The 72,089-nt window shown below is 43.1% G+C and overlaps 2 protein-coding genes and 2 long non-coding RNA genes across 4 annotated transcripts; 3 read left to right on the plus strand and 1 right to left on the minus strand.

The window, feature by feature from the left end:
- Window positions 1–5,352: 5,352 nt before the first annotated feature.
- On the minus strand, window positions 5,353–13,929 carry LOC138749634 (uncharacterized). Its single transcript, XR_011348789.1, has 2 exons — window positions 13,803–13,929; window positions 5,353–5,585 (listed from the first exon to the last, which is right to left on the minus strand). It is a non-coding gene; the product is annotated as an uncharacterized lncRNA (long non-coding RNA).
- On the plus strand, window positions 9,081–15,315 carry LOC138749632 (bcl-2-related protein A1-like). The gene is made up of 2 exons (XM_069911296.1): window positions 9,081–9,593; window positions 14,985–15,315. Exons 1-2 carry the CDS (start codon window positions 9,171–9,173, stop codon window positions 15,096–15,098), a joined length of 537 nt encoding a protein of 178 aa, XP_069767397.1. The 5' UTR covers window positions 9,081–9,170; the 3' UTR covers window positions 15,099–15,315.
- Window positions 15,316–31,830: 16,515 nt separating this feature from the next.
- Window positions 31,831–56,606, plus strand: mthfs (5,10-methenyltetrahydrofolate synthetase (5-formyltetrahydrofolate cyclo-ligase)). Its single transcript, XM_069912050.1, has 3 exons — window positions 31,831–32,024; window positions 37,062–37,323; window positions 56,096–56,606. The coding sequence occupies exons 1-3, from the start codon at window positions 31,896–31,898 to the stop codon at window positions 56,317–56,319; spliced, it is 615 nt and encodes a 204-aa protein (XP_069768151.1). The 5' UTR covers window positions 31,831–31,895; the 3' UTR covers window positions 56,320–56,606.
- A 7,648-nt stretch (window positions 56,607–64,254) lies between these two features.
- LOC138749955 (uncharacterized) lies at window positions 64,255–66,739 on the plus strand. The gene is made up of 2 exons (XR_011348974.1): window positions 64,255–64,357; window positions 66,650–66,739. It is a non-coding gene; the product is annotated as an uncharacterized lncRNA (long non-coding RNA).
- The last annotated feature ends 5,350 nt before the right edge of the window (window positions 66,740–72,089 follow it).

Genomic DNA, 72,089 nt, shown 5'->3' on the forward strand with positions numbered 1-72,089 from the left:
GCAAAATGAAGCAATTAAATACTTAGGAATTAACATTAGTTTGCCATTGTTAAAAAAATTGGAAGAGGAATTGACAAGATGGAAAGATTTACCAATAAAGTTAATATGACGAGTGATTTGTATTAAAATGAATATATTTTCCAAGAATACAATATTTGTTTCAATCATTGCCCATTCAAGAACTAGAATTTTTTTTTCAAAACTTAAATAAAATAATACGTGAATTTGGGTGGGAGGGGGGATGGGGAGAAAAATATAAAAGTTTTTTTTGTATAATTGGCTCTGGATATTTGATTAATGTTTTATTCATTTTTTTCTGTAACGGTGCAAACAATTAAATAATTTTTTTTTTAAAAAAGAGCTTCCAAAAACTGCAGGAAGGAGGAGGTGGGGAATTAACTTGCATGATAATTTCAAAAATATAACCATTTTAAGGAGAAATAGAAGCCAGATGCAAACAGCATAGGGGAAAGGGGCAAAATTCATAGGGACTCCGTGAAACTGAGGGTGGAATTTGTAATTTCCAACAAAGATACTTCAGCAACAAAATCCTGCATTAAAAGTAATCAGGTGTAGATCTACAAAGAAAGGTGATTGTGTTGTTAGAGTTAAATTATTTAACACTGACAAGTCTGTCCATGTCATCATCTAATGCCAAATCAAGGCCGTCTGCAAATTGGAGGAAATAACATCATATAAGTAAAAACACAATGCTTGAGAAACTCAGCAGGTCAAATAGTGTGTTCTTTCTTTGGCTTGGCTTCGCGGACGAAGATTTATGGAGGGGGTAAAAAGTCCACGTCAGCTGCAGGCTCGTTTGTGGCTGACCAGTCCGATGCGGGACAGGCAGACACGATTGCAGCGGTTGCAAGGGAAAATTGGTTGGTTGGGGTTGGGTGTTGGGTTTTTCCTCCTTTGCCTTTTGTCAGTGAGGTGGGCTCTGCGGTCTTCTTCAAAGGAGGCTGCTGCCCGCCAAACTGTGAGGCGCCAAGATGCACGGTTTGAGGCGTTATCAGCCCACTGGCGGTGGTCAATGTGGCAGGCACCAAGAGATTTCTTTAGGCAGTCCTTGTACCTTTTCTTTGGTGCACCTCTGTCACGGTGGCCAGTGGAGAGCTCGCCATATAATACGATCTTGGGAAGGCGATGGTCTTCCATTCTGGAGACGTGACCCATCCAGCGCAGCTGGATCTTCAGCAGCGTGGACTCGATGCTGTCGACCTCTGCCATCTCGAGTACCTCGACGTATGCAAAGGTAAAACTACATATCTAATGTTTCGGGCTTGAGCCCTTCATCAAGAATAACATCTGACTCAAGTCTCCAACCAGATGGCAGTAAAATTGTCTTCTCCAATTTCTGTTAACCCCATCCCCGGTCTCTCTCTTTCCCCACCTTTCTGCCAGCTCTCTATCCCATTCCTTTCCTTCTCTTATCGGAAAGCTATACTTCTTAGCCCTCGCCCCCATCGCTTCTCAGCTTCTACCTTCCCACCTATTATCTCTTATCCTGTGAACCTCCCTTTTGCCCCTTCTCCTTCCCCACCTTTTTCTTCAGCTGCTTTTTCCAACAAAGCCCCCAGACCCAAATCATTGACTCTCTTTTACCTCCAATGGATGGTGGGTGAGCGGCTTAGTTCCTTCAGCACTTCTGGCTTTTACTCTCAACTCCAGCATCTGCAGATTTTCTTGTTTAACGTCAATCATTCCAATCACTGGAGTAACTGTTGGCAGTACTTTAGGACTAGTGACCACAACTCCATTAGTTTTAAAAAAAGGTTATACAAACTTGATCCACAAGTTTAAGTCCTTAATTAGGGCATAGCAAATGTTGTTAGCATTAGACAGGATCTTGCAAAGATTGGTTGGAGAGGCTGATTCCAGGTAAAGGGGGATCTGGCAAGAGGGAGGCTTTTGAAAGAGAGATGGGGAAAGTTCAGGGCTTGTTCCTGTGAGAGTGGAGGACAAGACTGATGAATTAGAGAACTCTGGATGGCCAGAGATATTATGGATCTGATTAAGAAAACAAGGAGGCATATGTCAGTTGTAGACGTCGAAATCAAGTGAATCTTTTGAGCAGTGTAGGGAATGTAGGAGATCGCTTAAGGGGGGAATAATGACGGCAAGGAGAGGGTATGAGATGGCTCCAGCAGATAATGCTGAGAATCCCAAGAGAGTCTATGTTAAAGGAAAAAAAGTATAACTTAAGAAAGGGTCCTTTAAAGATAAACAAGATAATCTATGTATGGAACTACAAGATTTGGGTGAGTTCCTTAATGAGTATTTCCCATCTGTACTTACTGTCGAGAAAGAAAATCTAGGTTATACAAGAGGAGGTGCTCAAGGTCTTAAAATGCATTACAGTAGATAAGTCCTCAGGGCCTGATTAGGTATATCCCTAGGATGTTACATGAAGCTAGGAAAGAAATTGCAAGAGCTCAGGCAGAGATATTTACATTGAGCATGGGTGAGGTGCTGGAAGCCATGGAAGGCGGCTAATGTGCATAATAATGTTTATTTTTAAAAAAATAACTTTAAGGCCAAGCCAGGGAAGCCTAACATCAGCCATTTGAACCCAGGTTGCTGGTGTAATAGTGATGTGCTAACCACTATTTTAACCATAGTGGCAAGATTTTAAAGAATTAATTAAAAATTTGATGGTCTTTTTAAAAGGCTAATTGTTTCTATTACCTCAGCTGTCTCTTTCCCAATTAAATCAGTGGGATAAGACCCTTTCCATTTTTCATATCTGGCACACCGTGGAATCATAGCATGCCTATTACTATGTGACAACTCTTTGTTGATTTTATAAGTGATAGGCAATTGGACCAGGTTCTCACTCTCTTTGCTGGATTCTATGAATCCAGTGTAATACTGGAGGCTACTAACTCACAATGCTAATAAAAACCCCAGGCATCTCCTCAAAGCCTTTGTGGTCCTGGGAATGAGGGGCGCATCCTATCAGGATCAGGGCCAATGATGTCATTCTCCTCCACATAGCCAAGACGTTTAGTCCCAAACATGAGGTTCAGGGGTTTTGCTGCATGGAGAAAACTCTGGAGGTTGGCGTCATGGTCTTCCAAGGTGTGGCCACAGATGGTGACATTATTGAGGTAGGGGAAGGTAGCCTTCAACCCATATTCGTCCATCATTCTGTCCACCTGCCTCTGGAAGATAGAATCCCCATTAGTGATACTAAAAGGGACCCTCTGGAATTAGCCTCAAATGCCGTATATCGACAATCCTTGATGATAAGCAGCTTTCAGGTCGATGGTTGAATAGACATACTCCACAATATCATTCATCATGTCCGAAATTTGAGGGAGGGGGAATGCTTCCAGGAGTATGTACCAATTAATGGTTTGGCTGTAGTCAATTATTAGCCTGGACTTGTTTTCCCCTTTAACATCTACCACTTGCGCTCTCCAAGGGCTGGTGCTAGGTTCGATGATACCTTCATTGAGCAGACTTTGTGTCCAGGATTAATTTGTCAAGTGTATCAAGCAAAATTTACAAAATTTCCCCCCTTCAAACAACAGATGTACTATACAATGTTGTTGAATACGCAATAGAATGCAAATGAGATGCAAGGAATATGCAGTAATTGGAAGGATACATCTTTAGGTAGTATTTTTGCACAGTCTGTGAGTCTATGAAACTTTCAGTAGAGCTTGTGTTGATCAGGCATTTAGTGGAATGTCCATTTACCTTCACAGTCACTTTGGAGTTGTTGAGCTGGAGAAGTCTGTTCTGATCTAGGACCATCAAGGCTAGGTCCCTGGAGATTCCATACTCCTCACTTGAGTGGCTCCCACTGTCCTGGGTTGCCCTGAGTGGGTAAGATGGTGTTGACCTTGTGGCACGGCAAGATGGTTGCCGAGCCTTTTTGTGCCATTTCCTCTCTGCCACCTTCAGTCGGCGTGTAGTACAACAAGTGGGTTCGGGCGAATTCTGGGCAGACAGCTTGGAACTGGAATTGGATCTGGGAGCGGTGCAGCCTGTGGGCTTCCCTGGGTTTCTCCTCGTGCAGCAAACCCTCGCCCAGTGACCTTTCTTGCCACAGCTGGAACACACTGAGTCTTTTGCCGGGCAACAAGATCAGGGATGCTGCCTCTTGCCACAGAAAAAGCACTCCCTAGCATGGGAAGTGGCAGTCATTAGGGCTGGAGTAGTGAGAGCAGCCAGTCCTTGGAAGGGCTCACCTGGGTGAGAGAGCTTGCTGGCTTCAAGATCGTCATTCACGAACTTGACCTGTTCCATCGATTTGGCCAGTTCAATGTGGCTAGCCAGGTCCTTCTTTCCCGACTCGAGCAGTCACTGCCTCATGTACCTTGAGCGGACCCCCATGACTAGAGTGTCCCTCACAAACGCGGCTCATAGCCACTTTGTACCTGCACTTTTTGGCAAGAGTCTACAGATCCAGCAGGTAGTCATCGATGGCCTCTCCTGGCTGCTGGTGACATAGAGTGAGTCGGTGCCTTGCTAGGACCTCGTTTTGCGACTTGAGGTACCTAACCTTCAGCGCCTTGATGGCAGCGTCATATGTAATGCAGTCCTTATGACTGCATACCCTTTCGTTCCTACCCTCGAAATGGGTGTGGACTTCCTGAGTTCATCGGTGTCTTTCGTCACATTCAGGTAGGCCTGAAAGCAGTTAGCCAGTACATGAACTCCTCAGCCTCGTTGGGGGACAGAGGGTCTATCAGAAGCATAGCTGGCTTGAGTAGCACTTCCATCATTTAGGGAATAAGCTAATAAAATTGTAGCAAGAATAAAAGCTCTCATGACTAGATGGAGAACAAAAGCTTTTATTAGCTTATAACTATGGGTAAGGTTCAACAGTAGTTTTCAGTAGGGTTGTGGGTTTGTGCAGGAAACCAGGGTTCTATGTGAGCAGATGGGAGCGGAGCCAGGAGGTGGGGCCAGCCATCACCACAACATACTACCTGTGAATCCCAGTTCACTGCATAAATAAATATTTCAGTCTGCAGTTTGCTGTAGCATTTTTAAATGCTCCAACTCAGCTTCATTCTCTGAAAGCTTGTGCAGAATATGAGGAAGTTAAATTAATTGATAGGTTTTTATTGAATTGACTTGTTTCTATTTTAATCTTTCTGACTGAAACCCATGAGTTTCATGTGGTTGGGTTTTTTTAATACAGAAATGTGGGTTGTGATTTTTCCAGTGATGTCATAAATACCAAAAAATCTAAATGTTTATTTTATAGAAACAGTTGTGTTTTTTTTTACATAAAATATTTTTCTTAAGAATTGTTCATTGTTTCTACTTAAAACCATAATGAAAAGTGCTGGATCATAGATAATGAAGAATTGAAAATGGCTAGGCCAGGCGGTATTTGAATGAAAATCTTCCATTCTTTTAATGCTTTTTAAATCCTTAGAACATCTCTGTGCATTTCACACCAGTCATTGCGGCAGGTTTGCAAATGAAATGGTCAAGTTATTTACAGCAAAGTCCCAGTAGCAATCATAACAAATGTAGCATTAACATTGGTTCCAGGAGAACTCGACTCTTTCAGAAAACTGCTACAACAAAAGGAAGTCAAGATCAAGATCATCTGGTGCAACCTGATGAAAGAGCATTTTTTTAGACCAAGAAGCATGCACAAAACCACACTGTACATAATGATCACATAAATAATCAAAATCAATATAAATCGATATTTAGGATGATCATCATGGATGCAGAACACTGTTCATCAGTCTCATAGCCTATGGGAAGAAGCTGTTCCCCAACTTGGCCGCCCTGATTTTGATGCTCCTGTACCTCCTTGATGGAAGTGTTGAAGATATTTTTGCGCTGGATGGAAAGGGTCTTCTATAATTACTTGAGCTCTATTTAGACAACACTCCCACTAAATGTCATTTATAGAAGAAAGGGAGACCCCAGTGAAACTCTCGGCTATTTTAATGATCTTCTGCGTGGATCTGGCCCGATGGTTTGCAGCTACTATACCACACTCTTAATTGTGAAACCTCCATTGGCATGGAGAAAGAATGGGAAAGTAGTGTTGAGGCCAAGGCTGAATCTGATTGAACAGTGGATAGGCTTGAGAAGCTGATCTGCCTACTGCTGTGGCAGTTCTGTATGTTCTCACAGAACTGGTTGATTGTGTGACCAATTCAAGTCAAGTTTATTGACATCTGATTGTACAAGTACAACCCAATGAAACAGCGTTCTCTGGTCCTTGGTGTAAAACATGAAGACACACAACCAGATATAACAGATACATGCAGGACAAGTATTTCATCTATATAAATACAATAAAGAAATGTTGTTTCCTGAATATGAGAGTCTCGAAGGGTCAGTATGAGCAGTTCCTTTGGTCATTCAGCGTTCTCACTGGCCTGTGGGAAGAAGCTGCTTCTCAGCTCTGATCCTCCTGGATCTCTTCCCCTGACAGGAGCAGCTGAAAGAAGCTGAGGATGGAAGGGGTCCTCAGTGATTTTGCACACCCTCTCTAAGTAGCTCCAATCCATCTTCCAGCAGTGACAGCCTAGAATCAGTGGTTCTCAACCTTATTCTTTCCATTCACGTCCCACTTTTTAGCAATCCCTATGCCATCGGTGCTCTGTGATTAGTAAGGGATTGCTTAAGGGGGGATGTGGGTGGGAAGGGAAGGTTGAGAGTCACTGCTCTCGACCCAACTGTTACTGAAATATTTGGCTTGAGAAAAATGATCTTTGGAGTTCTGAAACCGTGCACATAACGAGTCAATTAGGGACAATTAAAACAGTCATTACCAAACTTTTTCCTTGCTAATCTCAGAGCACCTCTGGTGCAGAGAATACTTAAAGTGGTATGTGAGTGGAAAGAAAAAGGTCAAGTTTATTGTCACAGGGTCAGTGAGAAATTTTATTTTGCAAGCAGTCTAGTCATATAGAATAATGCAGAAAAAGCACATCCCACATCCTAATACCTCCTGCCCAAAATCAAACCCTTGCCCCGCTACATTCTGTCTGCCCTTCCCATTTAAGTGTGGCAAAAGGTTCAGACTGGAAACATTGACTGCCCATGGATGCTGCCTGACTTCCTGAATCCCTTCTGCTTCTCATAGAATACTACAGCCCAGTATAGGCCCTTTGGCCCTCAGTGTTGTGCCAACCTATATACACCTACTAAAAAAAATGAAATCCTCTGTAATGGATGATTTAAACCAGCTTATGCAAGAAGGGATGCAGTTGCATCAGTAGACATAATCTAATTTACACCATGAGGCCCAGAGATGCAGTTGCCTTTTGTTGGTCGCAGACTGTCAGGAGACCTTGAAGATAATTAAATCATTTATTCAAAGAGATAAGCTATGAGTAAACAATTTTTTGGGTAATATAAGCCATGGTCCCACTGCTGAAGTGGAGACTCTCTGAGGGGTGGAAACGTCTCTCAGCAAGAAGAACTTCAAGAGTCCAGCTAACGTCCCGGTCGGGGGAGGTTGAGAAGCTGCTACCGGCGCCCTGACAACCTACTACAAGTGTGCGGTCATTGCCTCGCTTTGGCAGTTGGGACCAGTCCAGGTGTTGATAAGTATAATTGGGAAGAGCTTGCATATTGTAGTTTGAAATCAGCTTTTGCATTTATAATAAACATTTGTATGAACTGAACTGCTCTCGGAGTGGGTGTCTATTTTCTTTTGGTAGCTCGAACACTGTGACCAATCTAAAACGAACAAAGTGAGAGGTACAAGTTTACCCAGGACAACAAACCTATATACTCCTACTAAAAAAAATGAAATCTCAAACCCTCTATTTTTATGTGTCTAAGAATTTCTTAAATGCTCCTAATGTTTCAGCCTTCTCCACCACCCCTGGCAACACATTCCAGGCACTCACAACTCTCTGTAAAAAACATATCCCTAGTGGGCAGAGTGTATTCTGCCTGGAGGTCGGTGACTAGTGGAGTGCTGCAGGATTGGTTTTGGAACCCCTGCTCTTTGTGATTTTTATAAATGACCTAGATGAAGAATTGAAGGATGGGTCAGTAAGTTTGCGGATCATTCCAAGGATGGAGGTGTTGAGGATGGATCTGAAGGCTGCTGTAGGTTACAAAAGGGTATAGAGAGGATGCAAAGTTGGACAGAAAAGTGGCAGATGGAGTTCAATCCAGATAAGTGTCAGGTGATGCATTTTGGAAGGTCAATCTGGAAGGCTGAGTACAGGATTAATGGTTGGATACTTAACAGTGTGGAGGAACAGAGGGACCTTGGGGGTTCAAATCCATACATCTCTCAAGGTTGCTGCGCAAGTTGATAGGTTAGTTAAGCAAGCCTATTAGGGGGAATTGAGTTCAAGAGTTGAGAGGTCATGTGGCAACTTTACAAATTTCTGGTGAGACCACACTTTTGAGTATTGTGTCCCATTCTGGAAGGGTGTGGAAGCTTTGAAGAGGGAGCAGAGGAGATTTACCAGGATGTTGCCTGGATTGGAAAATAAGTCTTATTATGAGGAAGATCAGCAGAGCTGGGACTTTTCTTTTGAGGTCTACAAAATTCTGAGAGGCATAGATAATGTGGATAGAGGGCAGGGCAGGAATAGCAAACACCTGGGGACATCTCCACAAAGAGAGGGGAGACATCAGGGGTGTTTTTTAAAAAATATATATATACACAGAGAGTTGTGGGTGCCAATCGCCCTGGAATGCCTTCTCAGAGATGGTGGTGGAGGCTGAAACATGAGGGGCATTGAAGAGACTCAGACCAACGCAGGATGGGGGGGGGGGGGGGGAAGAGGGTTACGAAGTCAAGAAGGGCTTTGTATTTTTTTGGCACAACATTGAGGGCCTGTACTGTGTGCTGTAATGAACTAGGCAAATTTTCCCCACTTTGCACAGATGCTTTTAGTCCCAAAAGCAGATGCCCCCTCGTACTCTAGTGCCATTGCGGGCTAATACATTGACGGGCTCACGTCCTGCAGCCCTCGAATTGGTGTAAAAGCACTGTCAATTGCAAATGCAGACCCATTCAAGAAGATGACCGTCCAATATTCAAGGCAGAATTGATACGAACTATTAAGTCGGCACGTCATGCGCTGGAGGGGGCAAACCCGAGGTTCCTCGACGTAAGCAGATGGGAAGTCCCAGGCTGGCGTGGGAAGGGATTATAAAAGAGCGAGAATGGGAGGCTTTCGTCGCGACTGCTCTTTGAGAGGGGAGGTATTATGGGCTGCGAGCATCCAAACTCCGAGGGCTTCTGCTACTCCTTGGCCAAGGATTACTTCTGCTTCGTGCTGAATCGCGGAGGGGCGCCGCCGGCGACCAGCAAGGCAGCGGAGACTCTGCGCCGATCCGCCTCCTCGCTGCAGACCCGCCACGGGCGACTGGAGCGCTGCGTGCACAGACTCAACCTCAGCAGCCTGGAGGAGGCGACGCGAGTGCTCCCCCGCCTGATGAATGAAATCTACTCGGATGGCCTGGAGAACTGGGGCCGCATTGTCACGCTGTTCGCTTTCTGCGGCTCCCTCGTCGGGGACCTGCAAAGGAAAGGCGTCCCGGAACAAGAGCTGGTTGAAGGCGTCGCTCACTGTCTGGCCCGGTACACCTGGACCCACAAAGCGGCGTGGATCAAGGAGAACGGTGGCTGGGTAAGGCTCAGCTTCTGGTGAACTTTGAACGAATTTGCACTCTGCCCCATCGTCATTTACTTGTTTAAAATGTAGACTTTGCCTTTTCGAAAGACGGATTGCAGAATTTACTGGTCCTGGCTGAGCTTATTCCCTGCCAGTGAATCAGGTCAAAGGAATGGCAACTGGGCAGCACTCCCAAGAAATGTGCAAACCGGGGTCTTTACTCGCTTCCAAAACAGACTTTGTATATGATGCCCACTGACCAACCCAGGGGGGCGGGGGGCAGGATACAGAGTTGGGTGGAGAATTGGGCAGATGCACTTTGGAAGATCCAACTGCAGGTTAAGGGCAGGAAGACAGAGGGATCTTGGGGACCAAGTCCCTTGATTGCTCAAGGATGTCATGCAAGTTGATAGGATAGTGAAGATGTTAGTGGGGGAATTGAAGTAACATTGTAGTTCTATGAAACTCTGGTTAGTCCACACGAAAAATTGCATTTCGTTCTGGTCACCACATGACAGGAAGAATGTAGATACAATGGAGTATAAATTGGGTGGCACAGACTTGTTTGTATGTTTAAATTTTTTAAAAATCTAAAAATGCTTTAGAGAGGGTGCAGAGGAGATTTACCTGAATGTTTCCTGGATTGGGGAACATGTCTTATGAAGCAAGGTTGACAGAGCTACAGTGACGAAGGATGAGAGGTGACAAAGAACTACAGTGCTACAAAGCTGAGGCAAAGCTCCTTCCCACGGGCAGTGAGAATGCTGAACGCCCAAGGGAACTGCTCACATTAACCATCTGATATTCCCATTCACAAAACCATTTTTATTTATTTGGCTCTAATCAGTGGTTTTCAAGCTTTTTCTAGCCACTCACATACCACTTTAAGTATTCCCTATTGTGGTGAAATGTTTCCTCCATTCGTATATAGTTATTACTGTTGGCTGTATATATGTGGAGCTGGCCCACCTATGGATGACTCATATCCTATGACTCTTCCCCCGTGGTCCTGTGCCATAAAGGTCGAGCCACCTTTCCCTTGCCGCCATTCCTATCCTGGGATCCGGGCCAGCAAGGTTCTTCTGTGTATTAAAGCCTATAGTTTCCTCAGCTTGTCTCTGTGGTTACTGGTAGTGCCCTACACTAACCCAGCAGTTCTCAACCTTTTTCTTTCCACTCACATACCACCTTAAGTAATCCCTATGCCATAGGTGTTCTGTGATTAGTAAGGGATTACTTAAGATGGAATGTGAATGGAAAGAAAAAAATTTGAAAAACACTGGGCTAAATTAATACTTGTCCTGCATATGTATTGTTTGTCTGTACATGTGTTATGTTTGGTCATGTTTTGCATCAAGGACCAGAGAATGCTAATTCATCGGGAAGTACTTCTGCAATCAGATTACAGTAAACTTGATTTCATACAGGATTACGAGGGGCTTTGAAAGGGTGGACAGCCAGGACCTTTTCCCTGAGGAGACAAAAGCAAATATTAGAGGGCATTTGTTTAAGTAGAGGAAAGGTTAAGTGAGATTCCAGGGATAAGATTTTCTTTACACAGAGTGGTGGGTGCCTGGAATGCATTGCAGACTGGTATAATAGGGATATTCAAAAGACCCTAAAGATAGGTACATAAATGTAAGGAAAAATAGAGGCCTATGGTTGTGAGGTTGGAAAAAAAGATTGTTGTGGAGTATACTTATGCAGGTTATCATAACTTCATGGGCCAAAGTCCCTGTACTGTGCTATGTTTTTTTTGTCTGACCCATCAATTCAAAAGAATTACTGCATGAAAAGTATTTTCCCCTGATAGCTTGTTTTCTGCTTATTATCCAGTTTCGAGTTTTGTCTGAGCTTGATATTTTTTTTCAGACCTTGCGGCATCTTTGCCATTTAATCCCTTGTGCACCTGCATGAGAACTCTCTTGTGGCTACTTTCAGTAGTTTTTCCACTCTACTTTCACTTCCGGGGATCTGCCACATGGCCCCTCTGCACCATCGCCAGTGGTGAATCTTTTACTGATGGCTTAGTAACTGAAACCTAAGCACAAGTGATGTCGGACACAATTTTATCAAGGTGATATGTGGTCTGCAGTCACCTACACTGTAATTTGGCATGCCGTTGTCAACGAAAACCCACAAGACCTCAGCACTATCAGCTATATTTCATGGAGCTCAAAATTTCAGCTAATTTGCAGGCTGAATACCTCTTTGAATGTCTTGTCAGTAACTATTTGCTTTGCCTCAGTGCCAGGAGGGCAGAGTTTGGTATCAGAGACCACAAGGTGTCAAACTTTACCTTCTCCCTGCAGATGAATTCTGTGATCCACCATCTCAAACTTGGGTCAGACCCAGTGTTTCTTCCTTTCCTGGCTATGTGTGCCTGTAATGGCAGACCCCTTTTGCAACTGTGCCTCTTTCAAAATGGGAGCAGTTAAAGTTATTAAACTCTGGAGTCATTCATAACTGGTCTACATCATACACACAGGCACGAGACAAAATTCAGAACAAAAAAAAACAAACTACCAGCGGCAGTTTGAGCCACCGAGTTCCTCCAGCATTTTTTTTGCTCGATATCTCTGTGCTGGTCTTGTAGGCCATAATACCTATAGTGAATAATATCAATCTCTGATGTAAACCAAAACTGGTATTGTATGCCATTTGTGGAAGTTTCAAACCTCTACCATGCACTTGGCTCTAAGTTTTGTATTTTAATCCCTGCTCCTCAGTTCCCTGTCAAATGTGTTTTCTCAGTCAGTTCAGGTAATGTCTTTAAAATGTTAATTCAATTGTCCTGTAACTTAAACTAAGGATGATTCAATGGTACCATGCAATCTCTCATTTTTGGGGTCCTCATAGCATCTTTGGTAAATCTATTGTGTAACCATTCTATCAATTACATTTTACCTGAATTGTGGTGCACAAAATTACAAATGGTGTTTTAAATGTGCTCCAGCCAAAGCTTTCTGAGGCTCCAGCCTAACTTCTAATCCTTTATATTTCAACCTAGATGTTGTGATTGATACAACATTAAACTTTTTGTTTTTCTTGTACCCATGCTCTACATATTGATCTCTTTGCTTAGAACCCTCCTTTCCATCATTAGACTGCCACTTGTTCTACATTAGTAATATTCTGTTTTATCGTACAACATGGATGTCCTCATGATCTTTCCTGAAATTCGTTCACTTTTGCTTTGCACATTTAATCTTCTAACATTGCCATGATATAGAATTTTCATATATGTGTGCACTGTTAGCCAGAATGAGGCACACACAAAGATAAAGACTGGACAACAGGCTTTAATCCACAAAGACTTCCACAGAGCCAGGCTGGCTGTGGCTGCAGCAACTCTGAGTGAGGCCCTTGGGAGGCCAGCTCAGGCTTATATCCCAGAGGGTGATTGACACCCGACCAGGTGGGGCTTGATCCATTCAGGCCGACAGATTGACAGCCGGCCAGGTGTTGTCCTGTCCCCTTACACTCCTGCAGGTACAGAGGTCGCCCCCTGCAGTAGGCCGGTGGTGTAACACCACAATATCCTCAAGGGTATGTAAAAAAAACCTTTCACATGAAGTTCCTTTAAAAGAAACAGCTTGTCATGCTCTAGTTACATTTTTATTGTATCCGCAAATAGGATGAACACCTGTTCCTGTCTACCTGAATATGTTAGTTTTTGCTGCTTGATTACTGCTGTCTCCAGAAAGAATTTTGTTTTAAGAAGGGACTAAGCTCATTTTGATGCGCAGGCAATTTATATCTACATGTTTTGAATACCTTTTTGATTTTTAAAAAAACATCAAGATGTTCATATGAAAGAGAATATCTATCAATCTGAAAATAAAATAGCATAATCAGGATATTTGGTGTCAAACACACAATACCATATTACAGATTACCTGTACATCAATCATCAGGGTATCTATCCTACTAGTAGTTCTCAATCAGTGGGCCGCAGCGTGTTTCCATTTAAAAATGTTAAATAAAATACTTTCAATTAGACAAACGTATTTCTTGCAGAGCTGCCTTTGACTTGAAAATGTTGCTCAGTCATTGCCACTAGTGGGCCATGGCATGTTAGGCTGGAAGCCAGGTTGGGCCTTGGACCGAAAAAGGTTGAGTACCACTGTAAACATTTCACCACATTCTCAACAAAACTCTCAGTCTCTATTATATCTCTCTATCTGGCTTGACAGTGCAGGAGGCTAATGCATTACACTTTACCTGGTGTTCAGGTGCCAACTCTGCTGCTCTATTTGCAGGAGGTACAGTCGTGCGGCGTGACCAGTCTGAAAAGGATTCACAAAATCCAGAGGTTCTTGGTTTAGAAAATAGGAAAGGTAGCCAAATTTCTGTTTCAAAAAAAGGGAGTGGGGGGGGGGGGGGGGAAAGAAAAAAATACATTGATTTGATTGTTGACCAATTAGCATGTTCATGTTCAAATGTATTATCAAAGATTCCATTATAGGACTCCAGAAAAATCCCATAATGAGACTGGGTTGACATGACATAATAAATTGATTTTAAAATATGAATATAACATGTCTGCTAGAGGTTTTTTTGAGTGTGTAATATTTGGCGCTGATGCAAAGGAATTCAATAGGCCCTCAATGTACAAAACCACCAACAGCATCAAGAATTGTAAAATTGGCCCCATGTTTCAGAATTCTTGTCAGAGGACATGCATGATATCACATATAACCCTGAGATTCTTTTTCCTGTGGGCAAGGCAGAATTTACCACTTTTTGGCAGTGCAAAAAAAATTTGTACACAACGTACATATGTAAACAAATAAAATGTAAATAATTGCAATACAGAGAGAAGAAAAAAAAACAACAAAGTGCAAGAGTCCTTAAACGAGTCCCTGATTGAGTTTGTTGTTGAGGAGTCTGATAGTGGAGGGGTAGCAGGTGTTCCTGAACCTGGTGGTGTGAGTCTTATGTCATTTATACTTCTTTCCTGATGGCAGCAGCAAGAAAGGAGCATGTTCTGGGTGGTGTGGATCCTTGATGATTGCTGCTGCTCTCCGACAGCAGCGTTCCCCGTAGATCTTCTCAACGATGGGGAGGGTTTTGCCTGTGATGTCCTGGGCTGTGTCCACTAACATTTGCAGGGCTTTACACTCAGTGGTATAGGTGTTCTCATACCAGAATGTGTCAGCACACTTTCCACCACGCATCTGGAGAAATTTGCCAGGTTTTCCAATGTCATACCAAACCTCCACAAACTCCTGAGAAAGTCGAGGCGCTGACATGCTTTCTTCACAATGCCATTAGTGCATTGGGTCCAGGAAAGATCCTTTGAGATGGTGACTCCCAAGAACTTAAGTGTTTGAAGTAATATGCTGAATATGTGCAGAAATATTTTGCTATATTTATTGATTATAGTATGTATTTTTCTGACAGGAGAAAGGATTTGTGGAATACTTCCAGCAGAAAAAGAGTTCGCATTTCTATGCAAGGATTGCCGCTTTCACAGGGATTGTTGCTGCCCTTTCCTTTGTGCTGTACCAGCACTGAAATTTGGGAGTGGATGCTATGCATCAGAAACCAAAGCAGCAGATGAATGTTGTGCCTTGAATAAGAACCTGGTACAGGACTTGGTCAAACTAACTTTTGTGAAGTTTGTTGAATCTGAGCAAAGGTGAAATGTTTAAGTGCAATAAAGTCAGATTTATCCTATGGCAATTAGAATTTAGATTTGTTTATTATTTAATAAATTACATTTAAATAAATATTTATGTCTATGCATTTTTTGCAAGCTTTTTAAGTGAAATGTATCACTGTTCTCTTCATAACTCATTACTAAATATTGTGCCATCCACATATTTCCAATTTTAATTCATTAATACAGATTTTAAAATAGAAATGTCCCTAACATCAATTCCGAGGAAATTCCTGCTCTCTGAAAAACAACTATTCACCACAATTTTCTGTTACTTGGCCAATTTCACATAAATGTCCCTTTCATACTATGTGTTTCATCCTTACTAATGAGCTCATTATCAAGAATCTTCTGGAGGAAGCAGCCCCTTTTCATACTTGTTTCTCTGAACTGACGATGGCCATCATTCTGCTGGTTAACGGGTCCAGTGCGGGAACTGCAGGCTCCTCCATAAGGAGTGGCAGGCAGGCGGTTAGCTTATGAGATGGTAATGCTTCCTTTGCCCTTGCACGGGTCTCGGTGTACTTCAAAGCACAATCTGCAGTTGGAACTCGGGGGGTAGGGGGGGTTAATTTTTAAAAAAACCCACCCATGAGCCTGTGCTGCCCACAATTACACCCATTTGACCTATAGCCCCTGGTAGTTTTTCTTTGAACAGTGGGAGGAAACACACGAGAGGGGTAGAACAGATAAACTCCTTACAGACATTGTGGGATTTGAATCCCGGTCACTGGCGCTGTAACAGTGTTGTGCAAACCGTGCCGCCTTAATCATTTTTTTTCTCCCCCTGATGATGCTTGACTTGCTAAATTCCTGCAGCAGATTGCGTTTAGGTTCACATTCCAGCATCTGCAGTTTTCCGTGCTATTATTGTTCTCAATACCATCGCAGATACTCCTTGAACACTTGTGGAGTCGGAGGGAATGTTGCACCTCTCCAAGGTATCCTCGGATCTTCCCTCTCTGCTGGGTAATATACATCTTAACGACTGCGTTATCTTCATCAACTCCATCTTCCACCACATATTCAATAAATTGATTAAACACATTTGCCCTGAGGGAAATGCATTATTAATCCTGTCTCACATCAGCCCTCCCATCCATGAGACTTGATTAGTTGCGTTTAAGAGACTTCTGGATAGGCATGTGGATATGCAGGGAGAGGGATCATGTACTGACAGAAGAGATTTGGTTTAATTTGACATAATGTTTGGTACAGACATGTGCCAAAGGTGCTGTTCATGTGCTCTACTGTTCTAATGAATGACTGCAGTTGCTTGGTGGTTTAACTACTCCAAGTTTCTAATACCTCCTTGCTACCAACTTTTAAAGTATCTTGTGTTCCATTTACTTAATCCTTCACTATTAAGCTCCCTCCTCAGTGAAGATCAATTCCACATACTCTTTTAATACCTTAGTACAACCCTGTGTAAGTTCCCGTTTTCAACCTCAATAGTCCTCATTCCTCCATTTATCATAATTTGCCAATTTGCATATCTGCCGGACATTGTTATATTAGGAGTTAGCCTTCATGTGTGTTTTTCCTTCTCATTTTAATTTTCACTTCATCTCTGCTTTTTGTAATCTGCCTGATTCTTGCTTGTATTTACAAATGCACCTGGCACGCAATCTATCTATTTTGTTTTAACTTCTTCTGTACCCCTTTTCTCTTTCAACACCCGGGGAGCTTTTTTGTTCTCCTTTACTTCTCATGGGAATGTGCTTCAACTTTACCTGAGCCATTTATTCCTCAAAGGCAATTCATTAAAGTTTCACCCATCAATTCTTCAATCCATTTTACCAATTGATTTTTAAAAAATTCACTGAAAATGGGCTTTTCTTCAATTAATTTTTTTTTCCTTTTTTCTAAAAAAAAGCTAACCTCACTCTTTTTTTAAACTTTATTTAAAATTTTATGACATAAATAAAATAAAAATTACATTTAAAGAAATAATAAAAAATAAGATAATTAAAAATTAGAATACTACATCATTAAATTACACAAATTAACCCCCCAATAATTATAACACAACATTAATCGTCTAATTTAAAATTAGTCCAACCCTCCCCCCAAAATAAAGAGTGAAGAATTAATTAACAATGTTGTAAATAAAATAGAAAAAACCCCACTTACAAAAAAAGGATAAAACTTAACAAAAAAAATTACTAACAACAAAAAAAATATCAATACTAAAATAATACCCTTAAACATATATTTAAATCAAACATAATACATGTATTTAACAAATGAAATCCACTTTAAAACTAAGTTCAAATATTAAAATCATATATCAACCACATATCTGTTATACAAAAAATCATAATTAATAATACATAAATACAGAATTTCCATTAATACCAAGTTTCCTTTATAATTAATCGAGAGAACAAAAACATCCCTTAGAAAAACAATCAGATAAACTTTTTATTCCCTTCCCCTCCCCTTATATAAAAAAGAAAAAAAAGTTCAAACTCTTATAAAATTCTCCATATTCTTCATTTATAACATCTTCAAAATTCTCGATCGAAATTAACTTAATTTTATTAAACTCTTCTCCCTCAATGTATTTGTACTTAATTTTCTTCTTTTTCTTCTTATCACCTTTCCCCTCATCTTCCTCTTCATCTAATTCAACATCCTCAATTTTTGGTTTATTATCTTCTGTGACATCATCCTCTTAAAAAAGAAAGAAAAAAAAGAACCCCCCCCAAAAAAAGAGAAAAAAAGGAGAGAAAAAAAACCTAATTCCCTCTCAATTACAATCAGAAAACAAAAAGAGTTAAAAAAAAATTATTTATTTAAAAAAATAATTTAAAAAAACCTTCACTTCTTAACCCAAAAATTAAAAAGAAAAAAAAAACAGGTCGGAGGTCACAACTACCTCCTCCTGTTTAAACTGCCCAAAGCGGTAACTCCCCCAAAATATTGGGTGTAAGATAACTCACAGGTAGCTGATGACTTCTGGAAACTAGTGCCCACCCAGTTCCCTCTCCCAACTCCCATTTCATTAAACTATCATCATTATTTAAACTATTTAAACTCTTCTCAAAAAAAAAATAAAAGATTTATTTTTTTAAATCAACGTTACCACTTCGGTCACCATTGCTTCCATTTCTTTTAAAAATCTGGATCCCACCATACATCTCTACTCTCTTTGGAGACCTTGAAGGACTACATCGTTCCTGAAACTACATGATTGGTAGAGACTGAGCAAAGTCCATAACCTCTTTAGGATTGTCAAAGAACTTTGGCTAATTTCCATCCTAAAAAATCTTCAGTACCGCAGAATACCTAAATGTTGCCTTATGTCTTTTTTTCCACAACCGTTCTTTCACAGAATTAAATTCGCGTCGTTGAAACATAATTTCTTGACTCAAATCTTGATAGAAGAAAACAAGATTATTCTGAACCATCAAAGGAGATCTATTTTGCTGGGCATTTCTAGTAACCGTACGTAAAATTGTCTCTCTGTCACAATAGTGCAAACAACGGATCAAAACAGATCTTGGATTCTGTCCTGAAAAAGATTTTCTTCTTAAAACTCTATAAGCACGTTCCAGTATTAAACCTTCAGGGAATTTATCCTGTCCTAACACTCGTGGAATCCATTCAGTAAAAAATTTTCTTGGATCTGGTCCTTCTATGCCTTCTGGCAAACCAACAATTTTCACATTATTCCATCTAGATTGATTCTCCAAATAATCAACCTTTTTTGCTAAATTTTTATTTTGGATCTGCAATGTTTCAATTATTCTATTTTCAGCTTGCAGTTGATCCTGTGCATCGACTAAACCTTGATCACACATTTCAAATCTTTCAATGGTTTCAAGCTTAAAAGCTCCATTAATGACTTCCGCCATCATATTAATCTTGGAAATAAACAGGTTCACAAAATTAGCTAAGTGACTCGATAGAGAATATATCTTATCTTCAAGATCCTTAACAGACATTTCAACAGAAGTAGATTCAGGCATAATGGGGTCTTGCTGTTCCTTAGAGACCACGGGATCTTCTGTCCCTTTCCTTAATTTAGTATCTTTTCTAGCAGTTTGACTTCATATAAAAATCCCTCTCAAAGTCCCCCCCAGCAATGCCAGGAGACTGAAGATCAGAGTTATCTTTAAGCCAAATCTCTTTAATCATCTTCACTGAATCGATGTCTGGAAAAACCGTTGTAATTGAAGATGCATTTTGCAGCGCCACCACTGTAGCAGTCGAATGACAGCTCTTTAACTCTCCAGCTGGTGGCGCCCCAGCTGATTCAACTGTCAAAGACTGAGTAACAGCACTCACAGTGGCCATTGTGTGAAATACTGGCACCCGTCCAGCTCCTTGGTCCGAAAGCTGTTGAATGCGACCTTCAAAGAGCCTCACCGGCTTAAAACAGAGCTTCAATGCCGAACTCTGCACGTCCTCCTCTGGATCCATTCTACGCTGAGTCCTGGCTTCTTGTAAACAAGTAGGCTCAGACAATTTCGGAAAATGTAGTTTTTTAACAGTCTGTTGATGTTTTCTTTTACCTCTTTTTTTTGCATATAAACCATTAGGCACTAATCCAACACCTCTTATTATTTATAAACTTTTAAAAGAACTTTAACGGGCACTTAAAGACAAAATAATAAATCAGAGTCAGGAGAGGTCTGGAAGGCACGTCTGTTCCCTACGCCATCTTGCCACGCCCCCTAACCTCACTCTCTGATGCTATGATCACTCTCTCTGAAAAGTTCCCCTTCACTCTATTCATTCCCTAGATCCCGATCCAGTAATGCCTCCTTCCTTGTTGGACGCAAAACAAACTGCGATGGAAAATTAAACTGGATGCATTTCAGAAATTCTCACCCTCTCCACTTTTAATGCTATTACTATCTGGGATTAAAACAAGATCAATCAAATTCTTCATTAGAACTACCCTATAGCAAGTGAATTTCTCCCTTTATACATCCCTGACTGATTGGTGACCCTCTACAGTGTCATGTTCCCTCTACATGTTTCGTAGCTTTAACCAAACAGTTTCTCTCTTTAAACCCTCCGTGCCACTTTCTCTCTCCAATAATGTAACATTTTCTTTGGTCAATGCTGTCATCCATCCTCATTCCTTTCTCATTCTTCCTGAACACACTGCATCCCAGGAATATGTAGAATGCCAGTTCTGCCCCTTTTGAGTCGCTTTTCTATATTTGCAACCACATCAAGTTCCCAGATGAGCATCCTTGTCTGTAGTTTATCAATCTTATTTACCATGCTCCATGGGACTTGCATGTAAATCTAAGTTTAATTTTGGCATTTTCAGTTTCACTGATCTCAATAAAATCATAGAACATAATGGCATAGTCCCATTGACCTGAACCTGGACCATAGTCCTCTCATCCGTGTACCTGTCCAAATTTTCTTAAATATCAAAATTGACCCTATACTCATCACTTCAGCTGGCAGCTCGTTCCACACTCTCACCACTGTGTGAAGTTCCCCTTAATATCTCACCTTTCATCCTTAACATACGTCCTCTAGTTCTTGTCTCACCTAACTTCCATGGAAAAAGCCACTCTTTATAATTTTATATACCTCTATCAAATCTCCCCTCATTCTACATTCGAGGGAATGAAGTCCTGACCTGTTTAACTTTCCCCTGCAACTTTGTTTGCTCGAGTCCCAGCCACATCCTTGTAAATACTCTCTGCAATCTGTCAATCTTATTGATAAGTATCTTTCCTGTAGTTGGGTGACCAAACCTGCACACAATACTCCAAACTTGGCCTGGTCCAGATACTGCTGAAAACTTTGAAAACCTTCCTCTATACATTAGCATTGATTTAGATAACAAACAACAATAGGCCCAGCTCTGAGGAACACCACTAGTCACAGGCTTCCAGTCAGAGAGGCAATCATCTACCACCACTCTCTGGTTTCTCTTGCAAAGCCAATGACAAAAAACTCTGCATAAGATTGGTTGAACCTGTGATGCATAAAACCATGTTGACTATTCTTATACAGTCCCTGTCAATCCGTATACTTGTATGTCCGATCTGGAAACCTTCCAATAACTTGCTCACATCTGACATCAGGCTCATTACCTAGATTATATGTAGAGTTTTTCTTAAATAAAAGAACAAAATTAGCTATCTTCCAATCATCTGGCACCTCACCTGTGGCCAAGAATGTTTTAAATATCTCTGCCAGGGACCCTGCAATTTCTACACTAGCTGCCCTCAAGGTCCCAGGGAATATCCTGTCAGGCCCTGTGGATTTATCCACCCTTATTTGCCTCAAGACAGCAAGCACCTCTTCTTCTTCTTTAATTTATAGTTTCCTTGACCACACCACTTGTTTGCCTCACTTTTATAGACTCTGTGTCCATCTCCTGAGCAAGTACAGATGCAAAATAAAAACCTACTTAAGATCTCTGGTCTCTTTTGGCTCCATACATAGCTGACCACTTTGATCTTCGAGAGGATTATTTTTGCCCCTTGCTGTCCATCTGTTCAATGTATCTGAAAAGTCCTTCGGTTGCCCAAATTACAGTGATTTATATTTCTCCTTTTTTTTTGTGGGTTTTTTTTTTTGCATGAATTTTGACCTCCCTTTTCTCCTTGGTTTGATTCCATTTGCTCATGTATTCTTATGGTTTTTCACTCTTTGTCAGCATCATGTGTTTGGAAGAATGACAATCGTTATTCCTCTTTGAAAAAAGAGAAGTGCCAGTGAGTCACATCAGTCGTAGGCGAGTTACTGGAAAAAAAATACTGAGGTTTTGATCATTTGGAAATTTTGGGCCTGTTTGGGGTGGCTGGGGGAGGAAGGGGGGGTGGGAGCATAGATTTGAGTTGGTGAAATCCTCTCTCACAAACATAACCATATAACAATTACAGTATGGAAACAGGCCATCTTGGCCCTTCTAGTCCACACCAATTTAAATGATCTGCTCTAGTCCCTCTTACCTGCTCTCTGCACATACCCTCCAGTCCCCTCACATCCATGCACTATCCAACCTTCTCTTAAATGACAAAATTGACCCTGCTGCAACCACCTCTTCTGGAAGGTCATTCCACTCAGCCACCATTCTCTGGGTGAAGAAGCTCCATCTCATGTTACTTCTAAACTTTTGCCCCCTAACGCTTAACTTATGACCCTCAAGGGGCAGAGCCTATTCACATCCACTCTATCTATCCCCCTCATAATTTTAAATACTTCTATCAAATTCCCCCTTAACATTCTACATTTCAATGAATAAAGACCCAGTCTACTCAATCTTTCTTTGTATTCTAGATACTGCAATCCAGGCAACATTTTAGTAAATCTTCTCTGGACCCTCTCTACCTTATTGATAATTTGGGGACCAGAACTGCGCACAGTATTCCAAATTTGGCCTCACCAATGCCTTGAACAGTTTCAACATCTCCTATATTGCATGCTTTGATTTATAAAGGCTAGCATACCAAAAGCCTGCTTTACCACTTTATCCACATGAGATTCCACTTTCAAAGAATGATGAACTGTTATTCCAAGATCTCTCTGTTCTTCTGCATGCCTCAATGCCCTCCCCTTCACTGCATATGTCCTGTTTTGATTATTCTTCCCAAAATGAAGCCATCTTTCAGCCCTAAGTTGTCCAAATCCTTCTCCAGTTTCTGAAAACCATTTTCACTATCCACAACCCACTATTTTTGTATCGTCCTCATATTTACTAACCCAATTTACCACTCCATCATCCAAATCATTAATGTAAATGACAAACAACAAGGGACCCAACACCGATCCCTGAGGCACACCGCTCGTCACCACCCTCCATTCTGTCAGTTATCCACCATGACTCTCTGGCGCCTACATTCTAGCCACTGTTGAACCCACCTGACGATCTCAACATTAATACCTAGCGCCTGAACCTTCCTTACCAACCTTCCATGTGAAACCTTATCGAAGGCCTTACTAAAAGCCATATAGACTACATCTACTGTTCTACCTTCATCAACCTTCCTAGTCACCTCAAAAAATTCAACAAGATTTATCAAACATGATCTTCCCCGCACAAACTCATGTTGGGTGTCCCTGACTCTCCAGATACTTATTTATATTATTTCTAAGAATGCTTTCCATTAGTTTACCGATTACTGACGTCAAACTTACTGGGCCTACACATGGAGCCCTTTTTAAACAGAGGAACCACGTTTGTGATACGCCGATCCTGCGGCACCACATGACTGTTGAAAAATCACTGTCAGAGCCTCTGCTATTTCCTCCCTGACATTCCTAAAGGTCCTGGGGAAAATCCCATCAGGACCCGGAGACTTATCCACCTTTATATGCCTCAAAGGTTCCAACACCCCCTCTTTCCTAATCCCTACATTTTCCATAATCACCCTTTTGCTTCCCTTATCCTACACACTTCCACATCCTTTTCCCTAGTGAATACCGAAGAGAAGAACACATTCAATATCTCCCCCATCTCATTCGGCTCCGCATACAGTTGTCCTCTCTGATTCTCTAAGGGACCAATTTTAACCTTCACTCTCCTTTTGCTATTTACTTTCACCTTATTCACTATAGCCACCTCGTACCTTCTTTTCGCTTTCTAATTTCTTTCTTAAGCATTTTACAATCAATGTGTTTTCCAAGCATCTCGTTTCTTATATTTAATGTAGGCTTCCCTTTTATTTCAAACCAACTTAAGAATCTCCCTTGAAAACTACAGATCTCTCAAACTTTTAGCTCTGCCTTTTATCCTAACAGGAACATAAAGATTCTGCACCCTCAAAATCTCAACTTTAAATGACCTCCAAATTCTCCTCCACCTTCTTCCCATAAAACAAATCACCCAAACCCCTCCTTGCAAATCCTTTCTCATTTCCTCAAATCTGGCTTTCCCCCACTCAAAAACCTTAATCTTTGGACCAGACCTATCCCTTTCCATAATTATATTGAAACTAATGGTACCATGATCACTGGATTCGAAGTGCTCCCCAACACATACCTCAGTCACCTGCCCTATCTCATTCCCCAACAGTAGATCCAACACTGCCTCTTCTCTAGTGGGTACCTCAACGTATTGCTGCAAAAAAGCTATCCTGCACATATTTACAAATTCTAATCCATCCAGCCCCTTCACAGAATGTGTTTCCCAATCTATATTAAGAAAATTAAAGTCCCCCACAAATACAACCCTGTGCTTATTACAAATCTCAGCTATTTCCTCTATTTTGCTCCTCTATTTCTCATTTCCCACTAGGTCGTCTATAATAGACCCCTATAATTGTAACTACTCCTTTTCCATTTTTTAATTCCACTCATACCGCCTCCCTTGACTAGCCCTCCAACTTGGCTCAGATTTTTTTTGAGGAAGTAGTCTATGAATCCAGGCCAATAAGCATAGTATAAATGAACTTTAGCAAGAATTTTGATGTGGCCCTGCATGGCAATCTGTTCCAGGAGGTGAAAGCACGTAGGACCCAAGGTGTGTTGGCAAAATGGGAGGCAGAGGGCAGTGGGTGTTTTTCCAGTAACTAGCGAATAGTACTGGGACTTTTGTTGTTGATCACATACTATATATAAATCTGGTGCTGGAGAGGCTCCAGAAATCAGGACAAAGGTGGTCGTGGGTGGCTGAAGAACAGTTACAGGACTGCCTTGAGTCAGTGGATTGAACAGTGTTCAAGAACTCAGATGAAGATCTGAATGATTACACCAGGGTCATTAAAGAATTTATCAAAACAGCTATGGAAAAGTGTGTCCCCACCAAATCTTTCAGGTTTTTCCTTTAACCAGAAGCCAGGATGAACAATGAATTCTGGATCCTGGTTAGAACCAGAACATAAGGAACAGGTATGACCTACAAAAAGCCATCACCCGGGCAAAGTGGAGATTCCAGATGAGAATGGAAACAACATACCTGACAACTACGGCAGGGCCTCAATGACATATCCTGGTACAAAACCAAATCCAGTGCAGTAGGAAACAGCAAAGTTTCACTCCCAGAGGAACTCAATGCCTCTATGCCCAATTTAACCATTAGAACAAGGAAAAGCCACTGCGCGCACCCATGTCCCATGATGATCCTCTACTATCAGTATCCGAGAATGACATATAGGAAGCATCCAGTCCAGATGGAATACCTGACTCAGTACTGTAAGCCTGCGCTGCAGCATCTCACGTCTGGTAAACGTGGCACACACCTGTTTTAAAGAGGCCTCAATCGCACCAGAGCCCAAGAAGAGTGTGGTAACCTGTCTAAATGACCATCGATCAGTGGGTCTCACATCCACAGTGATGAACTGTTTTCAGAGGGTGCTGTTGAAGCTTATCAGTTTCTGTCTGAGCCGCGACATGGACTCATTCCAAATTGCTTACTGCAGTAACAGGTCTATGATGGATGGCATCTCACGAGCTCTACACAAAACCCTGGAGAACCTGGACAACAAATATACACACACCAGGATGCTCTTTATTGACTTCTTTCTTTGGCTTGGCTTCGCGGACGAAGATTTATGGAGGGGGTAAAAGTCCACGTCAGCTGCAGGCTCGTTTGTGGCTGACAAGTCCGATGCGGGACAGGCAGACACGGTTGCAGCGGCTGCAGGGGAAAATTGTTGGTTGGGGTTGGGTGTTGGGTTTTTCCTCCTTTGCCTTTTGTCAGTGAGGTGGGCTCTGCGGTCTTCTTCAAAGGAGGTTGCTGCCTGCCAAACTGTGAGGCGCCAAGATGCACGGTTTGAGGCGTTATCAGCCCACTGGCGGTGGTCAATGTGGCAGGCACCAAGAGATTTCTTTAGGCAGTCCTTGTACCTTTTCTTTGGTGCACCTCTGTCACGGTGGCCAGTGGAGAGCTCGCCATATAACACGATCTTGGGAAGGCGATGGTCCTCCATTCTGGAGACGTGACCCATCCAGCGCAGCTGGATCTTCAGCAGCGTGGACTCGATGATGTCGACCTCTGCCATCTCGAGTACTTCGACGTTAGGGATGAAAGCGCTCCAATGGATGTTGAGGATGGAGCGGAGACAACGCTGGTGGAAGCGTTCTAGGAGCCGTAGGTGATGCCGGTAGAGGACCCATGATTCGGAGCCGAACAGGAGTGTGGGTATGACAACGGCTCTGTATACGCTTATCTTTGTGAGGTTTTTCAGTTGGTTGTTTTTCCAGTCTCTAGTTAGGCATTAAACACCATCATTCCTTCAAAACTGATCTTCCAAGACCTAGGCCTCAATATCCCACTGTGTAATTTGATCCTGGATTTCCTCACCTTGAGACCACAACCAACGAGGATTGGTAGTAATATCTCCTCCACAATCTTCATCAGTACCGGCGGCACCTCAGGGCTGCATTCTTAGCCCCCTGGTCTTCTTGAGTTACACCTATGACTGTGTGATATGGAACAACAGTAACACCATCTACTAAATTTGCTGACAATACCACAGTGGAGGGTTGTATTAAAGGGGGCAATGAGTCAGCATACAGGAGAGAGACTGAAAACTTGGCTGAATGGCGCATCAACAACAACAACCTCACACTTAATGTCACCAAAAACAAGAAATTGATTGTGGATTTTAGGAGGGTGGAACCAGAGGTATATGATCCAGAGAGCATTGGGGGAATCAGAATTGGAGATGATAAGCAAATTTAAATTCCTGGGAGTCACTATTTTGGGGGACCTTTCCTGGACTGAACACATGAATGTCATCAGGGAGAAAACACATCAGCACCTCCATTTTCTTAGGAGTTTACAGAGGTTTGGTATGACATCAAAAACCTTGGCCAACTTCAACAGATGTGCGGTGGAAAGTGTGCTGACCGGCTGCATCACAGTCTGATACGTGGACATCAATACCTCTGAGCAGACAGCCCTGAGAAAGGTGGTGGACATAGCCCAATACACCACAGGCAAATCCCTCCCCACCATCGAGAACATTTACAGGGAATGCTGCCGTCAGAGAGCAGCGGCAATCATCAAGGATCCACACCACCCAGCACATGCTCTGTTCTCATTGCTGCCATCAGGAAAGAGGTCTAGGTGCTACAAGACTCACACCACTAGGTTCAGGAACAGCTGCTCCCCCTGTCAGACACTGTCAGACTGCTCAACAACAAACTCAATCAAGGACTTATTTAAGGGCTCCTACTTTGTACATTATCATTATTGAATATTTATATTCTGTATTGCACAATTAGATGGTTTGCACTCCTTTCTTTGTTTACATTTCCATCTTTTGTACATGTATCTTTTTTGAGTATAGATAAGCAATAAATAGTATTTATTTCTATTGAAAACTAGAAATTCTCCCTGGCCCGCAGGAAAAAGAATCTCAGGGTTGTATATGATGTCATTTGTGTACTCTGGCAATAAATCTGAACTTTGAACTTTTAATATAAATGACATGATGAGAATGTAGATGGTACAACTTAGTGGATGGATGCATAATAGTGGGCAGGGAAAAGATGGGCTGATTTCTGTACTGTAATGTTCTATGACAGTTCCTTTATCTTTTTTTTCTGAATACCCTTCACCTGTTTTCTTTCTGCTTTGCATTACTTCCTTCTGATTCTATCCTCGGGCTTCACCCCTCTGGCAAACTAGTTGAAACTCTCCTCAGCAGAATAAATAGATACCTCTGTTAGCCCCATCCCTGTGGATTGTCTTTCCAGAGACTCATTTTGTACTTTGTAGCTCGTTATTTGCAAAACACACTTAATGGGCTGAACAACCTAATTCTGCCTCTGTCTTATGGGAAATGAAAACATGATTTGTGGCAAGAACTTTATCCCATTTTGTTTAATTTTAATGATTTGTGCTTCTAAAGAATGGTGAAGTTTCAAATAAACTTGGAATTGTTGAACTGTGAGAGAATGATTGGAATGTAAATGCCAATTGCTCATGGATATCTCAAAACTAGATATGCCTCTAGCTATTGTGACCACATCATCACCCCTACACCCCTTCAACATGACTGGGATTAAAAATAGAAAGGATAATTCACTCCTGACATTCACCCTGGATTTTCTCAAAGGGACTGTCTTGTGTGACAGAGGATTTAGAGGTGGTTTGGGAGGAATTGTTAGAGCAGCTTACACACACACACATTTTAAAACACAGAATATTTGCAGGACTTTGCAGAATGCTTTTTGCAAGAAAGCAACAAATTTGCAGAATACAGTTTGCCTGGGAGAGCATGTGATTTTTACAGGCAGAGGAGAACAGTTTTGCTCTTAGAGAGGGAGGGTGTGTTTTGAGGCAGGTTTATTCCTTTCATTTGATAGACTTAGGGAAAAATTTGGGATATCATAAAATACGTTGTTTGCTTGTTACCAAATATGTGATTTTTTAATGAATAAGTTTGGTCGAGAATTAATATTACCGTCGCAATCGAAATTTGAAATATTGCTTATGGATAAGGGAAAGAAAGGGTTTGTTTCAGAGATGTATTTGTTATTACAATAAAAAATGAAGAAGTCGGAGTGTTGTGAATACAAGATAAATGGGAGCAGGAGTTAGCTATGTTTATTCCTGAGGAAGTATGGTCTGACCTATGTTTACATAGTGTTACAAAATTAGTTAATGTGTGCTATAATTTTTTACATCAGTTATATTTAACTCCGGAAAAGTTAAAGAGGTATGGTGTTAGGGACTCTGATTTGTGTCTTAGATGTGGAGACCAGATAGGTATTTCTATACACTCTGTGTGGAATTGTCTAAAGGTTAAATCTTTTTGGGAAAATATTAAATTTTTGTGAGATTTATTTCAAACAGATTTATATATGGATCCATGGATGTTTTAATTAGGATATATGAACCCATTAACAACACATCTAGATAAATCTTGGATTGCATTTATTTGTTTGAGTTTGGCAGTAGCTAGGAAATGCATAGCGGTAAATTGGAAAAATTATGTAGAATTAAGTATAGAGAGGTGGCATAATGAAATTCAATCATGTTTATATTTAGAGAAAATTACATATAATTTGAGAAATAATTATTCCTTTTTTTAAAATATGTGGACTCCATATTTGAAATGGATGAAGATAGATGTTAAGTAAATAATTCTTTTTTATCATTTTTGTTTGAATTGTCGAAAAGATGTATTATAATTCAACCCACTTTATTTGTATTTTTAAATACTTTTCTTTTTGTATGTTAAGTTCTGGGGAAGGGAGGGATAGAAAGGGGTGGGATAGAGGGTTGGAGGGTGGGGGGTAGGAGTAATAAGGGTTTTTAAAAATATGTTATGTGTTACTTTGCAAAATTTTAAATAAGCTTTACAAAAAAAAGAGAGGGAGGGTGTGAAACAGAGAGAGAGAAGACAGAAATCAGTTCAAGGACAAGGTGGCAAACTTTGGAAGGCTGCCTGGTCGAAGGAGAAGACTGGCGGTGTGAAAGATGACCTGAAAGAAAGAGGATAATCTGGAGAGCCCTGAAGGGTACAAGTTTCATCAGCAAGACTGATTGAGAAGGAATCTCTCTGAAAACCAGCAAGAACCCTCCTGTTAAGCACCAAAGACTGGTGAACTATGTTAATGCTAACTTCTGTGCACAGTACAAGAATTGCCTGCAACCAGTGAGATTGGACTGTGATCCAAAGAACTTTTCTAATCTTAAATATACATTATACACACCTGCACTTAGTGTTAGAGGGGGATTAAGTAGTTAGGTAGGTTAAGTAATAAGTTAAAGTTTAATTCTGTTTTCTTTTTAAATATAATTAAAAAATACTTTTGTTTAAGTAACCCTGTGCTGTGGTGCATATCTATTGCTGCTGGTTTTTGGGGTCCTCTGGACTCCGTAACACTTGCCACCCCCAAAACTATCTTATCATGAACACCAAAGTTATGCCAAATAATGTGTTGAGAAAAAATATTAATGAATCCATGAAAACATAATGTTTGTTGTAAATGCCAGTTAGCAATTGCACATATACTTTTGGCAGCAAGGATTTAGTTTCAGTTCTGGCCATCTCATTACAGAAGGGACGTGGAAGCTTTGGAGAGGTAGCAGACAAGATGTGCCTGGATTGGAGAATGTGTGTATGAGGCAAAGTTAACAGAGCTAGGGGCTTTCTCTTTGGAATGAAGAAGGATGAGAGGTGACTTAATAGAGATCTTCAAGATTATGACAGGTGTAGATCAGGTGGACAGCCAGCACCTTTTTCTGTGTTGCAAATACCAGAGGACATCTGTATAAGGTGAGGGGAGAAAGTTTAGGGGAGACGTTGGATAAATTGATTTTTAATGCAGAGTTCTAAGTACCTGGAATGTCTTGCTAGGGGTGGTGGTGGAGAGGTTAGTATAATAGGGATATTTTTAAAAATTCTTAGATAGGAATATGAATGTAAGAAAAATAGAGTGCTGTGGGTGTGAGTTAGGGATGTTTAGATTGTTGAGAGGTTTATATAGATTGACACAACATTGTGGGCCAAAGGACATGTTCTGTGCTGTAATGTTCTATGTTTACATGGGGGTGACCCAATGACAAACAAAAGAGACAATATTTTTACAGAAATATATCTAATGAAGTCAAAATAGCCAAAAAAAAGGTAATAAAATCCTATAACTAGTACTTAATCTGGTCAGGCCAGTTTACGAGTGATAGGAGACCTTAAGCATATTTGGGGACCTGTAGTTTAGGATTGGAGCCAAACTGAGGAGCACTGAGAGGAGTAAACTTGAGCTATAACACTAGGCCATGAAGAATATTCTTCCTGAACACTTTTGGTGTACTTTATGAATTTTGGGGCTGCTCAACTCAAAAATCACCATTTTTTTGTGATTTCCTGTCATATTTTAAGTCTACTTCATGCATACAAAATCATGAAGAGAAACATGTCATTGAAAAATAATTCTTTTGGATTCGCACTTGGACTTCTTCCCTGCTGATGTTGGTGCAGTCGTTGACGAACATGGCGAAAAGGACATTGCTATCATAGAAAAGCGGTATCAGGGCCAAGTGGAATCCATAAATGCCGGCCGAATAATATTGGACACTGACACGAGAGGCATCAGATGCTGAGTACAAATGAAAATCAGCGGCAAAACATTTTTAGGTCAGTTGAACGAACGCAATGTGTCAGCGTCAGTATGTGATTAAACAGGATAAATTCAATAAAAGTTAATTTAATGTTTCTCCAACTTTTTACTTGCTACAGCAACTCTGAAATTATCTTTGTGCTCAGTTGAAGTTGTCTATCATAATCCCTTTTTTTCAGGAAACAAACCTTTTGGGAGGGAAGTTGTTGTCCAGTCCTAATCCGTATTTGCAATGAGGATGATGATATATCAGGAGGGTGAGAGTAAGTGAGTAAATGACATAGAAACGCCGACCGTAGTAAACAGCAATTAATTAAATGGAAATCCGGAACCTCATGGTTATTGACAGGGATGTGCTCAGGTGAGTCCGCCTACCTGTTGAAGTGGGGATAGCCACCAACTCACCTGGGCAGGTGGCGTCGAGGAGTGCGCGCGCCTGCGCAGCGGGACAAAGCCGTGATAGAGCGTGCGCGCATGCGCGGGATGGGAGGCGAGCAGGGCAATGGTGTGGAGGTGTGCGCGCATGCGCGGGTGGGAGGTGAGCGGGGCGATGGGGGGATGTGTGGGCGCATGCGCGGGGTGGGAGGTGAGCGGGCAATGGTGTGGATGTGTGCGCGCGTGCGCGGGCCGGAGAAGGTGAGGCCTTGGTGCTGATGGACAGCCCAGGGAACATGGCCACGCTGCGGGCCGCCAAAAAGGCGCTGCGCCTGGAGATGAAGCGGAGGGTGGCGTCGCTGAGCGAGATCGAGAAGCAGAGGCAGACGGGAGCTGTGAGCCGGCGGGTGAGCGAAGGCGGCCGCCCACCCATCGCAGGAGGGAGGGAGTACCTACGAATTAAACATTCTCGCCCCCTTCCCCCCCGCCCCCCCCCCTTCCCCCCCGCCCCCCCCCCTTCCCCCCCGCCCCCCCCCTTCCCCCCCGCCCCCCCCCCTTCCCCCCCGCCCCCCCCCCTTCCCCCCCGCCCCCCCCCTTCCCCCCCGCCCCCCCCCCTTCCCCCCCCCCCCCCCTTCCCCCCCGCCCCCCCCCTTCCCCCCCGCCCCCCCCTTCCCCCCCCGCCCCCCCCTTCCCCCCCTTCCCCCCTTCCCCCCCGCCCCCCCCCTTCCCCCCCGCCCCCCCCTTCCCCCCCGCCCCCCCCCCTTCCCCCCCGCCCCCCCCTTCCCCCCCGCCCCCCCCTTCCCCCCCGTCCCCTCCCTTACCCCCCCAATCCCTTCGGTCCACCACCCTACACCCCCATTTCCTCTGCACCTCCCACGTCTCCCTGCACCCCCCCAGAGGTGTGATGAGTGGGTGGACAGGGTGGGATGAGCCTTTTAATACATTGGCTACTCTTCTGAGGCAGTGGAAAGTGCAGATGGAAGGGAGAATGTTTGTCTGAGGTACATTCACAGCTTGCTGCAGTTTCTGTACCATGCAGAAATGCATCCTGGTCCAATACTGAATATCAGTGTTTAAGAGGCATTTGGGATTAAATAGGTAAAGTGTAGCAGGATACAACCTTAACACGCAAATGAGATTAGTGAAGGTGGGTGAAAAAGTTGGCAAGGGCGGAAGGACTGGATTTTGTGTTATGTAATAGCATCACCAATTCTCATGTAATTTGCAGAATTACCAATTCTACCTCCTTCAATCATAACTGCATTTTAAAGCAATATGGCAAAACACTAAAGCATCTTGCAACAATCAGTGTGACACACCACCGGTCACAGACTTCCAATTGCACAAACAACCCTTGACCATCACTCCCTGCCTCCTTCATCAAAGCCAATACAAATATTAAATTCACCAACTTTCTACATTATACAGCAAATCTGAAATAATCTTTGTGTTCAGTTTAAACTTGTCTATATAATCCCCGAAAATTTTTTCAGGAAGCAAACCTTTTGGGGAAAATTTGTTGTATTCAGTCAATCTAGACCACATCAACCACGCTACATACTTAATCAAATAATTATAATTGATTTGATGCACTAAGAAGAACTGCTAATGTGTATTTCATGGCTTCAAGCTCCATTCTCTTAAAATGTTTTGGAATTCAAAATTCATGTTAAACATTTTGGAACAGTAGTTTACAATTCTTAAAATGTTGCCCTCAGGAAACCTCTGTACACTGACCTTGCCTGGCCAGAGTTCCAGAGCCGACGTCAATAGCTTCTTATGTACAGCGAAGCTCAAATAATCTGGCATCTTTGGGTCTGTGGTTTTGGATTGGGCATATTTTCTCCTATTAATACTACAGGATTTTATTTAATTTTCTTTTAGACATTACATAGAAATATAATTAAACTGAACTTGGTATACTTATGAGGAGAATGGGAAACAACTGTGATAAGTAAGCAGGGGAAACCGTATTCAGTACGTCAGATGCTGAATCATCAGGATTTATGAACAATTGGTTAGCAGATTATTCAAGTTTTAGTGTAATAAATTAAATAACATTGTATGAAGTGGCATCCTACTGCCTGGTCATCACGCCGGACAGGTTTAAACTGTCTGTAGAATAAAACAGTACTGATTCTTTGTAAAGCATCGGTGAACCCACAGAGATGGCAGTGTCCATGCTCAGTAAACCAAGTCATAATGGTGTGGGCCTCTGGGGGGTAGCGGTCCAGCACAGGGGCACTGGGGCAGGAAACATCCTTCTCTCCCTCTACACTACTGAGAAGAGGAAGAAGCCTGGAAGGGGACCCAACAGAGTAAGGGGCCATAGCGTTGGACTCACACCAGGCTGCTGGAGATCAGCTCCTGGACCCAGGACTCGTGTGGGTGCTGACAGCAGTCAAGTCTCCTGAAGAGCCTCAGGCACTGACAGCTTCCTAATCATATCAGGGGTTTGGAATTGGAGGATGACGGAAGCCTGGAGCTTGGGTTCACTGCTGGAATGGACAGGAGACTGTGCAAAAACGTGGATCCCATTTACTTCACATTCTCATCTTGATAGGGATGCTGGGCTAGTGGTGCCTCTTTGTGCGCCTTTAATGACAATTAATTAATTGTCATTTACATTGAACAATGTATATCAACATCAAAGTACTTGCTGCAGCCGAACAGGTATTTGATTTAAAAAAAACATTGAATTAAAAAGATATTATGCATACGAAAACTAATTCAATAATAAATATTCACAGATAGCAGAGTGCAAGAGAAGAAGTAGCATTTCAATGATGCAGACTTCTTTTGTAATCTTTACAGGGCAAATAAAGGAAAATAAATTTTGTGTATTTTACAGACATGATAATAAAGGAACCTTGAACCTTGTAAAAGCTGCCACTGATTTTATGGGGCGAGATTTCAAAAGCTGCAACTGATTAACTCATTAGTAATGTTGATCAGTGCTAAATGCTGGCCAAGGCACCAAGAAAATCTTCCTTGGGATTTTCTACATTTAGCTGAGGGCAGATGCAGCCATTGTTTCACATCTCGTATGAATGGTGACATTTCTGACAAAACAGAACTCCCTCAGCACCTGAGTGGTGTGTTAGCCTGGTTTGCGTGTTTAGATTTTTGCATGTTTTTGTACTACCACAAAGACAGCTGACTGATGACGCTAATGCTGTGTTTCAAGGAAGTGGTGGAACGAACACGAGCCGCCTCTGCTTCACTTTTTCCATTTGCAGAACCAGTCTTCTCATTCTCAGACTCCGTTCCCCTTCCTTCCCCCACTATTCTGCCCAGTTGCACCATTGTCTGGTGTGGAGGTGCCAAAGCTCAGGACAAGGAAAAATTCCAGAGGGTTGTTAACTCAGCCTGTGACATCACGGGCACCACGTTTCACTCCATCGAGGACATCTACAAGAGGCTGTCTTAAGAAAGCAGCCTCTGTCCTCAAGGACCCCCACCAGCCAGGACATGCCCTCTTCACTCTGCTTACATTGGGAAAAAGGTACAGGAGCCTGAAGACGAACATTCAGTAGCATAAGGACAGCTTCTTCCCCACTGCCATCAGATTTCTGAATCATCAATGAACCACAGTCACTGCCTTACTCTGATTTTGTGTGCACTATTTTTATTTTTGTTAGGTGGTTTATATAAATATGTGATACTGCTGCAAAAGAACAAATTTCGTGACTTGTTCATGACAATAAATTCTGATTCTGAAAGGCTAAAGGTTCCTTTTGCTGCTTTAAAAAATTTTTAAAATTTGAACCTGCAGCATGGTATACAGGCCATTTCGGCCCACGGGCCCATGCCACCCGATTACACCTAATTAATCTACACCCTGGTATGTTTCGAACAGTGGGAGGAATCTGGAGCCCCTGGGAAAAAAAACCCATGCAGACACGGAGAACGTATAAACTCCTTACAGACAGCACGGAATGTAAACCCCATTCCCGATCACTGGCACTTTAAAAGCATTGCACTAACTGCGCTGCCCTTCTGCTCTTAATCATGGATCTATTTACATTCTTAATTGGGGGCTTCTAAATCGTACACACGGACATACATTAGCAATCTGGTGTTCCCAGTCCCATGGGATAATTCAAGATTCTTTTATTGTCATGTAATAAATTAGTTGTAATATTACACAAAATTGACTTTAGTCTGCTGTAAAGATTCTCCATCAGCACAAATTGCTTGGCGCCCCTTACAATAAGAAAGGGAGTCTCCCTGGAGTCGCTGAGTGTCTATGGATTCACTTCCAGCACTCCTGCAGCCACACAGCCTTCAGTCCAAACCATTGGCAACCCAAGCTCCAGGTCCAAACCTCTGACACAATCAGCGCCCTTGGCACCTGGTTCTGATACCTGGTAACCCTTCAGCCAGTCTCCTGCAGTTTGCAGCTTAGTGCGAGTCCCTTAAGCCCAATGGACAGCAGCCCCGAGTTACCAACATCCAGCCGCCTGTGTGTTCTCCTGAAGAGCTCCTCACTGGTATGCCACATAGTTTCATATCCTGCTTTTCCTTTTCAAATGGGGGGGGGGGGGGTGGGTGGGAGTTATCCCTCCTTTTTCTGGTGCCCTGCCCTAGTCTTCAGCTTCCTCAGAGTCTCCAACCCGTGAGACTGTTGCTGAACACTGGCAACACCATCTTGGGCTCAGACTCTGAGGTCACAGGGTTTTAAAATAAAACACTTTTAAAGCCTGTACAGAGTTGGACTGGGCAGTAGAACTCTGTGGAGGAGCAATGTGTCTCCTCTCCCCACTCCCTGTGGGTCCACACCAGCAGTAGCTCTAGAAGTGCCACCATTTTTTTTCATGCTGTCAATAGCTTGACCAGGCTGAAATCACACCTGCTCATCCTGAGTGTCCCAGATCCTCCTGCTGTTCTCCCAGAGGTTCTACCTCGTAGGATCCTGAATGTTCCCAGTCTTTAGGCATCCATCCAACAGCATTCCACCAACCACATACCCCAGGACCACTTTTGCACTTTTCTATGTAATTACAGTAAAAGTCCAAAAATCCGGATACCAAGAATCCTGTCCACATAACATTCCAGGTCTCTTGAAAACTCTCACCTGAAATCTGGACCACCTGAGAATCCGGACTTCAAGAAAACTCTCGGCCTTTGTGTGCGTGCGTGTATACACATGTGCATTACGTGCGTGCATGTATTGCATAGACACCATGGATGTACTGCCTGCTGGGAACCCTGAAAATTTGAAAATCCGGACCGACCCAATCCCTGAGCAGTCAGGATTTTAGGACTTTTACTGTACACACATTTGAAAAATTCTGATTGGATGTGGTTCCACCTCTTTGCTGACAGAACATCTCAAATCACTCTGACTTCTGCAATTATAAAATTAGTTCATTGATTTAATTAAAACCTTTTTTGTGGCTTTCGATATAAACCCTACCAACTAGATCTGTTTTCTCTTTCAGTTACTGGCTCACCCCAAGTACCAGAACTGTCAAAGAATTGCTGTCTTTTTGAGCATGCCTGATGAAATTCAGACAGAATATATCATAAAAGATGTATTCCAATCTGGAAAAGAGTGCTTCATTCCACGGTACAAGGCGGGAACCAACCACATGGATATGGTGAAGCTCCGTTCAGCTGAAGAAATTCAAAACCTGCCTCTGACCTCCTGGAACATTCAGCAACCTACTGAAGATGATTTGCTGGAAGAAGCTCTAGCCACCGGTTGGTAATGAACTTGGAATATAAAGTTTTAGGATCTTAAACACATTTCTTCAGGATTACATTAGACATGGGCATGAGTTTCTTGCACCAAATTCTCATTGTGCTGAAATTCTTATCCATAGGTTTTATTACCTCCAGACCTTGCTTATTCCTTGAGGAAGGCCTCAGACCCGAAACATCAGCAGTCTCTGTCTCCTATGAATGTTGAAAGACCAACCGAGTTCCTCCAGCATTTTGGTGTATTTTTACTACAATCACAGCATCTGCAGACTCTCGTGTTTCTCTCCTCATTCCAATGCTGTCTTCCTGGCCTCCCATTTTCAATCCTTTGTAAACCTGATCCCTGTACCCGGTGAATTGTGTTGACTCCGAAGGCACCAACGTCGTACTTTTAAAATTTAATCTCTGTTCAAATAGATGAGTGGTTCTCAAACTTTTTCTTTTCACTCACATACCGCCTTAAATAATCCCTATGCCATCGATGCTCTGTGATTAGTATGGGATTGCTTAAGGTGGTATGTGAGTGGGAAGGGAAGGTTGCGAGCCACAGCTCTAGACACAAGTATTTTGCTTGAGAAAAATTGTCATTGGTCCATTTCCTTTGGAGTTATGAAACCATACACATAATGAGTCAATTAAAAACAGTGGTTTTCAACCTTTTTCTTTGCACTCACATACCACCTTAAGCAATCCCTTACTAATCACAGAGCACCTATGGCATAGGGATTACTTAAAGTGGTATGTGAGTGGAAAGATAAAGGTTGAGAACCACTGAAATAGACCTTCCTTTTCTCATGATCTCTTCCAGCCTTGCCACTGCACTCTCTCCCCACACTCCCAAACTGATAATATCTAATCCTCCGCTCAGGTTATGCTGCCAAAATCTTTAGCCTTAAAACAGGCGAATTTCTCCCATGATTGGTTCATTTGCCTTATCAACTGTGGTGAAAATGTGGTTTCATTAAACCAGCAAAGAAAATATAATTTCATAAGTTTTAAGCTTTTATTTATTTTTTAAACTTTTTATTAATCATATAAGTAAACGATACATGAAGAGAATAGAAGTATCTAATCTAAAAGGGAAAAAGAAAATGTCACTATATGACATTATATGATGTAACATATTGTATTACACCACAATTAATAAATGTGGTCTTTATCTCCTCAAACTGAAATCTTCAAAAAAATTTTTTTTAAATTATGTATAACTCCACCTAATCTTTAAAAAAATAAAAAGACTGGGGAGCCTTATCCTGAAAATTTATTAATAAATTGGTCTTCACCAATAAACAAAGAGTATAATTCTAAAACGAGAAGTCAATGGGTGATGCATAGCTGACAATGTCTTAAAAATATCTATCCAATACCTCTCCAACATAGGACATGACCAAAACATGAGTTAGAGAAGCCACTTCTGATTTACATTTATTACAAACAGGACCAACGTTAGAGAAAATACAGGCCAATTTGTCTTTCGTCATATGAGCCTGCTGTACCACTTTAAACTGAATCAAAGAATGACAAGTACATATTGAAGAATAACCCATCCAAAAATCTCCCAAAATTCCTCTGGAAGATGTAACTGAAGCTCCTCTTCCCAGGCCCTTTTAATTTTGTCATTAGAATTAGATTGCAATCTTAATAACTTAATGGTTTTAAGCTTTTATATACTGGTAATGTGTAGCCTTTATTTAGTATTTTTGCTGCTTCTGCTTGCCTCTATATTCACCAAAATATGGTCTCTAGTTACTTCCAAAAGCAAGTTAACTAAGATCTGTATGTCTCTGCATCATTAATGACTCTTTGTTATTCCCATAGCTGTTTGTTTAATTATATTAAAATTTATTAATTCTGACTATATTTATAATAATTACTGACCACGCACTAAGGTTTAGTTGGGTGGACAGAATTGCAGTCTGAAGTAAAACATGAAATGCTGCAGAGGTAAAAACACAATGCTGGAGAAACTCAGCAGGTCAAACTGTGCGCCCTACGTAGCCTTGATAAAGATACATAAACAAAGTTTCATCAAGATATAGAAAAAATGTAGTCAGGCGCTCAAACAAAATGGTGGGGGGGGGGGGCAGGGGAATGAATACAGTCCCAAAGGCAGGACGTAATAGGTGGAAAAGTGAGGGAGGGTTCACCAGTAAACAAGGGGGAGGGATGGCTCTGTGAATGGAGAGGGAAGTGGGTGGAGGCCTGGAAGAAAGAAGACAAAGGGAAGAGAGGGAGAATGGAGGGTAGGCTAGCAGAAACCGGAGAAATCGATGTTAATGTCATCCAGTTGGAGAGTGCCCAGACAGAAAATTAAATGTTGTTCTTCCATTTTACAGATGGTCATGGTGGGTGAATACATGATCATGGGAATAGGGTGCGAAATTGAAGTAGTTGGCCACTGGGAGATCCCGGTCACTAGGCCCTTTCAAATTGGCATTTAAAATGGGGTTAACCAGGAAATTTGTTCAGTTGACGGCCTAGGTACATGGTGATTTGAAAGGGTCCTACTGGGTCAACCTGGTCAAAACCCTACCTCAGAGGTGGTCAGGGAACCCAGTAAAACTTACCCGTACCTCCTCCTGATTTGAAAGGGGAAATGGCCGACCGGGCTACTCAGGTGACGTCAGTGCTTGTGTGTGTGTGTCACAAGGAAACCCCCGTCTGGCTCAATGCAGGATGCTGTCGCGGTGCTGCCTCTGTACCACTGTCGCAGTCGGGTGAGGGTTGGGGTGGGTGCGTTTGGTGTTATGATGGGGTTATCCTAAATGCTCCTAACCCCCCCCCACCCCACCATCGTCAGTCACCACTGGTCCCAACTGTCATTGATCCCATGCTCCCGGCCGTCAGTCACTCCACTGCACCTTGCAGTCAGTCACCTCCCCCCATCCCTCCTCGGCTTACGGCTGTCAGTCACCCCGCTGCTTCAGGCAGTCAGTCATCTCCCCAGCGACATGTCACTGCCGTGGTTGGCGGGGGGGGGGGGGGGAGGAGTGGAATGCTGCTGTGATGTGCTGCTCCATTTGCTGGCTCAATGAGGGAATGCAGTATCAGAATAGTGTACAGGGATTCTGAGTAATGAAGATGGCCATTGTAGCTATTGCCACAAACTAGAGTGGCATGTTGCGGCTGAAAATCCCCCCCCCCCCCCCCCGCTGATCACAGTAGCAACTCACCCCCATCATGGCAGAAACCCCCTGCGCCCCATTCATGGCAGTTACATGTCACTGGCAGGGGGTGACTGGCAGCCCAGGAGCAAGGCACAGCTGAGAGTTGGTGGGAGGCGTTTAGGAGAACTTTAAAAAGAAAGGGAACAGAAACTTTAAATAGAAAGGGAACAGAAAGAATACAGGGAACAGGAATTCCCTGTCGCTGCGTTAGGCCTCACCATGTCATAGCAGGGGCTGGATCCCCCTTAAATCACTGGGTTGGCGATTTAACAGGTAGGTTCAGCTGCTATTTGAAAGGAGCAGGAGGCACCCACGACCCAATCATCTCACCCAGGTCTCAGGAGGGCTACCTGGGTGCTGCGATTTGAAAGCGCCTACTGATGCGGACAGAGTGAGGAAAGTGATCTTCCAGGTTGTATCCAGTTTCTCCGATGTCGATAAGGCCACAATGGGAGCACCGGATGCAGTCGATAACTCGCACGGATACACAAGTGAAACGCTGCTTCACTTGCAAGGGCTGTTTTGGGCCCCGAACGGTTGTGAAGTGGAGGGGGGGAGATGTGAGGGGGCAGGGTGTGGCCCTTCTTACAAGGAGAAGATAGGGGAAGATGGGTCTGGTGGTGGAATCATGTTGTAGGTGGCAGAATTGGAGTCTGATTCGGCAGGTTCGTGCTGCTTTTATTTGGTCAGAAGTATGGGCATATCTAGAGTATGGCAGCCATGCCACTTGAAGGGGTGGGGGCGCCACTGTCTTTGCCTTGCCTGCCTAATATCTAACTTACGAGTCCAATAAAGAATCTCCATCTGACAAAAGAACTTGGAGGTTGTGGCTCTGTTCTCCTTTAATGACTGTCACATTTTACTTTCTGATGGAAATCAAGCCAGGATCCGTGAGTGACACTGTTTCTGACCTCCATCTGCCCTCACCGTTTCTGACCTCCATTAAGTTAATTTGGAGAACCAATCAGCTTAAGTTTAATGTTGGATTTTAGCAAGTCCCCTCTGAGCACCCCTTTCAGCCACTCCAGTGAAGGGAGTTCACCCTCATAATCCCGGAGTGCTACTGGTTATGGAGGGGCCGAGGGCCATCGTGTGTGTGCCCCACCCCAGAGCTTGGCCTTAGTTTCAGTGTTGGTCGCCCCTTGCTCCCTGCCCGAGGGCCGGGCCATGATTGCCAAGCTCAGGCTGTGTGTGTGTCAACAAGGGCTCAGCGTCTACACGGTGCCATGTGGTGCTGGGTGAGTTGAAGAGGGTTGTCACTTCTTCCGCTATCTAGTTCCCATTTTTTCTGAGAGCAAGCGCCAGCAGCTGATTTTCATGGGAGTTACCTGATGTTATAAAAAGGCTCTTTATAACAACATGTAGTAATCTATACTTGTGCAAAGCAATTTTTAAAAGTGTATTTTCACACGCACAGGTATGGGTCGTCTTGTGAGTGCATTCCTAATCAAAGCGTGTACGTTGAAGACAAGAACATAGAAATTTAAAGACAAAAAAAGTTGTATTTTAGAATTCAAAGGATTCTGGCTGTGATTTTTAATTTTTGAGTTGAAATATTCACATACCCCTGGGCATGTGTAAACTGAGCAATGGCTGTCTTCTTTATCCATAATCCCACAATGCAGCTGGAACCATTCTGCCGGAGCCAGGGAAACGCAGAGCGGTTCTAGCTGCCTCTGGGGGATTATGGGTAAGGAAGACAGTCATTTTGCCTGCAAAGGCTGCAGATTTCAGCCAGGAATGGGAGGTAATAAACACAAGACTTGGGTTGCCTCAAAGTTGCTGGAGCACCCCTCACCTTGGCAACTGAGAATAATAAACCATAATGTGGGATGCATGGTTCACAGTGGAGGGTTCTGTTAGTGAGGGGGGGGGAAGGAGAAGGTGGGGGGGGCATTTCCCTTAGCCTAGGGGACTGTGTGGGAGTTAATCCACTTGTTCACTTCTAATAAATTAAAATACAATGTGTGAAATTTAGAAGGCTATGTTGGTGTAGCGGTTAGCGTCAGCCCATTTGTGCGTCAAATTTGCCAACTGTCAATTTCATGTGTGATTTTTTTTACTGGGGAGAGGGAACGGAATTTCAGTACTTGCCATATGCACTATTTATCTAGACATGTCACTAGTCAGGAAGTAGTGCATGTTGTAACTACAAACTTCCTTTCTAAGGCCAATGCTCTGGGTGTGTTTGGTGTTTGCATTTTTGGCTTTTTTGAATTTGGAGCAAAATTGTCTTCTCTGATGTTTGCTGAGGTAAACTTTCACCTCCAAGATGCGATTGCTTTTAAAGCTACTGCAAGGCTGTGTATAGATGCCAACTTAATTATTTTTTAAAGAAATTAAATGGCCTATTTTCATAAAACCTCACTGCACAGTGTTTTCATCCTATAAAATTTAATCTGAAAAGAATTAATTACAAAATAGGTGATTAAAATATTAAAAAGATTATATTTACCACTCTGTCCAAATGAAGCTGTTTATAAGGAAATAATTACGTATGGTGCAAAACTAAAAGGTGTCAAGTTATTGGTTCATTTCTGGATGTGGTGTCAGATCACAGGTTTCTCAGCAGTACCCAAGTACTGTCTGTCTATTAAAAAAAAAAGTTGCAGCTGGTATCGGTTTGCTGTCTGATTCACAATACAATATAGTTCAACCATGAATAAAATATAGCCATGTGATTGAAATTGAATGCTAATTTCATGTCACCAGAAATACAACCAGACACTTTCTGCCTTAGTCACGTTGAGTACCCAATATGAACTTGGCAGTATTGGCTATGATTTCAGCAGTGGTCAGGGATACAATTACACTATTTCCACGCACCGATCCATGCCAAACTCAATTTTCCATGTTGTAACACACAAGGCTGTGGACTGAAAATGGAAAAATGGGACTAGCCTAAATACACTTACAATCTCTCTCTACTGGTTGCTCCAGATGCCCTTGAATAGCTCACAGTCTAATCTCAATCTCTTGCTTGCTGTCCATACCCTCCTGTATTTAGAGCCAAAAAGGTCTAACTCTTTTCCATCTAATTCTTAAGGATTTCAGAATTTCTCCTTGTCAGACAACTGCCTGGCTCATTATTTAAAAAAATAATTTTGGAACGAATATTCTAATCTTTTTTGTAATCCCTTAATAACTCTTTGACCTGCCTCTAAGCAATTATGAGATAAGGACATCAATATTATAAACAGTACTCTTGATCTGGTCTCAGCAATGTCCAGAATGGTTGCTGCTAGACTTCCTTACTTTTATGGTTCACCTGGTTTGTTCTAAAGGCCAGTGTTCGATTTGAATTCCTAATTATTTGCTGCTTCCAAATGCTAACTTACTGCAATTTGTATAGAGGACTGTAGGATGAGACTTTATGACAACATTCTGCAGTCTCTCCCGAATTACACTGAGTTTTTCCTTCTACTCTTGTGATCAAAGTGGATAACTTTTCAACCTCGTTACATTTGAAGATCTGATGCAAGAATCAGCCCTAACTCACCAACCTTCCAAAAAGTAACGGTAATGTCTTACCACCAGGTACAGCACTAACAGCTTCTGGTCGAAAGCGCTGTATTTGAGTTCTAGGGGGCTGGGGTGCCTGGTGAAAAAGGCCAGGAGTTGCCATTGGCCCTCGAGGAGTTGTTCAAGCACGTCCACTACCGCTGTGCTGGAGACGTCAACAGTTAGAGCGGTAGGTGCCTCCAGGAGGGTGGCATTGGCACTCTGGAATGCCCTGAAGGATTCCTTGTCCCAAGCCATGTCTTGCCTCACTGGTCATCAGCGGAGGGGACACATAGTTTAGCGAAGTGCTGGACCGCGTCAATCTTCTTGGGGAGGGGTTTGGCCCCTTGCCTGTTAATCCTGTGCCCCAGGAAGTCGATGGTGTCCAGACTAAACTGGCACTTAGTGGGGTTGATGGTCAGCTTGAACTCGCTCAGCCAGGTGCACAGTTGTCTCAGGTGGGCGGTGTGGTCTTTGCAGCTGCAGCTGGCCATGAGGATATCATCCAAATAGATGATCGCAAATGGGAGGTCCCGGCCCACTGTGCCCATCAGCTGCTGAAAAGTTTGTGCTGCATTCTTTTGACTGAAGTGCATGAAAAATTTAAACAAACCCAAGGGGGTCATGATTTCAGTCTTGGGGGTGGAATGGGATTTGCTGGTACCTCTGGATGAGGTCCACGTTAGAGAACATGCAGGGTTGGTGGCAAAGTCTTGGATGTGGGGTATCTGTCGGGTGTGGTAGCCTCATTGAGGCGGTAGTAGCCTCCAACCCCCTGTTGATTTGGGCACCATGTGGAAGGGAGAAGACCAGGGATTGTTGGAGTGCCACACAATCCCCAGATCCTTCATCTTTTTGAACTCCTTCGCCAGGCTGAAAGCTTTTTGGGAGGAGTCGGCGTGCCCTGGCATGGAGCAGGGTCTCGGTCAGTATGTGCTGCCTCACCCTGTGCTTTGGCTTGGCTGTGGAGACCTGTGGCGCTACTATCAAGGCGAACCCCACCAGGATGCAGGTGAATTCATTCTCCGAGAGTGTTATGGGGGCGAGTAGCTCGCCTTCCCCCAGAGGCAGAGGCACCGTGAGGTCAACCAGCAAACTGAGCCCGAAGGAAGTCAGCTCCCAGAGGCAGAGTGGAGCCCGACATTAAAGTAAAGAGTGGGCGCAATATGTTGGCGGCTGCAGGAATGAACCTATTGTGAAAGTTCACCATGCCGACACGTTCCTGCAGTCCCCTCAGAGTTGTTGGCCTTGTGAACTGCTGTATAGCCTTCACCTTGTTGGGTCACGGAGTGGTACCGGCCTTTAGTGATTCAGCGGCCCAAAAATTCGATCTCTTCGAGGCCGGACTGGCCCTTTGCCTGGTTAATGGTGAGGCCAAACTCAGCAAGTGGGTCAAAAAGTGGGTGAAGATGTAAGATGAGCTCCTTGGGAGGCTTGCTCACTACCAGAATATCATCCAGGTATGAAGAGGAAAAGGCAAGTGTCTACTGACTGGAATGTGTGGGCTGCATTTTTTAAGCCAATCGGCATACGAAGAGACTCGTAAAGACCGAAAGGGGTGATGATAGGATGATAGCGGTCTTCTGCACATTGTCTGGGTGGACAGAGGATCTGGTGGTATCCCACCAGAGAAAAGGTGTGTGCCATGGAGGTCTGCAAAATCCTGGATGGGGAGAATCAGGTATCGGTCTGGCATCGTTGCATCGCTGAGGCGTCTTGGGTCTCCAGCTGCCATTGGGCTTGGGCATCAATGCAGAGGCGAGGTCCATGGACTGTCAGAACGGCAGACGATAGAGTTCTTCCATGTGTTTAATCTCTTCCTTGATGAGTTTGAGTTTGTCAGGGGCTAGACAACAGGCTTGAGAATGCAACGGTGGGCCTGTGGCTGCAATATGATACTGAACACTGTGTTTCGACATGACGGCGGTGAACTGTGTGCAAGATGGAGAGATGGCTTGCAAGGAGGAGATTGTATTAGCCGTAAGGAGTCTCCACGGAGGCCATCTGGGTGATGGCTCGTTGGACGTGCCAAGGAATACCGTCTGGAAAGTCTCTGCATGGACTAGACATTTGCCCTGGAGGTCCATAAGTAAAGAGAGTGCACGCAGGAAATCTGCGTCTAATATAGTTTTGTTCACCAAAGCCAGCTGAAGATGGTCTCACAGAAACGCACAGGAATTCGCCTCTTGCCAAATGTTTTAATGGCAGTGTTGTTGGCTGCACGCAGGGTGGGGCCGTGAGGTCTCGTGCATGTCTCGAGTTACATGGAGGGAATGATGCTTATCTCTGCCCCCGTATCCGCGAGGAACCTGCAGCCTGAGATCCTGTCCGACATGGAGTAGGCTGTTCGGTCAGCCAGCCGGTGTGGCCATTAACGGCAACTAGCCCCATTGTTTCCTGATGCACCCCACCACTGATGGTAGAACCAACATTTTGGCTCAGACCTTTTAGTTCTCGGACAGGGGGAGGGCTGTTCACATGGCCCTGGGCGGCAGCCGTGTAACGCGATTGACAGTGTCTATGGTCTCGCGCTTGAAGCGGTAGAGAATGTCTGCTCATGCTGTGACCCTATGTGGGTCACTGAAATCCATGCCAGCCAATAGGAGCCTGATGTCTTTGGGCAGGGCTTGTGTCCTTTTGGTAGGGTGAGCATCTCATCCATAGGGCAGATGGAGTCCTTTCCCCTAGGCCGTCCAAGTGAAGAAGTCTTGTGGCCCTCTTGTGCCATGAAAGTCCATACATGCTAATGGAGGTTTTTAAGAGCCATGTATTTACGTTCCTCTGGCGGCATCTGGATGAGGTAATCGACCCGTGAAGTGGCTTCCTGGTCAAGCGTCCTGACAATGTAGAAGTATTTTGTCAAATCGGAAGTTATCTGTTTGACCTAGAACTGGGCCTCCGCTGTGCCAAACCAAGTGTGGGCCCTGTTGGCCCAGAAGGTTGACAGTTTTAATGAAATGCCACCTATTGCTGCGGAGTCCATTATTCAGAGTTTTCAGAACGTGGGGACTCGTCAGGGTCACCAGTGTGGAGTGTTGTTGGTGAGTGCAGCGAAAAGATTGAGACAACAGGCTGTGAGCTCGTTTAGTACCACTGATTTACTTTGAAGTTCGCACTGCAGCCTTTAAGGCCGTTCTCAGCCCGCCCCCTGCATTCCGGAACTTGGATCACATTGACATAAGCGCACATGTGTTCTTCCAGTCTGCACCGGAAGAGAAGGACCCACGACACCATCTTTGCCGTGGCTAACCACGTGTGACAAGTGGCACCGGTTCGCTGCTACACTTATGTGCGTTGCCACACAACTATAAAATATCAAGATGGGGGATGGTAGCCTTGCCCTTCTCCGCCTCCTTAGCAAGTGTAGGTGCCATTGCACTGTCCTGACCAACAAGGAGCCTGTTGGTGCATGATTTTCCTTGAACCTCCTCCCTGATGGGACAAGGAAGAAGAGAGTGTGTCTGGGGTGGGATGGGTCCTTCAGTATGTTGCCGGGGCCTTCCTTGGCAGCAGGAGGTGCAGATGGAGTTGAAGGAGAGGAGCAAAGTTTGTGCGATGTTCTGAGTTGCACTCATCACCTTCTACAGCTTCATCCAATCTTGGGCAGAGCATTTCCCGTACCACACTGAGATGCCTCCAGCTAGGATGCTTTTGATGGTGCATCTATCAAAGTTGTCAAGGTGCCTAACTTCCTTCGCCTTCCCAGGAGGTATAGGTATTGGCACACTTTTTAAATTTTAATTTTGAGATACAGCATAGTTATGGGCCCTTCTGTCCCATGAGCCTCTTGGCTGTTGCTTTAATGTGGATGGTACCAGTCATTTCATTGTAAGTGTTTTCTCCTAAGAACTTGAATCTATCTACTGTAGCACCATTGATGTAGACTGGGGTGTGAGCCTTATCCAACTATATCTTGGTCACTAGAATCTGAATCTCTTCCTTGTATTCTCTCATTATATGATATCTGACCTATGACCGTGATGTTGTCAGCAGACTTCAAAGATGGAGATGGAGTGGTATTTAGCCATCTTTTTCTTTGCCTTGGCTTCGCGGACGAAGATTTATGGAGGGATAATGTCCACGTCAGCTGCAGGCTCGTTTGTGGCTGACAAGTCCGATGCGGGACAGGCAGACACGGTTGCAGCGGTTGCAAGGGAAAATTGGTTGGTTGGGGTTGGGTGTTGGGTTTTTCCTCCTTTGTCTTTTGTCAGTGAGGTGGGCTCTGCGGTCTTCTTCAAAGGAGGTTGCTGCCCGCCGAACTGTGAGGCGCCAAGATGCACGGTTTGAGGCGATATCAGCCCACTGGCGATGGTCAATGTGGCAGGCACCAAGAGCTTTCTTTAGGCAGTCCTTGTACCTCTTCTTTGGTGCACCTCTGTCTCGGTGGCCAGTGGAGAGCTCGCCATATAACACGATCTTGGGAAGGCTACGGTCCTCCATTCTGGAGACGTGACCTACCCAGCGCAGTTTGATCTTCAGCAGCATGGATTCGATGCTGTCGGCCTCTGCCATCTCGAGTTCTTCGATGTTGGAGATGAAGTCGCTCCAATGAATGTTGAGGATGGAGCGGAGACAACACTGGTGGAAGCGTTCTAGGAGCCGTAGGTGATGCCGGTAAAGGACTCGCGATTTGGAGCTGAACAGGAGTGTGGGTATGACAACGGCTCTGTATACGCTAATCTTTGTGAGGTTTTTCAGTTGGTTGTTTTTCCAGACTCTTGTGTAGTCTTCCAAAGGCGCTATTTGCCTTGGTGAGTCTGTTGTCTATCTCGTTGTCGATCCTTGCATCCGATGAAATGGTGCAGCCGAGATAGATAAACTGGTTGACCGTTTTGAGTTTTGTGTGCCCGATGGAGATGTTGGGGGGATGGTAGTCATGGTGGGGAGCTGGCTGATGGAGGACCTCAGTTTTCTTCAGGCTGACTTCCAGCCATGCAGTGCAGAGGGAGCATCGTAGGGATCTGAGCAAACAGCCTTGCAGAGTGCCAGTGTTGCGGATATTCGTGGATTAGGTGTTCCTCCCATCCTTGTTGATTGCATTTTGTTGGACAGGAGGACAAGGATTAAGTTGCAAAGGCGAGGTGCTGAGGCAAAGTTTGGGAATAAATTTACTTAGAGCTATGCTATTGAAGGTGGGGGTGTAATTGATAAACGGGGGTGTTGTCCTTAGTGACCTGGAGTTCCAGGGCCAACTGGCGAGTCAGTTTGTGTCTGCTGTGGACCTGTTTGGATGCAGGCTTGTTGTGAGACATTGCCTGCCTTTCAAAGCATTTCATGATGGTGGGGGTTAAAGCCAATGGTAAGTTAGGCCTGTTACTGTGCTTTTCTTTGATGCTATCATGATGGTTGCCTTCTGGAAGCAGATGGAAACTGGCCAGTTGCATGGCAAAAATTAAAGATATCTAAATATACCCTGCACCAGCTCTCTGGGCTGGACGTTCTCTGCGGGTTCACTGTTAAGAAGGCCGTTCTGATGTTACCGGCAGCGTATGAGGTAGTTGAGGTGAACATCACTGGCCCTCCACTCAAATTAAGCTCATTGGGGAGTGTTGTGCCACATTATGCTCCCTGGCTTGGAGTTTACCCCGTTGATAGCATGTGCCATAGTTGCAGGGTGTCCGTGATGTTCTCACGAGTCTCAAGTCTAGTGTGGCTCCACCTCATGTCCTCCCTGATAGCCCTGCGATGATTGTACCTGGATTTCTTGGTGCACGTGGCCTGATCTTTGGAATTTGCTTTCCATGAGACTGTGGAGACTCAATTGTTGGGCCGAAATGAGATGGATTTTAATTGTGAAGGGAATCAAGGGACATGGGGTTTGTGCAAACATCTGAGATGAAAAATCAGTTGGGATGTTGTTGAATGATGGACCATTGGCCTTTTCTACGACTCCTTCCATTTCTTGTGTTCTTAATGGGGGAGTAAAACATGAAAGTCTACAGACACCATGGTTGAAGTAAAAACACAATGTTGGAGAAACCGGGATCTCCCAGTGGCCAACCACTTAAATTCCGCACCCCACTGCTATTTCTGTCCAAGGCCTCATGTTCTATCCCACCAAGACCACCCATAAATTGGAGGAACAACACAATTTTCCGTCTGGGCACTGTCTAACTGGATAGCATTAACATCGACTTCTCCAGTTTTTTCTGGGCTACTCTTCATTCTTCTCCCTTCTCTTTCCCTTTGTCTTCCTTCTTCCAGTTCTCCACCCCCTTCCCTCTCTGTTCACAGAGCCATCCTCCTCGTTGTTTGTTGGTGTGCCCTCCCTCCCTTATCCACCTATTGCTTCCTGCCTGTGGATCTGTGCTCCTCCCCTGCCCCTCCCCCAACTATTTTATTTGGGAACCTGCCCTCATTTTGATCATACCTTGATGAACGCTCAATGATTATGTATCATTCTGGTACTTTAATCCAGTAATTAACTGCCAATCTACTGGTTAACATGCCACTGTGAACGCTCACGAACTGGCACATGGGGGTCAAATCACCCCGAAGATGAACCGTCTAGGGAGGTAGTATCATAACCGATTTGAATCGGCATTCCAGTTCACACAGAGTGAACGGGGCGGGGGGTATGCAGGACATCACAGCTGGAGGATAGGCACCCCAATGCCTGGTGGTGAATGTGAAAGCTGTAGAGAACCAGTTAACATTGGTTCAGTGTGAATGGCTCTACCATTATTTTAAAAAGATTAATTGAATTGCCAATTTAGCAGCTTGCCAATTTGAAAGGGGCTACTATCTTTGCTACATAAAGTACACAGTTTTGACCGGCTGAGTTTCTCCTGCAACGTGTTTTTACTTCATAATGGGGAGGATGCTTCAACAATTTTTGATAATTCTGTGGCCTAATTTTTTGCATCCAATTGGGAGAACAGACAGAGTTTTTGTTTGACGTGACCTCGGAATGATCCTCTGTACATCCCAGAGTACAGACTCTGTACATGCAGAGTCTAGCAAACCAGATATTTTTGTTTATAGTTCCCAAGTGGATCATGACACAGAAACAAGATTGCTGCCAACAAAGCTACTGCAAAAGGAACCAGATCAGGGGACTTTAATCCACAGTGGACTGGAGAGGTTATTAACAAAGGCATAGCAGTCCTGGTGTTATATTCAAATTGTGGCTAAATCAGTTGAAGAACTTGGTTCTGTGTTAAGTATTTTGCAAAAATAAAATAATTTAACATCAGGATGTCCAAATCTTTATTTTTTGGGCTTGGGATTCCCAAAAATCTTAAGATGCATTCTTTTGTATATTTGATAACTTTATAAACAATTATCATATATAATTTCTTCATATTTAATTTGCCTCCACGTGTGTACTCTAAATTCTTTACTTGGCCATTGGGAAGAAATGCCTGATTTCTGCCAGGTGATGGCAGTACAAGACAAATTTCTGTGAGCACCCCCCCCCCCCATCAATTGACCTGCCTTTCCTAATATTTACCGCAGCATCTCTGTGGAAGTCCCAGCACTGAGCTCTTAAACTGTTAATTCAAGCTTCTGCCTGCACATTTTGGACTGACTGTCCTTGTGCAGTGACATGGAGATATTTGAGGTAGCATAGACTTATTAGGGCTGCATTCCAAGTCCGCTCTCTCCGAGCAGCACTGATTGAATCATTATAACAGGTTTATATCAGTAGGAACCGAGTGATCTGCCTTTGAATTTATGATGCGTTTTTCTGAGTTGGTCTGGGCTCAGAGGGGTTTATACACGGTGAGTATTAATCAGTGTGAAGCCGTACACAAGTCAAGTGCCAGTGGAACATGACAATTACAATGCTGGCATCTACTGATTCTAGAAAATGATATAATTATATCAATTTACTGCATTAAAATTCTGAAATCAAACGTTGTCATAAGACATAGAGGCAGAAATAGGCCATTCAGCCCATTAAGTCTGCCCCACCATTTAATCATGAGCTGATCCATTTTCCCACTCAGCCCCACTGCCCCAGCCTTCTCCCTATAACATATCAATCTCTGCCTTAAATCCAGCCAATGACCCGGCCTCCACAACTACCCGTGGCAGCATATATCCACAGTTTCACCACTCTCTGGCTGAAGAAATTCCACCGCATCTCTGTTCTACGCTGACACACTTCAATCCTGGAGCTGTTCCCTCTTGTCTTAGACTCTCCCTCCATGGGAGACAACCTTTCTACATCTACTCTGCCACAACTTCCAACATTCAAAATGTTTCAATGAGGACTCCTCCCCTCCCCCCTCCATTCCCCTAAATTCCAACAATTACAGGCCAAGAGCTGTAAAACAGTTCTCATACGATAGCCCTTTCATTCCTGGAATCATCCGAGTGAACCTCCCTTGAACCTTCTCTCATGTCAGTGCATCTTTTCTTAAATGAGGAGTTCACAAAATTCTAAGTGAGGTCTCACCAGTGATTAATAGATCCTCAACATCACATCCCTGCTCTTGTATTCTATTCCTCTTGAAATGAATACCAGTTACATTTGCTTTGCTTTCAAATATGATTGACTTTCACTTCTACCAACCTCTTCAAGTTTAAAAAGTGACTTGAATCAACAAGTAATTTAAGGACAGGGATGTTTTGAATAGCCACTTGGAGACCACAGAGAGCATGGATCTGAGTGCAGGTGAAGTCAGACTGAGTTAATTTCCCTTGAGTTTTTGAAATGAGAGGTTGAGAAACCTCTCCTTGGCTTTGTAGACAACGGTGTTCAGTGAGCGAAGGTGGGGTGACAGGTTAAAGGGGCTCTTTAAAACATTGGAATCATGGCAAGCAGGTCAACCCATGTATGGCTGGCAGTTTGTGGGAATTGTGAGGCATTGCTTCTGGTCTTGATGACTACCTATTAGCAGGCCCCATCAGTTTGACCAACTTGAGCTCCGGGACAAGGCTGGAGGCCCCACAGCACTGTGAGTTACACGAATAGCCAGCTTTGGCAGTGTGAATGAATGTTTGCTCTATGGAGTGCACCCGGACTCAAATCCATGGGGACCACCTTGGCTACACAAGGGGAAGGAGGAAGAGTTTAAGGTGTGACAGAGTATATAGTGGTGTTTTGGAGATAAATTGGGGAAGGTTTATTCGAGCAGGTCACACACAAACACTTTAAAACAGAATTTTTGCAGGAGTTTTTGCAGAGTGCTCTGATATTTCAAGAATGGAGTGCAACAAATGTAACAACAGGCAGTATCAACTTGTCTGGAAAAAGAATTTACTTTCTGGAAGGCCATGTGAATTTTGCAGGCAGAGAGGAGAAAAAAACAGGCTTTGTTCTCAGAGAGAGGAGGGAGTGAGAGAAAGAGAGAGGAGAGACACAGATATCGGTTCCAGAGGGACAAGCTGGCAAGTGTTGCAAGACGACCTGGTCAAAGGAAAGGACTGGCTGTCTGTCTAGTGGAATAGGAGAAACAGAAAGGAACTCTGGTGACCTGAAAGAAAGAGGTTATCATCTGGAGAACCCTGAAGGGGGCAAGACAACGGTGTGGCTGATTAAAAAGGAATCAGCTATGGATGTCCTGGATCAAGAAAAACTGAAAACCAACAAGAACCTTCCTGAGTGGTTACCAAAGCCTGGTGAACTTTATTAATGTTAACTTCTGTGCACATTACAAGAATTGCCTGTAACCAGTGAGATTGGACTGAGAACCAAAGAACTTTGCTGAACTTACATAACACACACGTGCGCTTAGAATTAGAAGGGGGTTAAATGAGTCAATAGCGATAAGTTAAAGTTTGATTCTATTTTCATGTTCAAAGATAATTAAAAGCAACTTTTGTTTAAGTAACCCTTTGTCGTGGTGCATATCTATTGCTCCTGGGTTTTGGGGTCCTCTGGACTCGTAACAAAGGGCATTAGTGGTTGGAGACTTGATAGGGAGGGGAATAGCCAGGTGTTTGGAGCTGAGATGCAGGGTTCTGAAGGAGGTGGATGCAGATACTGTGAAGGAATTAGTAGTGATCTTTCAAGAATCAGGAACGGTTCCAGAGGACTGAAAATTTGCAAATGTTAAGAAAGGAGAAAGACAAAAGAGAGGAAATTGTAGGCCAATTAGCCTGATTTTGCTAGTTGATAAAAAGTTAGAATCCATTATTGGGATTACATTTCAGGCTTTTTAAAAACAGGAGATAAAGTAGGCTTAAGTCAACAGCGTTTCCTCCAGGTGAAATCTTGTGTGACAAAGGCATTGGAATTCTTTGAAGAAATAAAGAGCAGGATAGACAAAGGAGAACCAGATACACCATAGCCATGCTCAGTGCCAGAGACCCAGTTACTGTGGTTGTCCTCTGTCAGGTCATCCACCCCAATATTATTCAGGACAATATACCAGTTCCTGTCAGTCATTCTCCTTAATGAGCCATAGGTCATCAACCTGCAGCTCCAGTTCCATAACGCGGTCTCTAAGGAGCTGCACCTGGTGCAGATACAGGCATCAGGGAGGCTCTAGTTACACCCCCATATCTTTTTTACTTTTAGAATACAGGTCAGAGCCTTGATGTTGAGATTTCATTGTCATGGATCTTTGTTTTATTATTTCTTAAAGTTGCGTTAAGCTTCCTCTGCACTGTACGATCAAACACTGCCAAATTATTATCATTGTGAAGACAGTCTGATTCCTCCACAAGTAGCTATACAGGCAGTACGGTTAGTGTAGAGGTTAGCACACGCTATTAAAACACCAGTGATTGCGAACGGGGTTCAAATCCTGCACTGCCTGTAAGGAGTTTGTATGTTCTCCCTGTGTCTGAGTGGGTTTCCTCTGGGGACTCCACTTTCTTCCCACTGTGACAGAGTATATAGATAGGTTTTTGGGAGATAAATTGGGGCAGGATTTGTTAGTGTAGGTCACATACAAACACTTTAAAACAGATCTTATTTAAAATATTCGAGCTCTGCTCATACTGGACACGTCGGGGCCTCAGAGTCTTTACAGAAGCTTTGGAGAGTGCCCAAGAGACTTCACTAATGGATTGATGTTTACAAAAAGGAAACAGATGAAAGAGCTTGTTAGAGCCGCAGATTGTCTGGAGGGGATCATGTGGTTTTTCAGGCAGAGAGAGAGAGAGAGAGAGAGAGAGAGAGAGAGAGATCAGTTCTTCAGTTTTACAGTCAGCAGCAGTAACTGGGACTGGAACAGGACAAGCTGGCAAGCGTGTGGAAACCCCCATTTTGGAAGACTGTGAGTGCTTAGTTCAGACTGGTGAAAGCCCATGTGGTTCATGCAAGAGGAGAGGACTGGGTGTCTTAACGTTTCACTTGGAATAAGAGAAACAAAAAGCTACTCTGTGGTGACCTGAAAGGGGACAAGTTTCTTTGGCAAGATACTGGAGTCGTTGATTAAAAAGAAATCAGTTGTGGGTGACCTGGAACAATGAATCTTTCTCTGAAAACCGACAAGAACCTTCCTGAGGCGGTAACCATTTACCTTTCAAGCACCAAAGCCTGGTGAACATTAGAAATGTTAAATTCTGTGCACAGTAGAAGAATTGCCTGCAAATTGGAAGAATGAAAAGTGAGATTGGACTGTAAATGAAAGAACTTTTCTGAACTTACACACACATGCGCTTAGAATTAGAAGGGGGTTAAGTTAGGTTAGTTAAGTCAATAGTGATGTTAAAGTGTAAAACTATTTTCATGTTTAAAGATAACTAAAAGCCACTTTTGTCTTGGTGAATATCTATTGCTGCTGGGGTTTGAGGTCCTCTGGGCTTGTAACACCACTATTCAAAAATGTACAGGGGTTGTAGGTCAATTGGGCAACACAGGGTTGTGGGCCAAAAGGACCTGCTTTGCAGTTCCAACAAACATCCCAAGGGTATGAATAACCAGTGGCATTATCGTTAATTTGAAAGTCACCCTGAGGAATTTGACAGCATTATTAAATCTTTAATTCTTCCCTTATACTATCATATTCATTTGCATTTAGTAATAATTACACAGATGTTGAACAAAAGGATGACCGCAGTCATTGGGGAGCATTTGATTAAAAAAAAGAGCAGGGATAGATTTGTGCAGTTTTCTTTAGCTGTAAACTCTGTTCTGACATGTAGTTTTTGGTGCTTTTGTTACCTTGACATGGTTATGTATTTATTCTTCTTCTTTCAAACAGGAGGACTTGATCTGATCCTGATGCCTGGTCTGGGGTTTGACAAACAAGGTAACAGATTGGGAAGAGGGAAGGGTTACTACGACACTTACCTGGAGCGCTGTCTTAAGCATCCAAAAGGCAAGCCCTACACAATTGCCTTGGCCTTCAAGGAGCAGATATGTGATGTGGTGCCTGTGGTTGACAGTGATAAATCAATCGATGAAGTATTGTGTGAGACACCATAGGTGTGTGCTCACAGAGCCTGCCGGATTGGACGTGAAGTTCATTCGAAGTAAAGGACTGGAACTCTTCATGACTGATGTAAAGAATCATCACTTTTAAAGAGGAAAATAATTTAATAATGGAATCTGATTTTCTGCTAATCAGCAGTGAAAAACATGGGCAGCGAAAACGATGAGTGATTTTATCCATTGACCTGCTTCATAGGCCTATTTACAATGGACAGTATATATTTTAATGAAAGACATAATGCATCTTTAACTTTATAAACTTAATAAAAAGATTTGCTATAGGAAGTTGCTCAATTATTTTTTGTCTCTTACAAAACTTATTCAGTGCTGCATGGAATTTGGATTGTGATGTAGGTCTATAGCTGCTCACTATATCCTCAATATCCATCCTGAGCACACAGTTGCGAACCATTTTAATTCCCCACTGCCACATCAAACTTTATCCTCCACCTGCCCTTTGCCAGAGTGAGGTTTAAAAGAAACATGAGGGGGGGACTTCTTTACTCTGAGAGTGGGGTGGGTGAAATGAGGTTCCAGACGAAGTGGCAGAGGCAGGCTCGATATTAGCACTTGAGATGCTAGATATGTATACGGATGGGAAAGAAGGGAATGGAGGATTACGGGTTGAGTGCAGTCAGGTGGGAGAAAGTGTTCGGCATGGACTAGAAGGGCCAAGTTCTATGCTGTAATTGTTATGTGGTCTGGCCCTGGCCTTCCACCCCTGAGGCCTTCCGTTGCTACACTCTCGTTAACACCAGACCTACATGACAGCAATATCAAGGTCCAGCATACTGGTGAACTTCTCGGTGGACTTGTAGGGCAATGGCCTTCTGACCTGTGGTGACCAGGACCACACTCATTGTCAACCTGCACCCAGAATTTCTGATTGCTTCCTTCCTCCTTCAGCTTACTCCTCAGTCTGAGCAAATTGATGTAGGGATGCAGCCTGGCAGCTGGCCCACAGGCCATATTCTGCCCAGCAACGTGCACGTGACCAATTAACCTTTGAATCCCTGGAACCTGGGAGGAAGCCGGAGCGCCCGGATGGAGCAGATCCACATGGACGTGCGGGAGAACTTACAGACAGCGTCGGATTCCTATGTGGGTGGATGAGGCTGTTAATAGCTGACCATGCCACCCAAACATTCCCCTCTAGAGAAATGCAGGAGCACAGTGAGCTGCTCTCAGATGCCAGAGATCAGAGCTCTAATTAGATAATTAAGAGACTGCATGTTCCCTAACATCTTGGATGGGGTTGCTCTGAGCTACATGGCAGCTATCAAGTGACTCCCATAGCTGGAATGGAATTATTGCACAGCCAACTAATGTTCTTGTGAACCATCAGTATCTGAACCTCTTTTACTACTTGGAAGCATTTGCTGGTAAAAATAACACCTCTAACTTAATTCAGCTTTATTCACTTTGAAGGACTTTCTGATGCCTTAGTTGATATACATATGGATAAATCACCAGGCCCTGATGTGATTTATTTTGGGCTGCTCTTGGAGATGTGGGCTCTGGGCTTGGACAGAATTGTACATCTTCACTGGCCACGGATAAAGTGCCAGATGTCTGGAGTATATCAAGTATGCTGACTGCATCCAAGAAGAGCAGGGGAAAAGCCAGGTAATTCCAGTCTAACATCAGTGGTAGAAAAGTTATTGGAAAAAATCTAGGGGGATGGGGTTAATTTTCATTTGGGAAGGCAGGAATGAATCAAAAATGTACTCTGACTGATCATTTAAGTCCTGGTTAGAATGATCAAAGCCTCATAGAGGACTAATGTGGAAATCCATGTAGCAATAAATCATGTGAGCTGTGGATGGTTCTCCAAAAAGAATGCCTGTGTGGCTTTTTCATTCAATATTTCGACCAGCGATCAGCCAATACTGACTGCCTGCTTGCAGGAAAACCTTGAGGGCACTGAGATGCCATGGGAAGGGATTTGAATGAGATGCGAGATTTCTTTCCACAAAAAATCCTTAATCCAATCCCGGAAAGATGCAGACATAAGCCTTCCATTTTGATACTGCAGAAAAATACCAGAATGTGGCAGGGGGGAGCAAGAGAGTCAAACACCAGAGGCATTAGTGCACTTATTTAAAAATGGCGCATCCAAAATAGCAAAATCCAGGACGGCACACAGACCATATTTTGTGAAAATGTGCACTTCCTGACTGGACTGCATCTATCCACCTTTCTTCTTAGGCAGTTCAAGGATCTGTGGGTTCTGAAGTGACTGCTGAGGCCAATGTGGAACTGCAGGCTCTGCCACAGACGAGCCAGGAGATGGTTGACAAAAGAGGTAGGAGGATTGAAACACTCTCTCTTTGTGATTGATAGCCAAGTGTAGACTAGGCGACCAGTGTGTAGATTAGCTGCTCACGATATCCTCAGTGTCCATCCTGAGCACACAGTTGCGTACCATTTTAACTCCCCACTGCCACACCAAACTCTATTCTCCACTTTCCCATTGCCAGAGTGAGGTCCAACTTAAACTAGAGGATCAACAGCGTAGTCTACAGCACAATGATGGGAACATTGGATTTTCCAATTTGAGGTAACTTACCTCCTGTGGTCCCTTTTCCCTCTCTGTGTCCCACCTGGTTCTCCCAATTTTGATTCTGTTTCCGTACTCCCCTCCAGCTCCCCAGTCTAATTTTTGTCCCACCCAATACACGCACATTTCACCCATGAATTCCCTGCCCTGTCTGGTTCCATCGGCTCTTCTCTCCGTTAAATGGTTCCCATGATCACCTTGCATATCAGATTCGGTCTCTATCCAGCCATTGTTACATCTTCGTACTCCACGCCTAGCTTCCCCACTAGCTTCACCTGGCTCTGTCTCCCAACTCCAGCCTCTGTTAAAACCCACCTGTGCTGTCAGAAAACAAACAGCAGAAAACATAGTAGAACCAAGTAAACATGCAACAGCTTCTTTACTTAACCCTTTGCTAGCGGGAGAGAGGGGATTCAAGAAAGAGTTCAATGCTTCGTTCTCTACACTGGGGCCCACACTCAAAGCACCAGGTGTTCATTGTACATTTACACACAATTTGGGCAGGGGTCTGCATGAGACCCTTACAGGTTTCTCACGCGTTTCACTACCTGTATTTTGTGTTTACCCTGTAATGTCTGGGAAAGTCAAAGTGCCTTGAACCCAAGGTTTAATGACATACTTGTGAGGTCAGCTACTATTTCACTATGGCACAGATGTTAAGAAGGCAATTATATTCCCACTGGTGCACAAGCAGCTACTGTATCCTGACCTAATCCATTAACCCTTTATAAAGCGTATTCGTAAAACTTATTCTTTCACACTCCACCTGGCCCAATCTGTCTACATCCTTTTTTTTTGAATATTTTATTGTAAAAGACTCAAGCAAATATATTCAAACAATATAAGACATTTTCTTATCACACAATTATAATATACAGAGTCCAGTATTTTTTCCCCCCTTCCCTGGATACTAAATAAACCATAAAAGGTAAAGGGAAAAAAAAATTGAAATTAAAAATTAAAACGCGTCATCTGTACCACAACCTTAATTCAGTCTCTATTTATCTGTCAGGACGGTTTGTATCTTAACTCATTTCTTAAGGGGTGGGTATAGATCATATCTGTGCCTCAGGTATGGCTGTCACACTTCAATGAATGTGTCATGACTTCTTTCTCAAACTATAAGTAATCTCCAGGGGAATGCAACTCTGCATTTCTGTACTCCCTCGTGTAATACTCAGTTGAGAGTCGGACTTCCGTGCCACTGCCATATACTTCCAACAAAGCAATCTTCACAAATCGAATTGGGTGTTTGGATCATCTAAACTGTACTTTGCTAAATGTCTCACAGAAGGAATAATTCTGGATCTTCTTGAAACTCCACTTCTGTTTAAAAAAAAATTATGTCCCCCAGGTCTACCCAGAAGGATCTCACCTTCGTACATAGCCGGTGGGGGGGGGAGTGGATAAAGGTTCCAACCTCTACACCGCATCTGAAACATAGATCTGAAATTTCTGATTTTGATTGGTGTAACTTTTGCGGTGTGAGGTAACAACTGCTGGACAACAGGATCCTGGATACCTGGTGCCAGAAAAGGATCAGGTGTATCAAGGATTGTTGTGATCAGGGACAATTAATGTCATTCAAGCAATTGAGGATTAAATTTGGGTTATCTAGTAGAACATTTTTCTGCCTCCAATTGAGATCTTTCTTTTTTTTTTTTTTTTTTTTTAAATTTTTTTATTTTTCACACCATAAATCACATTAGCCATGATATACACTATTTCTTTTCACACATATACAGTGACTTTTTCTCCCCCCCCCCCCTTTCCTCCCAAACCACCCCCCCACCCCCCCCTCTCATCCATTTTAGGTATACAATCTAGGTTGCATTAAGCCAGTCAGACAATGTTGTCATTCAACAAAATTACACCAGAAATTCTACTGAGTCCATTCTTTTCTTTCCTTCTCCTTCCATCAACTTAGGTAATGTTTGTCCCCGGTAGGTTTTCGCTATTGTATTTAATGTAAGGCTCCTATACTTGTTCGAATATTTCTATGTTATTTCTTAACCAATATGTTATTTTTTCTAATGGAATACATTTATTCATTTAAATTTGGTAGTTTCTTCCTTTTAATTTGGTTATGTATTCCATTAATATTTAAAGACATATAGTTCAGCGTAGCCCTTTTATATTTTGTTTATCTTCTCTTTCCGTTTTTCCATCATTACCTTTCCTCCTTTTCCATTTCTGTTTTCTTATTTTCAACTCTTTATAAGACAACATTCCTACAACATCTAACATTTTCCTTATTCTCCTATTTCTATCTTATTTATCCCCAATCTCCCCTTCACCTCCTGAGTTGTCCTTTATCCCTTGTCGGACAACCACATCTCCCCTCTCCATTTGGATTTGCGAATCCACTCGCAAGCGTCAACTGATTTTGCAGTGACCGCTATTTCCCCCCACCCCGCCTCCCCCAGAAAAGATTTCACTTTTCATATGTCACAAAGGTCCCTCTTTTAATTCCCTCCTTATTCTCTCTATTCCATTACCTTCCCTTATTAATTCTTGTCTATACTATCCATATTTTCCTCTAAGTACAGATACATTCATGTATGCTCATTGTCTCTATTCACTCTTATACCTCTTTACCTGCATACATATCAATCGTGATCATTTTTACTCTCATTACCCGTCTTCATCCCTCAGTCTATTTTTGTCTTTACCCACATACATATCAGTCGTGATCATTTTAACTCTCATTACCCGTCTTCCTCCCTCAGTCTATTTTTGTAATTGTTCTGCAAATTTTCGTGCTTCTTCTGGATCCGAGAATAGTCTGTTTTGTTGTCCTGGAATAAATATTTTCAATACCGCTGGATGCTTTAGTATAAATTTATACCCTTTCTTCCATAAAATCGCCTTTGCTGTATTGAACTCTTTTCTCTTCTTTAGGAGTTCAAAACTTATATCTGGATAAATGAAGATTTTTTGCCCTTTATACTCCAGTGGTTTGTTGCCCTCTCTTACTTTTTCCATTGTCTTCTCCAGTACCTTTTCTCTTGTAGTATATCTTAGGAATTTTACTACAATAGATCTTGGTTTTTGTTGTGGTTGTGGTTTAGAGGCCAATACTCTATGTGCCCTTTCTATTTCCATTTCATGCTGTAGTTCTGGACATCCTAGGGTCTTAGGGATCCACTCTTTTATAAACTCCCTCATATTCTTGCCTTCTTCATCTTCCTTAAGGCCCACTATCTTTATGTTATTTCTTCTGTTATGGTTTTCCATTGTATCTATTTTTTGAGCTAGTAGTTCTTGTGTCTCTTTAGTTTTTTTATTAGATTTCTCCAATTTCTTTTTTAAGTCTTCTACCTCCATTTCTGCTGCTACTGCCCGCTCTTCCATCTTGTCCATTTTTTTTCCCATTTCTGTTAAGGTCATCTCCATTTTAATTATTTTCTCCTCTGTGTTGTTTATTCTTTTTCTTAAATCCTTAAATTCCTGTGTTTGCCATTCTTTAAATGATTCCATGTATCCTCTAATAAGAGCAAGTATATCCTTTACCTTGCCTCTCTTTTCTTCTTCTATTTCACCATACTCTTCCTCTTCTTCTTCCTCTGGGTTGACCATCTGTTGTTTCTTTGGTGCCCTTTCCTCCTCTTCTATCTTGTTTCTATTGTCTTCTGTGGTCTCTTCTTGCTGCAGGTGTTCTGCAGCTGTCGTTGCCGGCTGTGGAGATCGACTCCCCAGCTGGTCCCCCCTCCCGTCGGTGTGTTTTTTTTCATTCGCATCGCGCATGCGCGAAGTTTCGCGCATGCGCGGTTGCGCACTTTTGTTCGGCTCTGCGAGCCATTTTTGTAGTCCATTATTTACCGACCTGAGGGAGCGGGTTTCTCTCTCCGCAGCGGGCCTCTTCGGACAGGTAAGGCCTTCACCTTTTCCCTCCTTTGTCTTCTCTTCCTCTCTTCTTACCGTTGCTTTCGACTTTTCTTTTTTTGTCGCCATCTTCTTTCCACCTTTATACTCACTTTTCTGTAACTTTTATTTCTGTGCCTTTGTGTTTTCTCTTGTTTTTCCCGACTTTTCTGGAGAGGGCTGGAGTTCACCGTCCGGCCACTACTCCATCGCGTGACTCCTCCCCAACAAAGAACATTTATTATACAACAATGAAAAGTTGGGTGCTTCCCCTTACCCTGGGAATACCCAATTGAGATCTTTCTTAAGAGACAAATTAGACCAAACAATAACTTTGCCGGAGTGTAGAACCAATTTGACAGAGGAATGTATTTCCTACTCCATAGTGAGGGCCCAAAACCGAATTACACCAGTCGAGGGAGAGATGGAAGTCAGACTTGGGTACAATGATTAATGAAAATTGGTGGGAAGACTTGTGTCTAAATCTGGCTACATCCTTCACCTTGATGCACACATCACCTACCAAACCCTGTCTCAACCCTCCCCACTCCTCTTTAGACCAGCCATCTTCTCTCTAACCAAATCGATCCCACATAAATGCTGCTCGACATGTGTAACACAGAGGGTCAGCTTACTGGTCAGGAAGCAAGTTCAAAGGTCACTGCCACCGCACCATGTCATTGAATGTCAGACCTGCCTACAAATAAAACCACCTCCTGATTGGTCACCTGAAGTCATATCAGTTGGTACCTGGGTCAGGCCCCAGGTATCGGATATAAAATCTGGCCGTGTGGTCCAGCCATTCTCTGTTTCTCCTTTGACCTCTTGCTGAGATAACTACCTGAGCTGCTCCAAACTGGAGATCACAAACAGTGCTGGGGAACTAACTAATTGTGAGGTGGTTTGGGGCCCTCTTTTGCATGCACTTCAAAGGGAACCACCACGGGTCATTTGTTCTAACTTGTAAATAGCTTTAAGTGCCATGCCTGCTTGGTAGGGGAGGGGTGGCTGTTATAGTTTGCTTTAACCCTCTGTCATTGTGGTTATTTGTAGTTAAGGTAACTTAGAGAAAAACCAGAGGACATGGGTTAAGGGTGAAAAGAGAGAAGTTTAAAGGGAACTTCACACAGAGAGTGAAGAGTGAGCTGCCAGCTGAATTGATAAATGCAGGCTCAATTTTGAAATTTAAGAGTACATGGATGGGAGAGGTATGGAGGGATATGGCCCAGGTGAAAGTCAGTGGAACTAGGCAGAATAATGGTTTGGCACAGCCTAGAAGGGCCAAAAGACCTGTTTCTGTGCTCTAGTGTTCTATGGTATGATAGTGAAATCGGTTTGCATGTGGGTGGGTGGGGGTGTGTGTCTCCTGTTGCATATTTGTTCCCTGTTGTAAATAAAGTTCACGGTTTAATACTACCGCCCATCCAGGGCCATCACTCTTTGAGCCCTTCAAACTTGTACTCCGCCACAACCTGCTGAGGCCTTCCGCCGTTTTCTGTTCCAGATTTCACTCCACCATGCCACTATGAGTGACACTGGCCGCCGACAGAATTATACACGGCGTGCGTCATGGGACACCACTTTACAATTTGATTCAGCCTAAAGCAGGTAAGTAACCGAGCCACTGATACAGTGCAGAAATAACAGGAATAGAAAAGTAAGGATTTCAAAGGTTCTGCCGCTCTGTGTGCATGCAATTATAATTGACCACCCTCTGAGCTGCAGTTGTCAAGATTTTGTCAATTATGTATATTCCGATAACTAAACTATGTTCCTTCCCCCATTTAACAATTCATCAATGAGCAGCCATTAATAATCCTCCCAACGCAAGCCTCAGTTCTGTTGTATAATTCATTATGTTTTGCGACACATTTGCATATCTTAGACATGTATACACACACAATATAACTACATTACTGATCACTGCTGCTCTCCTGTTTAACATTCCTAAAAGGGCATCAGCAGAAATAACAGCCATTGATCTGGATTTTCTCTTATTGTGTTCCCACTGCTCCACGGGGTGTGATGCTGAGGCTTTACAGTGGCATGCAGACACAGCGAGAATTTCAATTTCCCTTCTTCAGCTGTCCACCAGGCACTTTCAGTACATTTGGCATGCAGTTGGCACTGTAGTGCTGGGGGGGGGGGGGGGTGTGGCTTTTGCACGGGAGCCCCAAAGATCTGGAATTTCTGCTCACCTTCTGCACTGGTCACTTGTATGGTCACTGACAGCAGCTGGCCTTAAGAGGGGCCAGAATTTATGAAATAAAGATAAATGAATTGCTCGGGACTGATTCTTTTAAAAGTTCATCCCCCCCAAAAAAAATTGTTTTGCACATCCCAGTCTCAGTTTTCCCAATCTCTCTTTACCCATTCTCATAGTTGCCTGTCCAGACTATCTAGTGACCCCACTTCTCTGGTTAAGTTGAACTGGGTTCACCTGCTGGGAGAAGCAGGAGAGAGAGAGAGAGAGAGACAGGGTCCATCTGATGAGGGGTATAGACAGAATAAATGTAGGTAGGTGTTTTCCACTGAGGGTAGGTGAGACACAAACCAGAGGACATGGGTTAAGGATGAAAAAGGAAAAGTTTAGGGGGAACTTTTTCACACCGAGAGTGTGGAACGAGCTGCCAGCTGAAGTGGTGAATGCAGGTTCAATTTTAAGAAGCATTTGGACAGGTACATGGATGGGAAGGGTAAGGAGGACTATGGACTGATTGCAGGTCAGTGGGACTAGGCAGTAAAATGGATCAGAACAGACTAGAAGGGCTGTTTCTGTGCTGTAAATGTGTTCTATGTTTCGATGGTTCTGATTTTAGATCACAAATCCTGGAGCCTTGCTATTGGAAAGCCTGAGGAGAACTTGAAGAGATCTCCTTGAGTGGTTCTCTAGAAGAGACCTTCATGCCAGTTCTGGCTTTTTGAAGGATGTCTTTTGTTGTTCCCAGCACACTGGACATAATTTTCTTTCAAATTCTTTGTGAAAATTATATTGTCGGACTGGATAAAGTGGGTTGTTCTTTACAGAGCAATGCTGCTGAAAGGAAGATTCAATATAGCTGATTAAATCAACAGGGGGCTCTGGTAAACTGGGGAGGAACTCTTTCCATTGGCAAGATTGTTCCAGAGAGGAAAGGCTAAGTAGAGCAGAAGACAGTTGGTACAGCGTGTCCCTTTGCCATTGTGTCCTCTGGTTCCAGACATCTCCTTTAGGGAAATGACCAACTAGCCTGTCAGGCCTCTTAAACACTTTACATCCTTCAATGAGAACACCTCTTATTCTGCTTAAGCCAAGTCAGTAATTCTTCCTCATCCCAGAAATTGATCAGGTGACCTCTCTGAAAGGAAGACCAAACCTAGATGTTCTCCAGAATGCAATATAATTGAATTCACATCCAATTCAACTGTTCCCAGGGTGTGGTCTTCCATTCCAGAATATCCGAGAGATATCCAAAACATGTGGGTTCCCCTCGACTGCCATCAACTCAGCCGTTAGCCACCTCTGTTTTACACACATCTGCCCTGGCCCCCACTTTGCTCCAAGATGCATGGACAGGATTCTTCTTGTTCTCATCTACCACCCCACCAGCATCTACATCCAACACATTCTCCTCTGATATTTCTGCCACCTACTACACGATCCCATGATAAAGGTTAAAAACCTTGCATTTTGGATTTTTGTTAACTTTGTGACTATCCCTTTAAGAAAGATTGTTGTTTGTAGTTACTATGATGTCATATGTTGTAATATCCAAGCGAACGGGAGCCTGCGTTCAATCTTCAAAGAACCATGGAGGAGGTGTAAGCATCAAAATACTTTTTGAATTCATCGTCGTATCATCTTATTTATCTTAATCATCTATTAATCTTCTCTTACTATTGCTTTATGTCATTATACAGAATGCTTTATTTACTCAAGTTATGAAAATCTTGATGCGAAGTTATGCAAAATGTTTATATCAACTGATTAAAGGCTACTTAAAGCTGCAACTATGAAGTTTGGTTTATTGGAGTGATAAGGTAGTAATTTGAAATATCGTCGTTTACGTTTCTGAGAAGATGACATGTTTTGAAATTGGGAAATAAGAGAGATTGGAAAGTGTCATCTACGCCCACCACCAGACACATATTCCCCTCTCCGCCTTCTGCAGGGACTGCTCCCTCTGTGACTCCCTTGTCCACTCCGCCCTCTTTCCTGTTGGCCTATATTCCTTACTCTGCCCCTTCCTGCCTCTATTTCTCCCTCTACCTTTTTATTCAGGCACCTGCTCATTGACTTCATCCACTTTGCTGCCAACTTCCACTCCGAAAAATTCACTTGGCCCATCTCTAGCAACACTCTCCTCGATCTTTCTGTCTCCATCTCGGGAGACAACCTCTCGACATACATCTTCTACAAACCCACTAACTCCCACTGCTACCTTGACTACACCTGTAAGGATTCCATTCCATTCTCTCAATTCTTCTGTCTCCATTGTATCAGCACCCAGGATGAGTCTTCCATGCCAGGTCATCAGAGATGTCCTCCTTCTTCAAACAATGTGGCTTTCCCTCTACCACCATCAAGTCACTGTCCACCTGTATATCCTCCATTACTCATACATCTGCCCTGGCCCCCTCTGCCCCCACGCACAATGACAGGATTCCTCTTGTCCTTGCCCACCACCCCACCAGCCTCTGCATCCAACATATTTTCCTCCATCATTTCTGCCACCTTCTACGTGATCCCACCACTAGACACAAAGCCCCCTCTCCTCCCCTCTCCACCTTCCACAAGGACCGCTCTCTCCATGACTCCCTTGTCCACTGCTCCCTCCCTATCAACCGTCCCCCTGGGATCTACCCCCTTGACCGCAGGAGATGCTCCACTTATGCCCACACCACCTGCAAATTGGAGAAACAGCACCTCATCATCTGTCTGGGGGAAAACTTCAACTGGATGGCATTAATATCGACGTCCCTGACTTTCATTAAACCTCCCCGCCTCACTTCTTCGCCCATGGCCTTCCTCCCCCAGCTCTCTCACCTTTGTCCCTGTCTCCTTTCGCTCAAGCATGATAAGTTCATACCTCATAGCCAATGAGCACCTTTTGTTAGTCTGGACTCTACCCCCAGTCCAGCGTTGTCTGAATTCTAAGGCTTTCTGAGATTTCCTGCTTCTGACTCATTCTGCTTATTCTTTGAAGAAGGACCCAGGCCTGAAATGTCAGCAATATACCTTGGCTTTTTATGGACGCTGAAATGACCCATCGAGTTCCTTCAGCATTTCAGTGTGATGTTACTGCAATCACAGCGTCTGCAGACTTTTGTGTTTCATTCATGTCATTAGTACTTTCAGAGTATATATATAATATCGAACAAATTTCATTTGCTGGCGACCTTTACAATCTTCCTGATCAAACGGCTGTGACACTGAGCAGCGTGACCTCAAAACTCTCTGCACTTGATTTGGAAAAGAAAAATTGATAGAGGAAGATAATTGCATCGCCTACTCATTTTTTATGTTGCAATTTTGCAGGTTTGACATAAATTTAAACCTGATTTTTGTTTTGTTTGATGATGAAAAGATCACTGTGGGATAGTTAAATTGCTTTAACTCTGATCTTGTTAAAAGAACATGTGGATACAATGGTAAAACCACTTTGCAGTTGCTTGGTTCTTTCCTGTCGAAAATGGTATAGTTTTCTTTCCATAAATTTGCAGTAAAATAACAAGTGACATTTTATAAATGTCAATTTGGGTAACGACCATTGAAAATATGAAGTGCATTCTTTTGTTCGGGAAATTATGGGAAATGCATTTGGTCAAATCATTAGTCTCAGGATGAACGTCTTGTGTGATCAGTTGGTTTGCAGCACAGAAGACAAATTGTGATTTGACATGATTCTTTGCATTAATTCAACCCTCGTGAGATTTCTTATTGAGATGAAAATCATGACATAAAGGATAGAAATATATCCAGGGGCCCATTACCATGTTGATTAAGGCTGCTCAAATTCCTTGTACAGAAAGATATTTTTACTATTTCTGGTATCTGTGCACTGCCGACAAGGACACAATTTGTGTCCGTTTCTCGTTGCCCTTGAGAAATAGGCGGCAAGCAGCGAGAGGGTTGTTCTTCTGGTGAAGGGGTGGAATGCGATAGGAAATGGAAATGGGTGAAGGAGAGATGGTCACAGTGGGACAGGATTGGGGAGGGGTGAACTGAAATTGGAAAGTTCAGTGTTCAGGCCATTGGGATTTAGGCTGCTGGGAGGGACATGATGGCTGTTCATCAAGCTTTCTTGCAGGGTCTCTGAGAATATAGTGGAAGTCCAAAAATCCAGATGCCAGAAATATGGGCCACCTGAGAACGTGGACTTTTCGAAAACTCTCAAACTTTTAAAATTTAGCGGGCTTTTGTGTTTGTATGTTATATGTTTCTTTTACAAATGCTCTTTTACAATGCTGTATTTTTCTTTTGAAACATAACTTCAAGCTCTGTTTTATGCAGTGAAAAAATTGTTTATGTTCTTGTCCAGCGTTGACTTTATTTATCTTTAAAACTGCTTGTTTTGATAAATGAAGCTGCATTTGCTCATGAATAAACTATCATCTTTTCTTTATTCTTCCTCAAATTTGAATTTTAAAAGTAATTCCCGAGAATCTGGAAAATACAAGAATCTGGACCGACCCAGTCCCTACGCAATTCGGATTTTAGGACTTCGACTGTAGTAAAAGGCTGGTGCATACAGACAGATTACAGATGCCTGACAAAGTAATTGCCTAATGTAGACGATGCCCCGTCGACAGCTCCGAATGCAATAGGCGAGGTTGGAGCATGCAAAATTAACGTTGATGAGTTGCTGTATATGGTTGCGTGCTGCCCTGATATCCTAGTGATCGACCTTGATGACCACAACCATCTTTGTTCGGGAGAAATCATGTGAAGGAAAGGAGGTCCTCCAGTGAACCATAGAACGTTACAGCTCAGAAACAGACCCTTCTAGTCTGGGCCAAACTATTTGTATGCATAGTCCCACTGACCTGCACCCAGATCATATCCCTCCATACTGCTCCCACCCATATATGTCCAAATTTTTCTTAAATGTTAGAATTCAGCCTGCATTCACCACCTCATCTGGAAGCTCATTCCACACTCCCACCACTCACTGTGTGAAGAAGTTCCCCCTAAACCTCCCCTTTCACTCTTAACCCATGCCCTCTGGTTTGCATCTTACCTACCCTCAGTGGCAAAAGCTTGTATACATTTACTCTCCCTACCCTCATAATTTTAAATACCTCTATCAAATCTCCCCTCATTCTTCTATGTGCCGTATCAAGGCTGCACCAAGTCCAGGGTACTGTAATGTTGATGAAATATGCCCCTGACCTCTGGATGTAATATACGTTGATATATTTGGGAAGAAGAGTTGATCATCATCAGGGTTTTGGTTATCATTTATTTTGCCAACCAAATATTGGTCATGGTCACTCAACAGGTTGTGGGAGTCTGCTGTTGTAATAGCTCGTCAACTGCATTGCTTCAGAGTGAAATGCTGGAGGAACTCAGCAAGACTCGCAGCGTCCATAGGAGGGTTCAAGGCCTCTTATGAGCGCTGCAAGACCGGCTGAGTTCCTTCAGCATTTCTATGTTTTGAAGGCCTCTCCACCCAGTGATCCCACTTCAAAAGTCCCTCATTAGCTGTGAAGAACTTTGTCACCCACCAAGTTCGCTGTTAACTTGAGAGCATTAGAAATAGAAGCAGGACCTGGTCATTTGATTCCTCGTGTCCAGATTTGCATTGAATAAGACTTCAGCACTGCTTCCCTGCACTTCCGTTGATTCTCTTGAAATCTAAAAGTCCATCTTTATTTTGAATAAGCTGAATATCTGAGCCCGCACAACCCCCTGCAAAAATCAGCAAATGAGAGCAGGAGGAGGCTATTTGTTCCTCTCGCCTGGCTCATTATTCAATATTGTTATGGCTGATCTTGCATGACTTCTGTTCCCACTCTCTCCTGATACATCTTGGACCTTTTAGTATTCATATCTACCATACATGTCGGCATATAAGATGACCCTGTATAAGATGACCACAGAATTTCCACTTAAAATGTAGGTTTTGAGCTAAACTCGGTGGACAAGACTACCATGTTTGGCACTTACCCCTGAGAGCTTACTGTCTCAATAGTCTTTTACCAAGCAGAGGAGTGATGCTGTCACAATATTTTAAAAGCAAATTACCCAGTAAAGGTTTAGTAAGGAAATTCTTGTGGAAAGGGGGCAAACCAAGGGTAGTGTTAGATAAATTAACAGTGAGGTATAACCAAGGTGGTTTGCAGATACCAAACTTTAAAAATTATTATAGTATTAACGTATTTATCAGATTTTTACCAGACAAGAGAAAAACCAGTCTGGACTAAGATCGAACTAGATAAAATAGGGGAGAAGGTATAGGGGAGAACATATACTTTATAAGTGGGATGAAAAGCTGGTACAATATAAAACTCACCAGTATTGCATCATTTACTTAATACATGGAAGAAGATCCACTTAGAAAGGAAAAAAGCAAATTATCAAATACCAAAATTGTTATTGACACAAAACCCACTAATCCCTTTTACAATAGATAACCTTTCCTTTAGAGAATGGGAGAGAAAAGGAATCAAAAGAATAGAAAATTGTTTTTTGGGAAATAATTTATTAACATTTGAACAGTTGAAGTACAAATATGAAACGTTTGTATATATTTTGGTTGATATGGTTCACAGTGTGAAAAATAAAACATTACATTAAAAAAAATACTGTCTTATACATCAACGTATATGGTACCTCCTTCTTGAATATATTTAATGAGTTCTCTCCCAGTGCTATATGTTTGAAGAGAAATTCCTGATTTCAGTTCTAAATGACATTTTCTATGATCTGAGGTTCTTCAAGATTCTTTTATTGTCATGTAATAAAGTAGAAAATGTAATATTGTATGAAATTTCCTTTAGACTACCATAAGGCAGACAAAGATTTGCTATCAGCAGAAATTGCCCAGCGCCCCTTATTATCCAGCCCTCCTGCAGCCGAACAGACTCCTGCTGAAGCCATCGGCAGCCTGAGCTTCGGATCCAAATCTCTGACACGATCACGAAACCTTCAGCGACCTCGGCACCCTCTTGCATCCTGCTACTCCCTTCAGCCAGTCTCAAGCCAGTCTCCATCAGTCCGCAGCCTGGTGCGGGTCCCTTGACTGCAGTCACCAGCAGCCCACAGCCTGCGTGGGGTTCCTTGCCTCGAGTCTCCAACAATCCATCGTGGCCTGTGTGCTCTTCAGGCACAAAGCCCCTCACTGGTCTGTTGCCATAG

This window comes from Narcine bancroftii, chromosome 14 (genome assembly GCF_036971445.1).
Source record: "Narcine bancroftii isolate sNarBan1 chromosome 14, sNarBan1.hap1, whole genome shotgun sequence".
In the NCBI taxonomy this organism is placed as follows: Eukaryota; Metazoa; Chordata; class Chondrichthyes; order Torpediniformes; family Narcinidae; genus Narcine; species Narcine bancroftii.

What these genes read in the sequence shown, in the direction of transcription:
- LOC138749632 (XM_069911296.1), top strand. Translation starts at nt 9,171, where the DNA reads ATGGGCTGCGAGCATCCAAACTCCGAGGGCTTCTGCTACTCCTTGGCC. An exon ending in TCAAGGAGAACGGTGGCTGG is followed by an intron (nt 9,594 to 14,984) that starts GTAAGGCTCAGC and finishes TTTTTCTGACAG; the next exon opens with GAGAAAGGATTTGTGGAATA.
- mthfs (XM_069912050.1), top strand. Translation starts at nt 31,896, where the DNA reads ATGGACAGCCCAGGGAACATGGCCACGCTGCGGGCCGCCAAAAAGGCG. An exon ending in CGGGAGCTGTGAGCCGGCGG is followed by an intron (nt 32,025 to 37,061) that starts GTGAGCGAAGGC and finishes TTTCTCTTTCAG; the next exon opens with TTACTGGCTCACCCCAAGTA. An exon ending in GGAAGAAGCTCTAGCCACCG is followed by an intron (nt 37,324 to 56,095) that starts GTTGGTAATGAA and finishes TCTTTCAAACAG; the next exon opens with GAGGACTTGATCTGATCCTG.